This window comes from Salmo trutta, chromosome 18, assembly GCF_901001165.1.
Source record: "Salmo trutta chromosome 18, fSalTru1.1, whole genome shotgun sequence".
NCBI lineage: Eukaryota > Metazoa > Chordata > Actinopteri > Salmoniformes > Salmonidae > Salmo > Salmo trutta.
Window position 1 is genome coordinate 39,443,713 of NC_042974.1, and position 72,089 is coordinate 39,515,801.

A 72,089-nucleotide genomic window follows, 5' to 3' on the forward strand; every position below is an offset into this window, starting at 1 on the left:
ATGGGTAGAATTGCAGGAAATTACAGTGCCTTCAGAAAGTATTCACACCCTTTGACATTTTCCACATTTTGTTGTGTTACAGCTTGCATTTAAAATTGATTAAATTGAGATTGTGTCACTGGCCTACACACAATACCCCATAATGTCAAAGTGTAATTATGTTTTTCGATTTTTCTTTACAAATGAATTAAAAATTAAAAGCTGAAATGTCTTGAATCAATAAGTATACAACCCTCTTGTTATGGCAAGCCTAAAGAAATGTCCTCACTGTCAACTGCCTTTAGTTTCAGCAAACTTAACATGTGTAAATATTTGTACGAACATAACAAGATTCAACAACTGAGACATAAACTTAACAAGTTCCACCGACATGTGACTAACGGGGGGGGGGGGGGGGGGGGCAAAATCAAAGTAACAGTCAGTATCTGGTGTGGCCACCAGCTGCATTAAGTACTGCAGTATATCTCCTCCTCATGGACTGCTCAATATTTCAGAGTTCACTGTACTGGAGGACTTCTCCAAAGGATTGAAAGAGAAGTTGGGGATAGACGTGTACAACATTCGATACCAATACTCCAAACTGAGAGAATTAAAAGTGAATCTGCGGAAAGAGGAGACCATTGTGCATATTGACTTTGCAGAGAACTACCTGTGTAAATACACCAGTGAAATACAGGCACTTCACTTTGGTGATTCTCACAAGCAGGTGACCCTCCACACCTGTGTTGGATATACCACAAATGATACAGTTTCACTTTGCTCACTGAGCTCTTCTATGCGGATGACCGCTCTGCAAACTGGGTCCATCTCTCAAAACACTGTCCTACTTCCTTGAGCTCTGCCCATCGGCTACTTTTGGAATCTTACTTTGTCTTATATTAATTCAATGTTTAACAAAGGTTGTAGTTCAACATTTTTGCAATAAAATATTGTTTTCATTCGTTTTTTTTTTTTTTTTTACATAGATGTAATTTCCACCACACCTTGTAATTTCCATCACACCCATATGTTTGATGTAAATTAATATATTATGTAGAATTTACATTGATTGATTGGTTTTAGATAGGGAAATCATATGGTTGTTATCATAATCTCACAAAAAGGTTGGCTGGAAATCTTATTTATCATGATAAATAAATGTTTTCAGCTGTTACAAAGGCAAGTTTATACATTCAGGCGTTATGTTGAATTATTAATATTAGGAAAACCTTAACAATCACTTCAAATAATATTCAATACCAGTTCATGTACAAATGTATAAGAACTGTGTTATAAATTAATTGTATGATATTTCATTATCAACTAAAATGGATGTTTAATGACCTGATGGAAATTATATTTGTCTATGGCTGTCTGAGAAAAATGACACAAATATTTAAATTACTGAATAATGTGATCTCAGCCATTATCAGATATTGTTTCTAGACAAATCAAAGACAATTATAATGCGTCTAAAATGATGTTTCAAAAAGTTTTAATTTCTTGCAGGGCCAAAGTGCCCGAAGTTGAAGAATCACCCACCAATTGAGGTATTTGAAACCTTTTATAATTTACTCAAAGAAACATTATTAGCATGTTTTAACCACTCCTATAAAAATTGTCAACTATCAGGTACTCAGCAAGAAGGTCTGATTTCACTATTACTGAAACAGGAACCATGTGTTAAGTATAAAGATCCAGTCTATCTAGAAAACTGAAGGCCCCTTACACTTCAGTGCTGTGATGCAAAAATCCTAGCAAAATGCATAGCGCATAGATTAATAAATAAATAATGGCTACCTCTCAGAATACATTAAACTGTCAAGAGGAGAATGGAACATGGTAGTAGGTGCCAGGAACCTGTTTGAGTGTGTCAAGAACTGCAAAGCTGCTGGGTTTTTCATGCTCAACAGTTTCCCGTATGTATCAAGAATGGCCCACCACCCAAAGGACATCCAGCTAATTTAACCCAACTGTGGGAAGCATTGGAGTCAACATGGGTGTAACGGAGACGCTGGGAGTCGAGAAGCAGGTGCAGGTGGTGAGTTTAATAATGCAATAAACAAGGAACTATATAAAACAAGAGTAGCGTCTGGACATGAAACACATAACCAATACTGCCTTTGGGAATGAAACTAGGGGAGCGACAAATTAGTGATTAGTAAACCGGCGACGTCGAGCGCCAGAGAGGGAGTAAATGTGACAGTACTCCCCCCCCCAGATGCACAGCTCCAGACGCAGGATGATGCCGGCCAAGGGTCGGCCTCGAGGGCGAGGAGCGGGCTGGTCTGGACGGCGAAGGTGGAAATCGTGGAAAATGTTGGGATCCAGAATGTCCTCTACTGGAATCCAACACCGCTCCTCTGGACCGTACCCCTCCCAGTCCATCAGGTACTGGTGCCGACCCCCACGATGTCAGGAGTCCAGTAGGGATCTGACAGCATAGGCAGGACCTCCCTCGACATCCAGGGGAGGCGGAGAGGTATCGTGGGGGACAGCCTCAGCCAGGGGATGAGGAACCACCGGCCTGAGAAGGGAGACATGAAAGGAAGGTGAGATACGGTAGTCACTGGGGAGCTGTAATCTATATGTCACCTCGTTGACCCTCCGGAGAACCTTGAACGGCCCCACAAACCGGGGGCTCAGATTCTTGCAGGGCAGGCGGAGTGGAGAGCCAGACGCGATCACTAGGATGGAACATGGGAGCCTCCCTGTGATGGCAATCCGCCTGCTCTTTCTGACGGTGGACGGCGCGCTGGAGTCTCACGTGGGCATTGCTCCACACTTCTTCTGCGCGCCTGAACCACTCATCCACTGCATGAGCTTCGGGTCTGGTCCGGTGGAGGAGTGACGTAACGATTTCTGGGCATACTCCACCCAGGGAGGGAATCGGGCCCACTCCCCCTGCCGGTCCTGACAGTGTCTCCTCAGGAACCTTCCCAGCTCCTCGTTGATCCTCTCCACCTGCCCGTTAGACTGAGGGCTATACCTGGAAGTGAGGCTGACCGTGACCCCGAGCTTCTTGGCGTGGGTTCAGCTGCCTCTCTGTCCGTATGTACTCCAGGTTTTGATGGTCGGTGAGGATGACGAATGGATCCTTGGCGCCCTCCAGCCAGTGTGTCCACTCTTCTAATGCCAACTTCACCGCCAGGAGCTCTCGATCACCGACGTCATAATTCCCTTCTGCAGGAGACAGTTTCTTAGAGTAATACGCACAAGGATACCCACCTCTGAAGCATCCACCTCCAGCACAAAGGGTAGCGTAGGATCTGGGTGTTTGAGCAATCAGGTGGAGGTGAAACGTCCCTTCAGTAGGCGAAAGGCTTCGTCAGCTGCCGGAGTCCACACCAATCTACGGGGACCACCCTTGAGGAGAGAGGTGAGAGGAGAGGCGATGGAGCTAAAGTTCCTGATGAAATGGCGGTAGAAGTTGGCAAACGCCAATGATGGTTGGGACTGGCCGGGACCTGACCGCATCTACCTTCTTAACATCCAACATCACTCTTTGCCGGATGATCTGGTAGCCTAGAAAGTAAACAGCTTCCTGATGAAATTGGCACTTCTCTGCCTTGACATATAGTTGATTGGCCAGGAGGCGTTCCAGGACTATTCGGACGTCAGCGATGTGATCCTCCAAGGTAGCCAAGTAGACCAGAATGTCGTCGATATACATGACCACCTGGTGTCTGAGCATGTCCCGGAATACCTTGTTGACAAATGCCTGGAACACTGACGAAGCATTGGCTAGCCCAAAAGGCATCACCAAGTGCTCATAGTGACCAGACATCAGGCTAAAAGCTATCTTCCATTCATCCCCCTCCCGGATTCGGATGAGATTGTATGCACTCCGCAGGTCCAATTTGGTAAAGAACCGAGCCCCACGAAGCTGTTCGATAGCTGCCAGCACCAATGGGAGAGGGTAACGGAATTTAGTGGTGATCTCATTCAGTCCTCTGTAATCAATACACGGGTGTTATCCTCAAACCTTCTTCTCCACGAAGAAGAAGAAGCCTGCAGACGCAGGAGGTGGACGTGCAGATGAAACCTTGTTGGAGCACCTCATTGATGTACTCCTCTATGGCCTTGGTTTCAACCACCGACAAAGGGTAGATGTGTCTGCGCGGGGCCGCAGAGCCTGCTAGCAGGTCGATGGCACAGTCCCAGAGGCAATGAGGAAGGAGACAGGTGGCACAGGTTTTGGAAAAAACCTCCCCCAGGTCCTGGTAAACATCTGGGATGTAGGGCTGAAGGGCAACCACAGGACTCTCAACCGACGTACAACCACAGGGGATGGGAAAGCAGGTCCTTTGGCATTCTGGTGCCCAGTCCGGGATTTTCATCCTCAACCATGAGATGTTGGGGTTATTGCGTTGGATCCATGTGAGGCCGAGGATGATCTTGTGAGCTGGTGCACTAATGATGAAGAAGGGAATGTTATCCTGATGTATGGACTCCACGGCGATGGTGAGTGGTGTGGTGATGGTCCCGGATCCTAGTGGCCGATTATCAAGGGCTTGAACCAAAAACGGAGAGGTATGAGGTGATGTTCAGAGAGGATGCAAGGGTCTGGTCAATAAAGATCCCCGCGGCACCGGAATCAAGTAGCACTGGAGAAACACTTCATGAGGGACAGCCAGCTAGTGTGATCGACACTAAAAAGGGTTTGGCAGAAAGTGATGAAGATGGGATAATCACACCTGCCCCAGGAAGTGGAAGATCACGTGACCGTCCTTCTGCTCTCATAGATCCCGAGTTGGGATGTATCGAACACTGCTGAAGCTGGTGCCCCCCTTGACCACAATAGGGACTGAGCCCCAGCGGAGTGCTGGCTCATTTCATCCGCTGGATACTGCTACTGTCCGGAAGGTGAACATGTACTCGGCAGCAGTCTGGTCATTCTGCCGCAGTTGGAGTAGGAGCTCATCCCCCTCTCTGCCCTCCGGTGGATGATCAAGGATACCTCTGAACAGAGCCATGAACCCCTCATACAAAGCCAGCACCTCCTCTCATCTCTCCTCTCATCCCACCCAGTCAACAAAAAAAACTGTGGCAACCTTTGACCTCTCAGGGGTGGGGGCTCCCATCTGCTGCGCAAAATAGAGGGAGCACTGGAGTAGGAAGCCACAGCATTTAGATGGGGTTCCGTCATATTTGTCCGGGAGGCACAAACGGGATTCGCTGACCTGGACGGACTGCTGAATGGACTGGTGTGCTGGCTCGCTGGGTCAACTGGTGGTAGAGTCCTCTGCTGCTGCAGATATGGCTGGGACAATGCTAGGGGAAAAGGTAAAAAAACTACACAAACAATGCCTTCATCAAACAACTGTAAGGGGTGCGTAACTGGTGGCAGGGAAGTCAGACACAGGAGAGCATAACTAGGTAATAGCCGGAGCAGTTTAATTCCAAAATCAACGGCATCAAGAAAATAACAACTCAGGTACAAAACCCAATGCGCACCAGTCAACATGTGCACAAGCACTTACAAACAAACAATACCACACAAAGACATGGGGGGAACAGAGGGTTAAATACACAACACGTAATGAGGGAATGAAAACCAGGTGTGTGGGAAAACAAGACAAAACAAATGGAAAATGGATTGGCGATGGCTAGAAGACCGGTGACGTCGACCGCCGAACCCCACCCGAACAAGGAGAGGAACCGACTTCGGTAGAAGTCTTGACAGTACCCCCCCCCCCTTGACGCGTGGCTCCAGCAGCGCGCCGACACCGGCCTCGGGGACGACCCGGAGGGCGAGGCGCAGGGCGATGCGCAGGGCGATCTGGACGGAGACGGTGGAACTCCTGCAGCGTTGAAGGGTCCAACACGTCCTCCACCAGCACCAACCATCTCTTCTCTGGACCATACCCCTTCCAGTCCACGAGGTACTGAAGGCCCCTCACCCGACGCCTCGAATCCAGTATGGAACGAACGGAGTACGCCGGGGCCCCCAGAGGGGGCGGAGGAACCTCCCGCACCTCAAACAGCTAGAGTGGGCCAGCCACCACCGGCCTGAGGAGAGACACATGGAACTAGGGGTTAATACAGTAATCGGGGGGAAGCTGTAACCTGTAACTCACCTCGTTCAGTCTCCTCAGGACTTTAAATGGCCCCACAAACCACGGAGCCAGCTTCCGGCAGGGCAGGCGGAGGGGCAGGTTTCGGGTCGAGAGCCAGTGCAAACACCGGGGCCTCACTGTGGTGACGGTTGTCCACCGTAGGAACCTCGGTCTGACTCTGATGCCAAGGAGCCAGAAACAGCTGATACCCCAGTACACACTGTAAGGGGGAGATGTTAGCAGAGGAGTGGCGGAGCGAGTTCTGGGCCATCTCTGCCCAGGGCACGAACGCTGCCCACTCCCCCGGCCGGTCCTGGCAATAAGACCTCAGAAACCTACCCACATCCTGGTTTACTCTCTCCACCTGCCCGTTACTCTCAGGGTGAAAACCCGAGGTAAGGCTGATCGAGACCCCCAGACGTTCCATGAACGCCCTCCAGACCCTCGAAGTGAACTTGGGACCCCGATCAGACACTATGTCCTCAGGCACCCCGTAGTGCCGGAAGACGTGTGTAAACAAGGCCTCCGCAGTCTGTAGGGCCGAGGGAGACCGGGCAGCAGGAGGAGATGGCAGGACTTAGAGAAACGTTCCACAACAACCAGGATCGTGGTGTTTCCCTGTGATGGGGGGAGATCGTGATGGGGGAGATCGGTCAGGAAATCGATCGACACTGGGCGCACACCGAGCAGGAGAAAACATAAACCCTCACGTCCTTAGCCAAAGTGGGCCACCAGTACTTCCCACTCAGACAGTGCACCGTCCGACCGATGCCTGAATGACCAGAGGAGGGTGACGTGTGGGCCCAATAGATCAGCTGGTCATGGACAGCAGACGGAACGTACAGACACCCAGCGGGACACTGGAGGGGAGCGGGCTTTGCATGCAATACCTGCTCAATGTTCTCGTCCAGCTCCCACATTACCGGCACCACCAGGCAGGAGGCCGGGAGTATGGGGGTGGAAGACATGGGCCGCTCCTCTGTGTCATACAGCCGGGACAGTGCATCTGCCTTCACGTTCTGGGAACCTGGTCTGTAAGAAAGGGTGAAAACAAAATGGGTGAAAAACACAGCCCACCTTGCCTGGCGAGGGTTCAGTCTCCTCGCCACCCGGATGTACTCCAGATTGCGGTGGTCAGTCCAGATGAGAAAAGGGTGTTTAGCCCCTCAAGCCAATGCCTCCACGCCTTCAAAGCCTTGATGACAGCCAACAGCTCCCGGTCCCCCACGTCCTAGTTTTGCTCCGCCGGGCTGAGCTTCCTCGAGAAGAAGGCACAGGGGCAGAACTTCGGTGGCGTACCCGAGCGCTGAGAGAGCACGGCTCCTATCCCAGCCTCGGACGTGTCCACCTCCACTATGAATGCCAAAGAGGGATCCGGATGGGCCAGCACGGGAGCAGAGGTAAACAGAGCCCTCTGGTGACCAAAGGCCCTGTCCGTCTCAGCCGACCACTGCAAACGTACCGGTACCCCCTTCAGCAGTGAGGTAATGGGAGCCGCTACCTGACCAAAACCCCGGATAAACCTCTGGTAGTAATTGGCAAACCCTAGAAACCGCTGCACTTCCTTTACCGTGGTGGGAGTCGGCCAATTACGCATGGCTGAGATGCGGTCACTCTCCATCTCCACCCCTGAGGTGGAAATGCGGTACCCTAGGAAGGAGACGGACTGTTGGAAGAACAGACATTTCTCAGCCTTGGCGTACAGGTCATGCTCCAACAGTCGACCAAGCACCTTGCACACCAGGGACACCAATCAATCAGATTCCAAACTCTCCACCATGGTCAAGACCAAAGAGCTCTCCAAGGATGTCAGGGACAAGATTGTAGACCTACACATGGCTGGAATTGTCACGTCCTGAACCTTGTAAGAGGTCATTTTCCATAGTAGAGTGGTCAGGGCGTGACAGGGGGGTGTTTTGGGTGTGTTTTTGGGTTTCTGTTTCATTGTGGGGTTTCTAGATTTATATTTTATGTTTTCCTTTTCTATGCGTTGGCCAGGTATGGTTTCCAATCAGAGGCAGCTGTCTATCGTTGTCTCTGATTGGAAGCCATACTTAGGTAGCCTGTTATCCATGTGTGGGTGTGGGTTGTTAATTTTTGAGTAGTGTTTGCCTGCTCTGCGTTACGGCTTTTGATGTTTTGTTATTTAAAGTGGTTGGTGTATTGCATTTAGTTTCACGAGTAATAAAAAATGTGGAACTACGAACACGCTGCGTTTTGGTCCGATCCTTCAGAAAGCCGTGACAGGAATGGGCTACAAGACCATCGCCAAGCAGCTTGGTGTGAAGGTGACAACAGTTGGTGCGATTATTTGCAAATGGAAGAAACACAAAAGAACTGTCAATCTCCCTCGGCCTGGGGCTCCATGCAAGATCGCACCTTGTGGAGCTGCAATGATCATGAGAACGGTGAGGAATCAGCCCAGAACTACACGGGAGGATCTTGTCAATGATCTCAAGGCAGCTGGGACCATAGTCACCAAGAAAACAATTGGTAACACACTACGCTGTGAAGGACTGAAATCCTGCAGCGCCTGCAAGGTCCCCCTACTCAAGAAAGCACATATACATGCCCGTCTGAAGTTTGCCAATGAACATCTGAATGATTCAGAGGACAACTGGGTGAAAGTGTTGTGGTCAGATGAGACCAAAAATGGAGCTCTTTGGCATCAACTCAACTCGCTGTGTTTGGAGGAGGAGGAATGTTGCCTATGACCCCAAGAACACCATCTCCACCGTCAAACATGGAAGTGGAAACATTATGCTTTGGGGGTGTTTTTCTGCTAAGGGGACAGGACAACTTCACCGCATCAAAGGGACAATGGACGGGGCCATGTACAGGCAAATCTTGGGTGAGAACCTCCTTCCCTCAGCCACGGCATTGAAAATTGGTCGTGGATGGGTATTCCAGCATGACAATGACCCAAAACACACGGCCAAGGCAACAAAGGAGTGGCTCAAGAAGAAGCACATTAAGGTCATGGAGTGGCCTAGCCAGTCTCCAGACCTTAATCCCATAGAAAATCTGTGGAGGGAGCTGAAGGTTCGAGTTGCCAAATGTCAGCCTCGAAACCTTAATGACTTGGAGAAGATCTGCAAAGAGGAGTGGGACAAAATCCCTCCTGAGATGTGTGCAAACCTGGTGGCCAACTACAAGAAACGTCTGACCTCTGTGATTGTCAACAAGGGTTTTGCCACCAAGTACTAAGTAATGTTTTGCAGAGGGGTCAAATATTTATTTCCCTCATTAAAATGCAAATCATTTTATAACATTTTTGACATGCGTTTTTCTGGATGTTTTTGTTGTTATTCTGTCTCTGTTCAAATAATCCTACCATTAAAATTATAGACTGATCATTTCTTTGTCAGTGGGCAAACGTACAAAATCAGCAGGGGATCAAATACTTTTTTCCCTCACTGTATGTTTCCATAGCCACCGTCTCCGCCTGTGACAGAGGATAAACGTGACTCCTGGGAAGTGCAGTGTCTACCAGGAGATTTATCGCACAATCCCCCCATCGATGGGGTGGTACCTGAGTCGCCTTCTTTTTGGAGAAGGCGAGAGCCAAATAGGCATATTCGCGGGGAATGCGCACGGTGGAGACCTGGTCTGGACTTTCCACAGTAGTAGCACCTATGGAAACCCCTAAACACCTCCCCGAGCACTTTCACGACCACCCCGTGAGAGCCCTCCATTGCCATGAAACAGTGGCGTCATGACAAGCAAACCAGGGTAGGCCTAGCACCTTGGGAAACGCAGGAGAGTCAATGAGAAAGAGACTCATTCCCTCCGTGTGACCCCCCTGCGTCACCATGCCCAGAGGAGCGGTGGCCTCGCTAATCAACCCTGACCCTAATGGTCGACTATCTAAGGCGTGAACTGGGAAGGGTATATCCACAGGAACGACCCCAAATCCGTAAACACAGGCACCCTCATAGATGTCATCCTAACTAACGTGCCCTCCAAATACACCTCTGCTGTTTTCAATCAAGATCTCAGTGATCACTGCCTCATTGCCTGCATCCGTAATGGGTCTGTGACCCAACGGCCACCCCTCATCACTGTCAAACGCTCCTTAAAACACTTCTGCGAGCAGGCCTTTCTAATCGACCTGGCCGGGGTATCCTGGACTGACATTGACCTCATCCCGTCAGTAGATGATGCCTGGCTATTCTTTAAAAGTGCCTTACTCACCATCTTAAAACATCTAGACGTTCCGCTAGCGGAACACCACTCCAATATCCAATGATAAGGCGTGGCGCGAAATACAAACTCCTCGAAAATCCGAAAAAATTCAATTTTTCAAACATATGACTATTTTACACCATTTTAAAGACAAGACTCTCCTTTATCTATCCACACTGTCCGATTTCAAAAAGGCTTTACAACGAAAGCAAAACATTAGATTATGTCAGCAGAGTACCCAGCCAGAAATAATCAGACACCCATTTTTCAAGCTAGCATATAATGTCACATAAACCAAAACCACAGCTAAATGCAGCACTAACCTTTGATGATCTTCATCAGATGACACTCCTAGGACATTATGTTATACAATACATGCATGTTTTGTTCAATCAAGTACATATTTATATCAAAAACCAGCTTTTTATATTAGCATGTGACGTTCAGAACTAGCATTCCCACCGAACACTTCCGGTGAATTTACTAAATTACTCACGATAAACGTTCACAAAAAACATAACAATTATTTTAAGAATTATAGATACAGAACTCCTTTATGCAATCGCGGTGTCCGATTTTAAAATAGCTTTTCGGTGAAAGCACATTTTGCAATATTCTGAGTAGATAGCTCGCCATCACGGGCTAGCTATTTTGACACCCACCAAGTTTGGTACTCACCAGACTCAGATTTACTATAAGAAAAATTTGATTACCTTTGCTGTTCTTCGTCAAAAGGCACTCCCAGGACTTCTACTTCAACAACAAATGTTGGTTTGGTTCCAAATAATCCATAGTTATATCCAAATAGCGGTGTTTTGTTCGTGCGTTCAAGACACTATCCGAAGGGTAACGAAGGGTGATGTGCGGACGCGTATCGTGACAAAAAAATTCAAAATATTCCATTACCGTACTTCGAAGCATGTCAAACGCTGTTTAAAATCAATTTTTATGCGATTTTTCTCGTAAAAAAGCGATAATATTCCTACCGGGAGATGTCCTTTCTGTTCAAAGCCTCAAAATCTAAAATGGACTCTTCACGTGCACGCAGGCACCCGTCTCATTGTTCTCAGATCGATCACTTACCAAATGCGCTACTGTTTTTCAGCCAGTAACTACAGAGTCATCATTCAATGTTCTGGCGCCTTCAGAGAGCCTATGGGAGCCTTAAAAAGTGTCACGTTACAGCAGAGATCCTTTGTTTTGGATAGAGATGACAAAAAAGGCCAAGAAATGGTCAGACAGGGTACTTCCTGTACAGAATCTTCTCAGGTTTTTGCCTGCCATTTGAGTTCTGTTATACTCCCAGACACCATTCAAACAGTTTTAGAAACTTTGGAGTGTTTTCTATCCAAAGCTACTACTAATTATATGCATATTCTAGTTTCTGGGCAGGAGTAATAACCAGATTAAATCGGGTACGTTTTTTATCCGGCCGTGAAAATACTGCCCCCTATCCATAACAAGTTAAATAAGCATGCCCCACTCAAAAAATTTAGAACTAGGAATAGATATAGTCCTTGGTTCACTCCAGACCTGTCTGCCCTTGACCAGCACAAAAACATCCTGTGGCGTTCTGCATTAGCATCGAATAGCCCCCGTGATATGCAACTTTTTAGGGATGTTAGGAACCAATATACACAGGCAGTTAGAAAAGCTAAGGCTAGCTTTTTCAAAAAGAAATTTGCATCCTGTAGTACTAACTCAAAAAAAGTTCTGGGACGCTGTAAATTCCATGGAGAATAAGAGCACCTCCTCCCAGCTGCCCACTGCTCCCAGGCTAGGAAACACTGTTACCACCGATAAATCCACTATAATTGAGTATTTCAATAAGCATTTCTCTACGGCTGGCCATGCTTTCCACCTGGCTACCCCTACCCCGGTCAACTGCCCGGCACCCTCCACAGCAACCCGTCAAAGCCCCTACCATTTCTCCTTCACCCAAATCCAGATAGCTGATGTTCTGAAAGAGCTGCAAAATCTGGACCCATACAAATCAGCCGGGCTAGACAATCTAGAACATCTCTTTCTAAAATGATCTGCCGAAATTGTTGCAACCCCTATTACTAGCCTGTTCAACCTCTCTTTCGTATCGTCTGAGATCCCTAAGGATTGGAAAGCTGCCGCGGTCATCCCCCTCTTCAAAGGGGGTGACACTCTAGACCCAAACTGCTACAGACCTATATCTATCCTACCCTGTCTTTCTAAGGTCTTCGAAAGCCAAGTTAACAAACAGATTACCGACTATTTCGAATCCCACCGTACCTTCTCCGCTATGCAATCTGGTTTCAGAGCTGGTCATGGGTGCACCTCAGCCACGCTCAAGGTCCTAAACAACATCATAACCGCCATCGATAAGAGACATTACTGTGCAGCCGTATTCATTGACCTGGCCAAAGCTTTCAACTCTGTCAATCACCACATTCTTATTGGCAGACTCGACAGCCTTGGTTTCTGAAATGATTGCCTCGCCTAGTTTACCAACTACTTCTCAGATAGAGTTCAGTGTGTCAAATCGAACCTGTTGTCTGGACCTCTGGCAGTCTCTATGGGTGTGCCACAGGGTTCAATTCTTGGGCCGACTCTCTTCTCTGTATACATCAATGATGTTGCTCTTGCTGTTGGTGATTCTCTGATCCACCTCTATGCAGACAACACCATTCTGTATACTTCTGGCCCCTCTTTGGACACTGTTAACCTGTCTGGGGTATGTGGGACGATTTCGTCCCACCTACGTAACAGCTACTGAAATTCCAGTGGCGCGATTTTTGAATCGTTAGAAATACTATTACTTCAATTTCTCAAACATATGACTATTTTACAGCTATTTAAATACAAGAATCTCGTTAATCTAACCCCACTGTCCGATTTCAAAAAGGCTTTACAACGAAAGCAAAACATTAGATTATGTCAGCAGAGTGCCCAGCCAGAAAAAATCAGACAGCCATTTTTCAAGCTAGCATATCATGTCACATAAACCCAAACCACAGCTAAATGCAGCACTAACCTTTGATGATCTTCATCAGATGACACACCTAGGACATTGTGTTATACAATACATGCATGTCTGTTCAATCAAGTTCATATTTATATCAAAAAACAGCTTTTTGCATTAGCATGTGACGTTCAGAAAACGCATAACCCCCGGCAAACTTCCGTTGAATTTACTAACAGTTTGCTAAATTACTCACGATAAACGTTCACAAAAAGCATAACAATTATTTTAAGAATTATAGATACATTACTCCTCTATGCACTCGATATGTCCGATTTTAAAATAGCTTTTCGGATGAAGCACATTTTGCAATAATCTAAGTACATAGCCCGGCATTACAGGGCTAGCTATTTAGATACCCACCCAGGTCAGCCTCCACCAAAATCACATTTCCTATAAGAAAAATGTTCTTACCTTGCTTGTTCTTCATCAGAATACACTGCCAGGACTTCTACTTCAATAACAAATGTAGGTTTGGTCCCAAATAATCCATCGTTATATCCAAACAGCGACGTTTTGTTCGTGAGTTCTAGAATGCTTCTTCCCGGTCTCGCGCATGGCGCATTGGCGTGTCAAAAATGTCTAAATATTCCATTACCGTACTTCGAAGCATGTCAACCGCTGTTTAAAACCAATTTTTATGCCATTTATGTCGTAGAGAAGTGATAATATTCCGACCGGGAGTATGCATTGAGCCTAAACAGCCGAATAAAATTTCTCCTCAGAAGCGACTCATGCACGCGCATCATTCAAAGGTCCTCTGAGCATCCACTTACAAAAGGCGATAATCTGTTTCAACCTGAGGCTCCCTCGTAAACCTTCAGTTATTTCGCGGGCTCTGAGAGCCTATTGGAGCCCTGGGAATTGTCACGTTACAGCTAAGATCCTTACTTTTCAATAAAAAGATGCAAGACGCACGACTCCTTGTCAGACAGGGTACTTCCTGCTTGAAACCTTGTCAGGTTTTTGCCTGCCATAGGAGTTCTGTTATACTCACAGACACCATTCAAACAGTTTTAGAAAATTCAGAGTGTTTTCTATCCAAACCTGAACAATAATATGCATATTCTAGCTTCTGAGTTGGTGTAGGAGGCAGTTAAAAATGGGAACATATTTTTCCAAAATTCTCAATACTGCCCCCTAGCCCAGACAGGTTAACTAACCTCCAGACGAGCTTCAATGCCATACAACTCTCCTTCCGTGGCCTCCAACTGCTCTTAAATTCAAGTAAAACTAAATGAATGCTATTCAATCGATCACTGCCCACACCTGCTCGCCCGTCCAGCATCACTACTCTGGACGGCTCTGACTTAGAATAAGTGGACAACTACAAATACCCGGGTGTCTTGTTAGACTGTAAGCTCTCCTTCCAGACTCACATTAAGTATCTCCAATCCAAAATTGAATCTAGAATCGGCTTCCTATATCGCAACAAAGCATCCTTCACTCATGCTGCCAAACATACCCTCGTAAAGGAGATGTCATCTATAAAATAGCCTCCAACACTCTACTCAACAAACTGGATGCAGTCTATCACAGTGCCATCCGTTTTGTCACCAAAGCCCCATACACTACCCATCATTGCGACCTGTACTCTCTCGTTGGTTGGCCCTTGCGTCATACTCGTCGCCAAACCCACTGGCTACAGGTTATCTACAAGTCTCTGCTAGGTAAAGCCCCGCCTTATCTCAGCTCACTGGTCACCATAGCAGCACCCACTCGTAGAACGCGCTCCAGCAGGTATATTTCACTGGTCACCCCCAAAGCCAATTCCTCCTTTGGTTATCATTCCTTCCAGTTCTCTGCTGCCAATGACTGGAACAAACTGCAACAATCTCTGAAGCTGGAGACCCACATCTCCCTCACTAGCTTTAAACACCAGCTGTCAGAGCAGCTCAACGATCACTGCACCTGTACATAGCCCATCTGTAAACAGCCCATCTACCTACCTCATCCCCATACTTTATTTATTTATTTATCTTGCTCCTTTGCACCCCAGTATCTCTACTTGCACATTCATGTTCTGCACATCTACCATTCCAGTGTTTAATTGCTATATTGTAACTACTTCGCCACCATGGCCTATTTATTGCCTTAACTTTCTTCATTTGCACTCACTGGATATAGACTTTTTGTTTTCTTTTGTTCTACTGTATTATTGACTGTATGTTTTGTTTATTCCACGTGTAACTCTGTGTTGTTGTATGTGTCGAATTGCTATGCTTTATCTTGGCCAGGTCGCAGTTGCAAATGAGAACTTCTCAACTAGCCTACCTGGTTAAATAAAGGTGAAATACAAAAATATAAAAATGGGGATCCCTAAAGTACCGAACAAAAACATGTGTGCAACAGAGGGCTCTGGGTGAGAATAGTGCCTTCTCACCTGGGGTGACGCCAGAGTGCCCTGTCTGCTGCCTCGACCCCCAGAGGAAGCAACCCGGCACCGACCGACAGTGTGACCTCTGCGGCCACAGATGGTGCATGAGACGCAACCTCCTCCAGTCTCCTTGAGCGCAGCACCTCCCAACTCCATGGGCATCAGTAGTGGTGCTGGAGGATGGAACCAACAGACCCCAATCTGGACGTCCGCGGGTAGCCAGCAGGTTATCCAGCTGAATGGACAGGTCCACCAGCTAGTTGAAGGTAAGGGTGGTGTCCCTGCAGGCCAACTCTTGACGGACGTCCTCGTGCAAACTGCAGCGATAGTGGTCGATCAGGGCCCTGTTGTTCCATCCTGCTCCGGAGGCCGGGGTGAAAGTCCAACGTGAACTCCTGTGCGCTCCTCGTCCCCTGCCGCAGGTGGAAAAGACATTCACCCGCTGCTCTGCCCTCGGGCGGGTTGTCGAAGACTGCCCGGAAACGACCGGTGAACTCCTCAAAGTGGTCCAGCACCGCATCTCCTTCCACCCACAAGGCGTTGGCCCACTCCAGGCCTTTCCCCGAGAGGCATGAGACGAGGGCGGACACACTCTCACGGCCCGAAGGACCCGGGTGGACGGTTGCCAGGTATAACTCCAACTGCAACCGGAAACCCTGGCAGCGGGCAGCCGTCCCATCGTACTCCCCAGGGAGGGTGAGGTGAATCCCACTGGAACCGGGTGCAGGGGGAGTAAGTAGTGGAGGCTCCTGTTGTGCTGGTGGAGGTGCTGGAGGAACTCTCCGTCTCTCCCAGCGGTCCATAGCTTGGACGACGCGGTCCATAGCGGCGTCGAGATGGTGGAGCATCGCTGTGTGTTCCTGGATGCGCTCCTCGATCTCCATACCAGGGGCACCTGCTCCTGCTGACTCCATATTCGGGTGTGGTATTCTGTAAGGGGTGCGTAACTGGTGGCAGGGAAGTCAGACGCAGGAGAGCAGAACTCCAGTTTAATTCCAAAACCAACGGTATCAAGAAAATAACAACTTGGGTACAACACCCGATGCGCACCAGTCAACATGTGCACAAGCACTTACAAACAAACAATACCACACAAAGACATGGGGGGAACAGAGGGTTAAATACACAACACGTAATGAGGGAATGAAAACCAGGTGTGTGGGAAAACAAGACAATGAAAATGAAAAATGGATCGGTGACGTCGACTGCTGAACACCGCCCGAACAAGGAGAGGAACTGACTTCGGCAGAAGTCATGACAACAACACTGTTTCACTGCTCCCAACGCCACTTGGGTACACTGCAGCATCCACCGAGAGGCTCTTGCTGCCAAGGGAATGCCTGACAGCTTGAAAGACGTTATAGACACTATGAAAATGGTTAACTTTGTTAAAGCAAGGCCTGTGAACTCTTGTGTATTTCTGCATTATGGAATGATATAGGCAGGACCATGTAACGCTTTTACAACGCTGGTTGTCAAGGGACAAAGTACTGACAAGTTTTTTAAAATTGAGAGATGAGCTTGAAGTTCTTTACTGACCATCATTTTCACTTGTCTGACCGCTTGCATGATGACGAGTTTCTCACACAACTGGCCTATCTGGTTGATGTTTTTTCTCTCGCCTGAATGATCTGAATCTCAGATTACAGGGACTCTCCGCAACTATATTAAATGTGCGGGACAAAATTGAGGCTATGATTAAGAAGTTGGAGCTCTTTTCTTTCTGCATTAACAAGGCCAATACACAGGTCTTTCCATCATTGTATGATTTTTTTTGCGTGCAAATGAACTCAAGCTTACAGACAATGTCAAATGTGATATAGCGAAGCACCTGAAGTGAGCTGGGTGCACAATTACGCAGGTACTTTCCCAAAACGGACGACACAAACAACTGGATTCTTATCCCTTTCATGCCCTGCCTCCAGTCCACTTACCGATATCTGAACAAGAGAGCCTCACAAAAATTGCAACAAGCAGTTCTGTGAAAATTGAATTTAATCAGAAGCCACTGCCAGATTTCTGGATAGGGCTGCGCTCAGAGTTTCTTGCTTTGGCAAATCGCGCTGTTAAGACACTGATGCCCTTTGCAACCACGTACCTATGTAAGAGTGGATTCTCGGCCCTTACTAGCATGGAAACTAAATACAGGCACAGACTGTGTGTGGAAAATTATTTAAGACTGAGACTCTCTCCAATACAACCCAACATTGCAGAGTTATGTGCATCCTATCAGGCACACCTTTCTCATTAACCTGTAGTGAGTTATTTACCATTTTTTATGAAGAAATAAGGTTTTATATGTAAGATGGCTAGATAAAGAGCAAAATGATTGATTATTATTATATTATTATTTGTGCCCTGGTCCTATAAGAGCTCTTTGTCACTTCCCACGAGCCGGGTTGTGACAAAAACTCACACTCATTCTTATGTTTAATAAATGTATCGTATAGTGTGGCAGGCTTACAATGATGGCAAAAAAACAACATTTGAGAGTGAGCTGACCCTGGTGCTAGAGGGGGTACGCAGCTGGAGGTTGAATGTTTGAAGGAGTACGGGACTATAAAAAGTAATACGCCTGATGAAAATGTCAATCTTTTCAAAATGTATTTTTTGTGTTCAGCCAAGCCTTTCCTTTTGAGTTGCTATACATGTTTTGACCTAAGACTTACAAACTAATATGTTTAGTCTCCCCAAAAAGCTTGTTCATTTAATGCAACATCCATAACACTTCTTGTTTGTTTAATTTCTCCAACATGCCTATACTTAGACATCCACTTTCTTGAGGAAACACTCTCCCCAAGCAGTAACTATAGACATAGACTGCACATCAAAAGTTTCATTTATATTTTGTTAGTCGATTCTGTGAGACATTGAAGTTGTGATTTGCATGCAAATATGATGTCCATATCCTATAGGCCTAGGCCTAGCCGAGTATTGACTTGTAGAATAAGTCTATGTGTGTGTCACCGCATTGCAAGCAACTCAAAAGCAATACTTCTGAAATTAGCAGAGAATTGATTCAGCTCCAATTGTACAGTACTTTCATAGGAGCAAGAGTGGGGTAGGCAGGGGTGTAGCAGAGAGAGAGCGCGACAGATCGAGGACATTTCTTCGGCAGTCTCAGAGCTTCTCGTGGTATGAAATCCCGACAAGAACTGAGAGAACCCCACAATTCTCTTCACGTTACCCTGGGCTGTGGGAGAAACTGGAGGCCAGTAAATCTCATTCAACACAGGGAGGGACAGGCGAATAGTGTTACAGGTAGACTTTGTGTAATACAGGATGTCTTATCCAGCAATTAGGTTTCAGATTATATTTATTCTAGCTGATATTAAAACACTTCCTGATTTTAAAGCCTCTTTGATTTCAAGCCTTTTCTTTTAATGGAACTGAAGGAAAAAAAACAATGAACCAGCTGCCTTGTCCTTCAACCTGTTAATCTGTAGAAGTTGGATGACATTGGCTAATTTATTTCACAAGTTACACATCCAGCCACATGTCAAACCAGCATTAGCAGTATGATGATCAGTAGTCTTCGTGAGTGCTTTCTCCAGTCTGCTGCTGTGCACTGTAACTAACTAAAGATGCACCAGATAAAAAAAATGACATTCAACAGGCCTGCATGTGCTTGAATGGATGCTCTCAGTAATCATGCATGATGGACCTACTCACTACAAAACATGATGGTCATTACAGATAACCAGCTGCTGGAATAGTGTAGTTGGTTGATACTGAGGTAGTCTGTCAGTTTAATGATGAACAATAAATTACACTGTTGATGCCATTGGAAGTCTAGGCTAACCGCTGAGGAGATAGACTAAGTAGGCCTACCATATCCCTTACTACCACAATAACTTGGGCATGACTAATATCCATTACAACCCACAACACACATTCAGCATGGAGCATCAACACAGGAGGGTTTCCCACACGTGCATGAATGGGCTGGTTGTAGTGGTGGTGATAGAGTGTGTGTGTGCAAGTGCAGTGATGGTTATGCTTTTCATATTATCTGGTGAAAAAATATGGACATTCCAAACTTCTTAGAAGAGTAGGACAGAGTTATCGACCCATCGGTGAGTTTCTCTGGGGCACTTTGACGACGACAGTGTGTCTAGAGTCAGTGCCCCCCTCAACCCCGAAAAACATGTCCCCATTCTTCGGGCTGAGAGGGGTGGCATCGCAGCTGAGTGAGACTGTGATGTTTGGGTTAGTCCTGAGGCTGAGTGGCCTAGCTGTTAGACTGCACTCACTTAAGTCTTCTCTCGTGCTGGGCTCTGTGTTTGGACTGTTGCTGATGTTTTCAGAAAGTGTTGGCGGGTAGGGAGACAGGAGTTTGGCATTAGATTCTGAGGGGACACCATCGCGGTCTGTTACACTGTTCACTGGGACAGCTTCCACTGGGCTGGCATGCCTCAACCACAAGCTGTTGCACTTAAATGATGCAGGCGATGGTTGGATGATTTGGGGCTGCGGATTAGAAGCGTGTACTACGATGACGTCGAAAGGCACGTTTGTGGTTCTTTCTGAGGAAACGGCATCAAAATCGCATTTTGCTTCGGTGTTTATAAAAAAAAAAATTTTTATTGAAACTTTATTTAACTAGGCAAGTCAGTTAAGAACAAATTCTTATTTACAATGACGGCTTACACCGGCCAATACCGGACGACGCCGGGCCAATTGTGCGCTGCCCTATGGGACTCCCAATCACGGCCGGCTGTGATACAGCCTGGATTCGAACCATGGAGTCTGTAGTGACGCCTCTAGCACTGAGATGCAGTGACACTATTTGTTACATTTACTTCCTTGACACAGCAATCAAGTCCTTGGCCTGGCTACCTGGCTAAAATGCTTGCTCGCTAGCCTAACTTCCATTCATGGGCAGCGTTAGCTAGTTAACATTAGCCTTCTACATCTAGCTACATACTGAACTTCCATCCTCTCAGGCCAGGGGCAAAACAATGAATTAATTAATGGTTGGATCAGAGTCGCAGTTATAATCATTGGCCAGTACGGAGAATTAAGTAAAACCACAAGTCCAAATCCCTATCTCCATCCATGGCTAATTTAGGAAAGGTCAAATTTTAGCTAGCTAGCTTGCAGGCCACCGGAGGACAACACAATGAGATGCAACAATTCAAGTTTTTCTGTTAATGACCTATGCTCTCAATGGGATTTGATAGGATGTGACGCCAAAATCCAAACTAGCTTCCCTTGACACTTTTTTGTTGTTGTTGTGCAAGGACCATTCACAGTTGAGCTCGCTCAGTTTAGCTCAACACCGATTGGCAATTTTTTAATACTTTTATTGATCAAAGGAGGCCAAATGCTCGCTGGGGTCCCTTGCCTTCAATGCTACTGGCGGAAACAATGTCATACACGTTTGGACCAGACAGCATCAGATTTATGGCCTACATGTAGAGAGACAGAGGGGCGTTATTTCGCTCACTCTGATACTTTCTCCTGTGAAATACATTCAGCCTCTTGCGAATTTGAGGACAATTATGAAACACAGAGAGATGAAAAATACAAATTATTTTATGAAATGTTTTATTGGTCCATTTTTTCATGAATACACGCCACTAGATGCATGTCCCTCCTCCCTTTCAATGGGAGTCATTGTCCACAAAGCAGCAGGGCGGGCTGTCTAAGTCCCACATATACTTTCTTTGGATTGGTGGATACATCTCATTATTCTAATCCTTTTTTGAATATTCAATGAGGGTTGTTAACATCAACCGCCTGTATTCAATGGGGAGAGATGCTATGCTACTAGCCTATTTTCATGAATATGCATAGCCATCTCAAGACAACTCTGATATAAAGTTTTTTTTTCTCAAAGATGCAGGGATATAACGTGTCCTACTTATATCGTAACAACTTAAGCATTACAAAACTTATATTCAATCAAATAAACCACACATAGCAAATAAGCCATACATTTTTTTGAAAACCAAATTCTACACTCTCTTATTGACCTACATACAAAAACTCCTTGGTTGGTGGGCAAAACATCGCCACCTGCTGGAGGGAGACAGATTTTCCGCAGAGTTGGGCCTCTCTCTTCCTCTTCCTCTGCTAAAACCAAAAGTCAGATATTGGATACAAAGTGACATTGTAGTGTAGTAAATATTCAATATGTGAATATACAGTATATATGATATTATAAATACCTTACGTGCAACTCCTAATTAGACTAAGCAATTAGCCTATTAAAATGTTTATCTGACTCTATAAAGATAATTAGCAATATGAAAGAGACTACAGTTGAACCATATGTTCCAGTTTCCGACAATATCCAGCAACTTCGCACAGCTATTAAAGAGAAGTGGGACAACATTCCACAGGCCACAATCAACAGCCTGATCAACTTTATGCGAAGGAGATGTGTCTTGCTGCATGAGGGAAATGGTGGTCACACCACTTACTGACTGGTTTTGTAATCCACGCCCCTACCTTTTTTTTTAAAGGTTTCTGTGACCAACAGATGAATATCATTAATCCCAGTCATGTGAAATCTATAGATTAGGCCCTAATTAAAAAAAAATTCAATTGACTGACTGAAACTCAGTAAAATCTTTGAAATTGTTGCATGTTGCGTTTATAGTTTTGTTCAGTGTAGTTTCTAGGCTAAACTTTTCAGAAGCTACAGATATATTCTTAACAAGACCGATTTTTGGGATGTCTCCTGGTCTGACAGACAGCACTGTAGATCTGCCACTTTCCATTGCAGATGCGGAAAGCCAACATAGGCAGATATCTCTATTTTAAACAGACGGATTTTGATATGGATTTTTAAAATGTTAAGTGGTGTCAATCGACTCTGGGGGGGGGGGGGGGGGTAATTGTTTATTGTTTGAACAGTCGCTGAGATTATATTTGGTTATCAATGCAAAATATGCTACTTATTTAATGCCAAGCTAATCCAAGACAGAGCATTCTTGAAGTTGAAGTGATTTTGAAGTTGATTGGTGACAGACCCAATTGATATATGAAGAGTTCGTTCTTTTGTGAAGCAACTTTGCACTAACTTTGCTCCATTTTCAACCAAATGAAGTTTGGTGATAAAATATATAACTTCATACTACTCAACACTGCCCCCACAGTGTAGGCAGGCTTATGTTCTACATGGAGCCATACATTTTGTGAAGTAAAACTGCATTCACATACTCCTTTGCGCTCTGTTTGCGTAAGGTCTGTTTCTCGCTTTAGAAAAGCCAGGGACGATTTATGGTCCCAGTCCGACCCCTGGTGACTCAACAAAATCAATGGGAGCCCCCTGGGGGTCAGGCCCTTGGGCATGTAATCTGGCCATATACTATAAGATATAGATAGCTGGTTAGCCTAATTTACCTATCTAGCTAAAATGGGCTAGTATAGCACAGCTTTGTCTTCGCAAGTAGGCACAATGTATACAGGATAAATCAGTAAGATGCAGTTTAGATGTCATTTGCTCATTATGTCTTGTAGGCTATTTAGTTGTAAATTATTTAGTTGTACATCGTTTATATGTCGGCCAGACATCAGCATTCTATTCTGATGTCTCAGTAACATTTTCCCAATTTGCAAACACTCTCCAGACTACATATACCCTATGCATTTTGATATGTCGGCCAAAGGTGTGCGTGTTTACTGGGTAAACAATATTTGATCAACTTGGCATTTCTGAAAGGTTATGAAAAGTTTCTGCCAAAAATTGCACTATTTACACGTTTTATGGGTAAATACTGTATTTGTTTTTTTGTGAAAGTAACTTTCTCCACTGGCTGCATTGTTCTTATAGGCTAGCCTACTGTCCTGAGACTTAATCTACAAGAATTTAAACTACCATCAATTTCATCACTAGGCCTATGTTTTGGGTAAACACTGACATAATTGACTTCACTGTTGTTATCTCTTGCTAGGCACATGAGATTTTGTCATGGTTTCTAGGGTTGTGGACAATTGTAACACATCAAAATATAATTTATGGTAGCCTATTATTTCAACATGCATATAGGCATAGGCTAATTACTATGTTCTTAATTCATCCCCATCGCTGAAGCTCTTTTTAGAAGATTCTAATCTAGCCTATTACAAACTGGATGAGTGGACCACTGCCGCTGACATTGGGCTAGAGCCCTCACTAAGATGTCTATCCATAGATAGACCATAGACATAATTGTCTCACCTGCTATGAGTCATAGCCTGTCACGAGAGAGAATCATCCGACAGTTTGCACCGTTTTTTTTGTAGCCTACTGAGTACTGAGACCAGTTGAATTGCTACGGGTTGGTTAAATCGAAGCGTTTTTACCCAAAGACAGAAACGTGCAAATGGAAAACTATACTGGAAATGAAACGCAAGTTCTGTCGGAAACTTACGCCACAGATGCCGAGACCGGCGTGAATGGCGTGCGGACGCTAATTGGATGCATTTTGTTTGTTCTCATTGTGTCGACACTGCTGGGGAACACGCTCGTGTGCGCCGCAGTCGTTAAATTCAGGCACCTCCGGTCCAAGGTAACCAACTTTTTCGTGATTTCTCTGGCGGTGTCTGACCTCTTCGTTGCCGTCCTTGTGATGCCATGGGAGGCTATATCTGAGGTGACTGGCACCTGGCTGTTTGGTAGATTTTGTGGCATATGGATAGCTTTTGACATAATGTGCTCGACGGCATCAATTCTTAATCTGTGTATCATAAGCGTGGACAGATACTGGGCTATAGCAAGTCCTTTTAGATATGAACGGAAAATGACCCACAGAGTTGCATTTATCATGATTGGAGTGGCGTGGACGCTGTCAATTCTCATATCCTTCATACCTGTCCAACTGAACTGGCACGTGGCCGAGGAGGAGACATCAGCGGGGAACGTTAGCAACCACTCTGAGAACTGCATAGCAAACTTGAACAAGACCTATGCTATTTTCACATCACTGATCAGTTTCTACATCCCAGTTGTCATCATGGTTGCCACCTACACGAGGATTTTCCGTATTGCGCAAACACAGATACGGAGGATATCCTCATTGGAGAGAGCTGGAGAGCAAGCGCAAAATAACCAACACCCAAACGTTTGCGCACACGAAAACGCATTGAAAACTGCTTTTAAAAAGGAAACAAAAGTCTTAAAGACCCTCTCCATTATCATGGGAGTTTTTGTTTTTTGCTGGCTGCCCTTTTTTGTCCTAAACTGCATGGTACCTTTCTATGATCCTCCGTGTGTAAGCGACACCACGTTTACAATTTTCGTTTGGTTTGGTTGGGCCAACTCTTCGTTAAACCCTGTCATTTACGCATTTAACGCGGATTTCAGAAAAGCCTTTACAAGTATTCTAGGCTGCAATAAAATGTGTTCAAGTAATACATTGGAGGCTGTTAATTTCAGCAATGAATTGGTGTCCTATCACCACGACACAACGCTCCAAAAAGACGCACAAGTCTTAATGGCTACACAACATCCAAACGCAATCCCCAATTTGGGAGAGGACACAGCCCCACTGTTCGACAAAGTTTCTCTTATCTCAATCGCATCCCGCAATCACAAGAACATGTTTCTGCCAGCCAATGTCCAATTCCAGTGTGATGAGGAAATGTAATTTACTTCAGCTGGAGCCATGGAGTGCGATGCAATCCTTGGTCAAATCCACGATTAGAATCTTGCACAATTGTAGGCTATGATTTATTCATGAAGTATTGATTTATTTGTTACATTTTGTTGTGAAATCATTCACTTATTTTCTCGTGCGTAATGCCGTGCGTAATGTTATACATTTATACAGTGATTATTTTAAATAGTTGGCATGTCTTGATAAATGGAAGGAAATCACGTTGAAATGTTAGCCTAGTTTTAGTCTTGCTACTACACACATTTCAAATGATTGAGACTAGTTAAATAAAGGTTAAATAAAAAAAAGGTAAATAAAAAGACGCAATTGAACGAATAAGCTATGTTATGTGTATTGCATAACGAGAGGATATCATTACATTTTGTTAGTGTTTTTTTTCTCATGCCAAAATACTTGTTCTAATTCAATGAGGATGGTGTTAGTGTTTCTGTAGCAAAGTAGCTCTCAAACACCATGGGAGTAATCTATTTAAAATCAAATCACATTTTATTTTCACATTTATTAGCAATAATGGTAAAATAATACTTAATGAAAAGGTAACTATTTTGGTATAAGTTGATATGTTTAATCAGATATAGTAGATAATAATGGAACCATAACTTGACATTGTTTTGTGAAAATAGCTGTAGAAATCTTGTAATCTTTTGCCACCTCTTACTCAAGTTAAGTCATCATTTATTTAAAGTGCATTTCACAATGTCTCAACACACTTTACAAAGAACATTTAATTAAAAAAATATATAAAATATACTCAACCATAGTGAATGAATATAGCTAGAAAAATATGTAGAACTGATTATGTTCTTGCCAAAGCTTCAATATAATCATTTGCAACTGTCTTCTGCATAGTCCCTGACAACACCATGTAACCCATGGTAACAGAACCACATCTTCCCCTCTGATAATTGCATCTATTTTTATTTTAGGATTATTATATTCTCCAAAGCTGCTCTGCGGTGTTGGCAGATATAAAATAGTAAAATGAGCCCTGGCCCAAAATCCCAAGGCCCCAAATGTTTTCAAAATCAGCTTTAGAACATGATTAAATATTCAACATCTAAAATATCTCCAATCAAAGGCATTCCCCCCCCTGAATCAAATTTGAATAAATGGGAATGGTGTCTAAGATTTAGGGCTATATATTATAGGCATTATGTTATAGGGCTCCCGAGTGCCGCAGCGGTCTAAGGCACTGCATCTCAGTGCAAGAGGTGTCACTACAGTCCCTGTTTCAATTCCAGGCTGTATCCCATCCTGCCATGATTGGGAGTCCCAAAGGGCAGCGCACAATTGGCCCAGCATCGTCTGGGTTTGGCCGGGGTAGGCCTTCATTGTAAATAAGAATTTGTTCTTAACTGACTTTCCAGGTTAAATACAAAATATAGTCTACTATTCCAAAATGAATACATTTCACTTCACATCTGTTAAAAAAATTACTGTCAGAGTCACCAAATTACACCAGTGCTGTAAAATTGGCCATGCAGTTACTCATTCTATGCACTCCTAGTTTGTCCCTTTAGTTAGAATTCCCAACAGCACCTCAGTCAATCACCTGTATGTTTCTTACCAATCAGAGACATTCTCTATCACTTGCTTGTTGTAAGTCCCGCCTCCAGGTAGTGATTTGCGGGGGATAAAGTTTGGGTGTTTGTATAGAATTTTGTAAAATACTTATGTGCACTGTCATTGCTAGGCTCACTGGTTACCTTTTCACTGTGTCATGAACACAGTGCTTTTCAGTTACATTATGCTTATTCGTACAATAGTAATAGCTTTGTTATAGTAGTTACATTCTATGCAGAGTTTGTTGTACTGTACAGCCTGCTCGCTATTGCAGCGGCTTATTAGCCAAGTGTAGCATGTTGAGTCGGTTTGGTGAGCCTCTTACTCTGTCCGCCACTACTTGGTTTAGTGACAGTTTTCTCACCATGCTGTGGTCATGTGTACTCTCGGGCCGCATTATACTTTACAGTCAGAGCATATTGGATCTGTATTATGTAGCAGTAAAGACTGCAGCTTTATCCTGCTATTGTCATTCATATTCATGTGCTTCATTATCATTCAGTTAAGTCAAGGTGTATCTGTATATAGCTTTACCCCTTTTACGTATTATTGTGTACTATAATATGTCCTTTTATTTTCCACCCTTTTAGAACCACTATCTACAGTACATTGATGTCCGTGTGTGTGTGTGGGGGGGGGGGGGGGGTCCTTCCTGTCAATTAAACCCCCTTTCCTGGACATTCTGACTCCTCATTATTCTGGACAGACATTTTGTAGTGGTTATTACTGGCCTAATATCAACACCTAAGTTTTCCCGTATTTGAATGGTCCTTTTGGATCTACAACCAAGCCATATTTTTCAAGTGCCCCTTTCATCTTCAATGGACAAAGGGTTGAAAAACAGAGTAGCAGTCTCTGGACACTGAGAGATGTGACCTGGTGAACCGCATGGCAGGTGTGTGGAGTGGAGTGGACACACAGGTGTGTTTCATACACAAGCCAGCTGCTGTAATGTCATGCTATCATCTCGTGTTATTAGTGATGATATTTCAGCATATTGATATGACATTATCCTCATCACCTCCCCTTCATTTGGTTTTCCAAATGGCTGCAGATATTTAAAGAGACATTTCAAAGACCATAATTATTTGTACAATTTTGAAGTTTAACATTTGAGCTTGAAATCATACATGCAGTGACTAGATTAAAATATAGAATTTTAAATGATAATGTTTTTGTTTGAAATACTATTGAAGAATGTGGGAAATGAACTTTTAGGCAAAAGAGAACCAGCTTCTGATAAATGTCTGCATAAAAGGAAATAAGTTATATTGAAAATACATAGCTCAAACAAGTATACTTGAGCATACACTGTATACCCACACGCATGAGCACAAATAAACGTGTACGCACACACAGACACACACACAGTGCCTTCAGAAAATATTCATACCACTTGACTTATTCCATATTTCTTTTCTCGCCCATCTACACACAGTGCCACATAATGACAAAGTGAAAACGTGCTTTCAAAAATGTTAGAACATTTATTGAAAATGAAGTACAGAAATATCTCAGTAACATAAGTATTCACACCCTTTTGCTATGCCACTCCAAATTCATCCTTAAGATGTCACTACAACTTGATTGGACTCCACCTGTGGCCGATAACATCTTTTGGACATGATTTAGAAAGAAACACACCTGTCTATATATGGTCCCACAATTGTCAGTGCATGTCAGAATAGAAACTATACCATGAAGTCCAAAGAACTGTCCGTTGATCTCTGAGATAGAATTGTGATGAGGCATATATCTAGGGAAGGGTATAAAACAGTTTCTAGAGTGTTTAATGTTTCCAAGAGCACGGTCTCATCATTGGGAAATTGAAAAAATATGGAACCACCCAGACTTTGCCTAGAGATGGCCGTCCGACTAAACTGAGCAACCCGGCAAGAAGCACTTTGATCAGGGAGGAGACCAAGAACCCAATGACCACTCTGACAAAACCAGAGTTCCTTGGCTGAGATGGGAGAACCTGCCAGAAGAACTACAGAACTTCAGCAATCTGAGCTTTATGGGAGAGGGGAAGCCATTCCTGAGAAAACATGCCTGAAGTTTACAAAAAGGCACGTGAAAGACTGATACCATATGGCAAAAGATTCTGTGGTCTGATGAGACAAACATTTTACTATTTGGCCTGAATGCAAAGCGCTATGTCTGGAGAAAACCCGGTACAGCTCATCACCTGTCTAACATCATCCCTACCATGAAGCATGTTGGTGGCAGCGTCATGCTATGGCTATGCTTTTCAGTTTCAGGGAATGGTAAAGATAGAGGGAACAATAAATGGAGCCAAATATAGGCAAATCCTTGATGAGAACCTGTTTCAGAGTGCAAACTACCTTATAGACTGAACGTTATTTATAATAAGGGTTACATGGAGAAAATCGGACCTCTCTGAAATGAAAATGGATGGCCCTCCATTAAGAAAATTATATTTTACCTAAACCCTCCCAGAACGCTTGAAAAAACAAGTGACCCTCCCGTGTACCCAACATAATAATTAAAACAAAGTGAATTTCAGAAAACATGCCTGCTGTTTACCCTCACTTCTTTGGACAGACCAGAGCCTTCAGATATGCCGTTTTAGAAACTGTTCTTTGTTCTGTAAGCATTACATGTAAATGCAGGAATTTTGATAGCGCACAAGGCTGTGGGCCAGAAGATTGTGGGTTCGTAGACCACTGTAGACAAGAGTAAGGGTGAAAATATCTCCTTTATAGTAGAAGCATTGCATGAATCTATCATAGGTCCGAGAATGAATAACACATAATTTTACATATTAGCGGAATATTTTTTGAATACCCTACAAATGACCTAAATTACAGGATAAGAATGGACAGAGAGAGAGGTCTATGTGTTCATCTTGTCATATTTCTCCTATGCCAATTGTGTGTCTTGTTTGCAACAAAACTGTCCCGTTTGCAAATAATTAAATCTGAGATGTCATTAGGAATCTGAGCATGGTACTTTCAAAAGTAAATGTTGTCCTGCTTTGTTGCATTTAGCAAAGGCTCTATGTGTTATTGATCACACTATACATTTTTGTGCGTGTAGATATGGTTGTCCTTGTTCGATAGAGCCATTGGACATCTTTCAGCGGTGTTCCTATCAGCGGATTTGTTGCTAAATGTGACCCGTTTCAGGAACCTAGAGCTGTGTTCAAATACTCATACTAACCACACCCACCGTACTATGTGTGACGTGAATTGAGTATATAGTATGGTCATAGTATGGATATAGTTAGTACGCCAAAAGTTCCCAGATGTCGTACTAAATTTGCCAAAATATGAAGTATACACGCAGAGGATGCTATTTCTGTACTTTTGGGCCCATAATTAATTCTTCAGGAAATAGGCACGGCTTCTCATAGTTTTCAGATTTGAAGAAAATGGCAGAAAATATGCAGCCGAAGTACAACGAGAGCGGATACAAATTCATTGCTTTAACTAATTATGACAAATATTAAGAAAATGTTGAGCTATGTAATAAAGTAATGACTTTTGAAATAAGTTACCTTACACGTTATCTTGGCTGACAATGTTGGCTGACAATTACAAACCACATAGCATATCATTACAGCAGTATGTACCGGTATGTTAGTTAGCTAACATTACCTAACGTTAGTTGGCTACTTATACATCAAACTTGCCAGTATATTAACTATAGGCTATCTAACTAACTACTCAATGTCTGTTGACTTGATTATTCTCGTCATTCTTAGCTTAGCTAAATGGTATGGTCGTTGTGAGTTCTCAATGGACATTCGGGTGCTTTCGTAAATTCGCTCTGACTATCTACTCTGATTTCGTTTGAGTGTACCAGAGCGCAGAATAATGAATTTACAAACACGTAATACCCATTGAATATGGCCAGTGTCAGTAAACGTTGGCAAAAAAGCGTAATTAAATTGTTGCCAGCAGCATAGTTAGTCACCAAAGCTCTGGATAACATAAACTGTCTAACCAGCTCTGCTAGGGCGAGTAAAATGGTTAGAGTGGTCTCATTTGTGTCTGGAAGTAGCTAGCAAGCTAGCCAACGTTAGCTTGGGTGCTTGACTACCGTTGTAAGGTCGGAACGCTCAAACTCAAATCAATCCTACTCCTCGGCCTGAGTGTCCAGTGTGCGCTCCGCGAGTGAAACACTCTTAATTTAAAAACTGCCAATCTAACAACGCTCTGAATTTACTAGAGCACTCCAGATTGAATTTAAGAACACACCCGAAGTCGTAAAATGTCTAACTAGTAATTTGTTATGCTAACTGGCTAGCAAGAGGTTGCATAGCAATAGCATCAACTTCCGGTAGACGGGCGAAGAGCTAGTATGCTCAACTGAAAGTATACTGTTTGTTTACAAAGATCCAAGATGGTTTAGCAGTCAGACATCTTTTGTCCTCATCTTGTCTTGTCTCGTGTTTATATCGTCTGTATATATTTTTATATCTTTTTTCTTCGCATATATTTTTTACAATATTTTTCTTAACCTCAACTTCAACATACTCTCCTGCAATCTGCCTCACCCAATGTGGTATGGATCTGCTATTTTCTTTACTTCACAACTGGAACCCCCAACAGAAGCTAGCCAGCTAACTAGCTACTAGCTAGTAGTCAGCTAGCCACTGCTAGCGGTCATCAGCTACCTTTAGTCTGGACAACTCTCGCCAGTCTGCACAGTGCGAGTCAAACCAGAGCAAATTGGACTTATTTTTCTCCATATCTCCGGATTCCTACCGCAGGCTCTGAACCTTTTCACCTGGATCATCGCAGCTAGACAGCTGCTATCCGAGTGGCCACTCCTGGCTAACGTCTCTGTCCCAAAACAAGAACCAATTAGCCTGGAGCTAGCCTTTGCTAGGCCCATCTCCCGGCTAGCCAAAGTGGTCCATCAGCCACTCTTTGGGCTACAACACCTATTTTGCCAATTGGCCTGGACCACCGCCGACCCATCACGGCTGGAATACCAACGTAATTCGCCCGAGGTTTTTTTTAAAAATGGCTCCTCCATCGCAACATCCCTGAATGCCCATCTGCTAGCTGCAGCCTGCTAGCTGTCTAGAGCATATCGGACTGTTAGCTTAAATCAAATCAAATGTATTTATATAGCCCTTCTTACATCAGCTGATATCTCAAAGTGCTGTACAGAAATCCAGCCTAAAACCCCAAACAGCAAGCAATACAGGTGTAGAAGCACGGTGGCTAGGAAAAAACTCCCTAGAAAGGCCAAAACCATTGATGAAACCTAGAGAGGATCCAGGCTATGAGGGGTGGCCAATCCTCTTCTGGCTATGCTGGGTGGAGATTATAACAGAACATGGCCAAGATGTTCAAATGTTCATAAATGACCAGCATGGTCAAATAATAAAAATCACAGTAGTTGTCGAGGGTGCAACAGGTCAGCCCCTCAGGAGTAATTGTCAGTTGGCTTTTCATAGCCGATAATTGAGAGTATCTCTAGAGAGTCTGTCTCTAGAGAGTTGAAAACAGCAGGTCTGGGACAGGTAGCACGTCCGGTGAACAGGTCAAGGTTCCATAGCCGCAGGCAGAACAGTTGAAACTGGAGCAGCAGCACGGCCAGGTGGACTGTGGACAGCAAGGCATCATCATGTCAGGTAGTCCTGAGGCATGGTCCTAGGGCTCAGGTCCCCCGAGAGAGAGAAAGAAAGAAAGAAAGAGAGAAAGAGAGAATTAGAGAGAGCATACTTAAATTCACACAGGACACTGGAGAAATACTCCAGATATAACAGACTGACCCTAGCCCCCTGACACAAACTACTGCAGCATAAATACTGGAGGCTGAGACAGGAGGGGTCAGGAGACACTGTGGCCTCATCCAATGTTACTCCCGGACAGGGCCAAACAGGCAGGATATAACCCCACCCACTTTGCCAAAGCACAGCCCCCACACCACTAGAGGGATATCTTCAACCACCAACTTACCATCCTGAGACAAGGCCGAGTATAGCCCACAAAGATCTCTGCCACGGCACAACCCAAGGGGGGGGCGCCAACCCAGACAGGAAGACCACGTCAGTGACTCAACCCACTCAAGTGACTCACCCATCCTAGGGACGGCATGGAAGAGCACCAGTAAGCCAGTGACTCGGCCCCTGTGACAGGGTTAGAGGCAGAGAATCCCAGTGGAGAGAGGGGAACCGGCTAGGCAGAGACAGAAAGGGCGGTTCGTTTCTCCAGTGCCTTTCCGTTCACCTTCACACTCCTGGGCCAGACTACACTCAATCATAGGACCTACTGAAGAGATGAGTCTTCAATAAAGACTTAAAGGTTGAGACCGAGTCTGCGTCTCTCACATGGGTAGGCAGACCATTCCATAAAAATTGAGCTCTATAGGAGAAAGCCGTGCCTCCAGCTGTTTGCTTAGAAATTCTAGGGACAATTAGGAGGCATGCGTCTTGTGACCGTACGTGTAGGTATGTACGGCAGGACCAAATCTGAAAAATAGGCAGGAGCAAGCCCATGTAATGCTTTGTAGGTTAGCAGTAAAACCTTGAAATCAGCCCTTGCCTTAAGAGACCCATCGGACAAATTCTTTGGCCACTATACCTATTTTGCCAATTGGCCTGGACCCTTTTACCACACGGAGCCCTGCTGATCCATGACGACTGGTCTGCCGATGTAACAGTACGAGGGGGCTGCAACTGACTTCTTCCATTGTGACGTCCCTGTAAGGCCCTTCTGCTAGCTTGCTAGCCCCGGCCTGCTAGCTGCCTGAATCGCCGTGTCTCCCCGGCCCGCCAAGCCACTCACTGGAACCCTATGATCACCTAGCTATGCATGCCTCTCCCTAATGTCAATATGCCTTGACCATCACTGTTTTGGTTGGTAATTATTGCCTTATGTCACTGTAGAGCCTCCCATACATGCGGTGACCTCACCTGGTTTAAATGATGTTTCTAGAGACAATATTTCTCTCATCGTCACTCAATGCATAGGTTTACCTCAACTGTATTCACATCCTACCATACCTTTGTCTGTACATTATGCCTTGAATCTATTCTCCCATGCCCAGAAACCTGCTCCTTTTACTCTCTGTTCCGAACATACTAGACAACCAGTTCTTATAGCCTTTAGCCGTACCCTTATCCTACTCCTCCTCTTTTCCTCTGGGGATGTAGAGGTTAATCCAGACCCTGCAGTGCCTAGCTCCACTCCCATTCCCCAAGCACTCTCATTTGTTGACTTCTGTAACTGTAAAAGCCTTGGTTTCTTGCATGTTAACATTAGAAGCCTCCTCCCTAAGTTTGTTTTATTCACTGCCTTAGCACACTCTGCCAACCCGGATGTTCTAGCCGTGTCTGAATCCTGGCTTAGGAAGACCACCAAAACCCCTGAAATTTCCATCCCTAACTATAACATTTTCCGACAAGATAGAACTGCCAAAGGGGGCGGAGTTGCAATCTACTGCAGAGATAGCCTGCAGAGTTATGTCTTACTATCCAGGTCTGTGCCCAAACAATTTGAGCTTCTACTTTTAAAAATCCACCTTTCCAGAAACAAGTCTCTCACCGTTGCCGCTTGCTATAGACCACCTTCTGCCCCTAGCTGTGCCCTGGACACCATATGTGAATTGATTGCCCCCCATCTATTTTCAGAGCTTGTGCTGTTAGGTGACCTAAACTGGGACATGCTTAAAACCCCGGCCATCCTACAATCTAAGCTTGATGCCCTCAATCTCACACAAATTATTAATGAACCCACCAGGTACAACCTCAAATCCGTAAACACGAGCACCTTCATAGATATCATCCTAACCAACCTGCCCTCCAAATGCACCTCTGCTGTCTTCAACCAGGATCTCAGCGATCACTGCCTCATTGCCTGCATCCGTAACGGGTCTGCGGTCAAACAACCACCCCTCATCACTGACAACTGCTCCTTAAAACACTTCAGCTAGTAAGCCTTTCTAATAGACCTGGCCCGGGTATCCTGGAAGGATATTGACCTCATTCCGTCAGTAGAGGATGCCTGGTTATTCTTTAAAAGTGCTTTCCTCTCCATCTTAAATAAGCATGCCCCATTCAACAAATTTAGAACCAGGAACAGATATAGTCCTTGGTTCAGTCCAGACCTGACTGCCCTTGACCAGCACAATAACATCCTGTGGCGTACTGCACTAGCATCGAATAGCCCCCGTGATATGCAACTTTTCAGGGAAGTTAGGAACCAATATACACAGGCAGTTAGGAAAGCAAAGGCTAGCTTTTAAAATAGAAATTTGCATCCTGCAGCACAAACTCCAAAAAGTTCTGGGACACTGTAAAGTCCATGGAGAATGAGAGCACCTCCTCCCAGGCTATGAAACACTGTCACCACCGATAAATCTGCGATAATTGAGAATTTCAATAAGTATTTTTCTGCGGCTGGCCATGCTTTCCACCTGGCTACCCCTACCCCGGTCAACAGCCCTGCGCCCCCCACAGCAACTTGCCCAAGCCTCCCCCATTTCTCCTTCCGCCAGGCTAGACAATCTGGACCCTCTCTTTCTAAAATGATCCGCAGAAATTGTTGCGACCCCTATTACTAACCTGTTCAACCTCTCTTTCGTATCGTCTGAGATCCCTAAAGATTGGAAAGCTGCCGCGGTCATCCCCCTCTTCAACCATTTCGAATCCCACCATACCTTCTTCGCTATGCAATCTGGTTTCCGAGCTGGTCATGGGTGCACCTCAGCCACGCTCAAGGTCCTAAACGATATCATAACCGCCATCGATAAGTGACAATACTGTCCAGCTGTATTCAATGACCTGGCCAAGGCTTTCAACTCTGTCAATCCCCATATTCTTATCGGCAGATTCAACAGCCTTGGTTTCTCAAATGACTGCCTCGCCTGGTTCACCAACTACTTCTCAGACAGAGTTCAGTGTGTCAAATCGGAGGGCCTGTTGTCCGGACCTCTGGCAGTCTCTATGGGGTTGCCACAGGGTTCAATCTGTTGACTCTTTTCTCTTTATACATCAATGATGTCGCTCTTGCTAATGGTGATTCTCTGATCCACCTCTACACAGACGACACCATTCTGTAGACTTCTGGCCCTTCTTTGGACACTGTGTTAACTAACCTCCAGACGAGCTTCAATGCCATACAACTCTCCTTCCGTGGCCTCCAACTGCTCTTAAATGCAAGTAAAACTAAATGCATGCTTTTCAACTGATTGCTGCCCACACCTGCCCGCCCGTCCAGCATCACTTCTCTGAACGGTTCTGACTTAGAGTATGTGGATAACTACAAATACCTAGGTCTCTGGTTAGACTGTAAACTCTCCTTCCAGTCTCACATTAAACATCTCCAATCCAAAATTAAATCTAGAATCGGCTTCCTATTTCGCAACAAGGCATCCTTCACTCATGCTGCCAAACATACCCTTGTAAAACTGACTATCCTACCGATCCTTGACTTTGGCGATGTCATTTACAAAATAGCCTCCAACACTCTACTCAGGAAATTGGATGCAGTCTATCACAGTGCCATCCGTTTTGTCACCAAAGCCCCATATACTACACACCACTGCGACCTGTATGCTCTCGTTGGCTGGTCCTCGCTTCATATTCGTCGTCAAACCCACTGGCTCCAGGTGATCTATAAGTCTTTGCTAGGTAAAGCCCCGCCTTATCTCAGCTCACTGGTCACCATAGCAGCACCCACCCGTAGCACACACTCCAGCAGGTATATTTCACTGGTCATCCCCAAAGCCAATTCCTCCTTTGGCCGCCTTTTCTTTCAGTTCTCTGCTGCCAATGACTGGAACGAACTGCAAAAATCACTGAAGCTGGAGACTCATATCTCCCTCACTAGCTTTAAGCACCAGCTGTCAGAGCAGCTCACAGATCACTGCACCTGGACATAGCCCATCTGTAAACTACCTCATCCTTATACTGTTATTTATTTGATCTATTTTGCTCCTTTGCACACCAGTATCTCTACTTGCACACTCATCTTCTGCACATTTTTCACTCCAGTTTTTAATTGCTATATTGTAATTATTTAGCCACTATGGCCTATTCATTGCCTTACCTCCCTTATCCTACCTCATTTGCACACACTGTATATATACTTTTTCTATTGTATTATTGACTGTATGTTTGTTATTCCATGTGTAACTCGGTGTTGTTGTTTGTGTCGCACTGCTTTGCTTTATCTTGGCCAAGTCACAGTTGTAAATGAGAACTTGTTCGCAACTAGACTACCTGGTTAAATAAAGGTAAAATAAAAAATACTAAAATTAACTAATAGTATATAGTATATACTCATTAAGTATGTAGTATACAGTATGTTAGTATGGTGTATGGCTTAGGTGTATGTCGTGGGTCACTACACAGGAGAGCTGTTTGAACGTAAACTTTTTTTTTAAATCAAAATGTGTTTTTTGGCAGAAATACCTTCTCAAACATGTGAACTTTCATGTGCCTTAATAACAAACTTGTATGCCATCTGTAATACAAATACAATTGTTAAATTACAAGCATAGTTGGTTTAGCCACAGAAAAAGTATGCAACCTTCCCGCTAGCCATGATTGGTAGAGATAATGGGTGGGCTGGACCTGCTGAGAGATGAGTTTGGATTGGTCTGCCATGTTCCATGGTTCTGTCTATTTGAGCTGGTCAGTATGTCTAGGTAATCCTGTCTAACGTGCCGTTTTTTTAAATGTATCGCGTAGTAAAACTTCATAAGTGTTGCTCTCCACTTTCTGGAGGACCGAGTTTTGAAATCAGTGGAATTCGAGTATGATAGCTAAGGAGACACCTGTCTCCGGATTACATCTTCATTCTAAGGACAACCATGGCATCCGACAGGAGACGCATCCATCCATGATGTATATTGGTAAGATAGTCTAGCTAGCTACATTTTCAGATATTACACGTTTCTAATTTTCACAGGAGTTTTATTTCAAGTTAAAGTGTACTGTTAGCTAACATTTCGTGAATGATCTTACTATTCTTATCTCAGAGCCATTTGCTTGACTAGTTATAGCGCCTAATGTTAGCTAACTAATATTGAACCTGGTTGGTTAGCTACCTGCAGATTCATGCAGGGAAGTAACGTCACGGTCCCGTCTGGTCCAGTGTGGCTCAGTTGGTAGAGCATGGTGTTTGCAACGCCAGGGTTGTGGGTTCGACTCCCACGGGGGACCAGTACGTTAAAAAAAATAAAAAAATGTATGAAATGTATTCACTACTGTAAGTCGCTCTGGATAAGAGTGTCTGCTAAATGACTAAAATGTAAATGTAAATGAGTTGGGATTATGGTTCCACTATGCAAGGATCCATTTCAATAGAATGTCATTGCAACAACTGTTGATAGACATACTAGCTGGTAAATTCGCTCTGGCTATCTACTCTGATTTCAGAACACGGGTAAGATAGCCTAGCTAGCTACATTTTCAGATATTACACATTTCTATTATTTGACAGTCTTTAAACACTTCGGGTGCATTCATAAATTCAGTCTGGCCATCTACTCTGATTTCAGAGCACTCTCGTCTGAGTGTGCCAGATTTCAGAATAACTGATGAATTTACGAATGCTCATCACCTGTTGAATATGGCCGGTGTCAGTAAACGTCAGCAAAAAAACGTAATTAAATTGTTGCCAGCAGCACAACTACAGTCATCAAAGCTCTGGAAAACATGAAAACAGCCTAACCAGCTCTGCTAGGGTGAGTAAAATGGTCAGAGTGGGGTGTTCTCTCATTTGTGCCTGGAAGTAGCTAGCAAGCTAACCAATGTTAGCCAGTTAGCTTGGGTGCTTGACTGCCGTTGTGAGGTCAGACATTTTGGATCAACCCTAGTCATCAGCCAGAGTGTGCAATGTGTGCTCTGAACACTTCGAGAGCGAAATGCTCTGAATTTACAAACGGACAAATCTGACAGCACAGTTGCAGTCACCAATGCTCTGGATAACATAACAGCTTAACCAGCTCTGCTAGGGCGAGTAATGTTCAGTGAGCTGTTCTCTCATTTGTGTCTGGAAGTAACTAGCAAGTTAGCTTCGGTGCTTGACTGCTGTTGTTAGCACAGAACGCCCCGATCAACTCTTAAAGAGACGGGTGGGGCTAAAGCTTAAGAGAGTGTGAATGATGCTGAATGGGTGTTGACAAAGAAGTGCTCTCCGGTAGTAGTACCAAAACATTCAAAGGCCATTTTCTCAAAAGTAAGTTTATACGTTTATCAACTTTCAAAGCAGAATTACTTTCCCATTGTTCCTCAACTGTAGTGTGTGATATACCATTTTGTAGCTCTGTCTCTACTTTTATCCAATGTAAAAAACACAATTTCAAATTTTGCTACACAAGATGGATTTGAGCAGGTCGGTCACAAATATACAAGCTGACACATTTTATCCAGTCTCTGAAAGACTACAACTCATGTGGGGCGGTGCTTTGTGCTCTGGCCCTGTCCCTTCGCTAAGGCAGGCTTTTTTTTGAAAGGGAGGCGGACACTAACAACATAATCCTTTGAGCAAAACTGAAACAACTGACCAGACCGCAATGGCTTCAAGTGATTCCTCTCATCAACACAATATTGATGATGGAGCATTTTTTTGGCTACATGGTGATATTCAACCATGCATGTTTCAACCGGAATATATCTAGGAAGATTCAAAACAAAGAGTTGCATTTAGTGGCTAGCTAATTAAGCACCAAGAGGACATAATACAAATACAGTGGCTAGCTAATTAAGATATTTTCCCTGCAAGCCACTTAGCTAGCTAACATTAATTTATTTACTGAAATCCATATTGTGTATTGCTGGCTAACATACTACTGTTTTATAGTAGTGGGAAATCTAATTATTTTTCTGTTTGCTAACTTAGGTAGCTGGCTAACAGATTTCACAACATTAAGTGTGTGCCATCAGGCCTCGACTCTACTACCACATATCTACAACACAAAATACATGTGTACATGTGTTTATAGTGCGTCGGCCGGGTTTGGCCGGTGTATGCCATCATTGTAAATAAGAATTTGTTCTTAACTGACTTGTCTAGTTAAATAAAGGTTACATTTAAATAAATAAAAAAACTGATTGAGAAAATGCCAAGAGTGTGCAAAGCTGTCGTCAAGGCAAAGGGTGGCTACTTTGAAGAAATTAAAAAATAAAATATATTTAGATTTGTTTAACACTTTTTTGGTTACTACATGATTCCATATGTGTTATTTCATATTTTTGATGTCTTCACTATTATTCTACAATGTAGAAAATAGTAAAAGTAAAGAAAAACCCTTGAATGAGTAGGTATGGCAACTTTTGACTGATACTGTACATATGTTAACGTGGGCTATTTTTTAACACTTTTCTGGGAGGCTTAATTGTTTTTCATGCTTTACTGGGAAGCTTAGCAGAGGTAGATATCCTCTGGTTATTTTAATTAGTGCAGGGTGAGCTGCACAGAGTGCACTTCCTACTAGGGCACACCACCTCAGTGCTAACAGTATTACTCTGGTTCATATGCATATGATTACTGCATACAATAGCTGTAGGATCAGCAGAGACATTCAGGGCAGTAAGAGGGACATAAATTAGGTTACTTACATTGTGTCTTACAATGCCCCTAGGATAATGTACATTTGCTGAAGCACTATGACAACTCAGCGATACAATGGTAGGGATTAAATGAGCTGGACTTGTTAAATTATTATCTCAACTCAGCCTTATAATGCTGTGAAAGGATCCAGGAATTCAAATTATTTGGGTGGATCCCATCCTCCTTATGATACAATATTTATTTCCAGAAGGTATCAAAAGTGTCATTAAATGTTACACCCACAGAGCTGCAAAAGTCTCGTAGCCAGTTATGGAGGGCTAAAAGTCTGCTGAACTGTTCAATGCCATGATTTAGGGAGGGCAGAGGCCAGATATTATGGGGCGTTTGTTGGTGTCGAGTAAAGACCCAATCAGTTCTTTTAAATCCATCTTCAGCTTTTCTGAGCTGCCCTTCGTAATGTCCTTTGACCACACATGAACCATGACAGTATCAGCCCCTGGTGACTGACTCACAGCCTCGGGAAGCAACCTGTGGATATCCTGATCTTTTGCCCCAGGAAAACACAAAGTCTTTGCCCCAGGTAGAGATATACAGTTGAAGTCGGAAGTTTACATACACCTTAGCCAAATACATTTAAACTCAGTTTTTCACAATTCCTGACATTTAATCTTAGTAAAAATTCCCTGTTTTAGATCAGTTAGGATGACCACTATTTTAAGAATGTGAAATGTCAGGATAATAGTAGAGTGATTTATTTAAGCTTTTCTTTCTTTCATCACATTCCCATTGGGGCAGAAGTTTACATACACTCAATTAGTATTTGGTAGCATTGCCTTTAAATTGTTTCACTTGGGTCAAACGTTTTGGGTAGCCTTTCACAAGCTTCCCACAGTAAGTTGGGTGAATTTTGACAAATTCCTCCTGATAGAGCTGGTGTAACTGAGTCAGGTTTGTAGGCCTCCTTGCTCGCACACACTTTTCCAGTTCTGCCCACAAATGTTCTATAGGATTGAGGTCAGGGCTTTGTGATGGCCACTCCAATACCCTGGCGTTGTTGTCCTTAAGCTATTTTTCCACAACTTTGGAAGTATGCTTGGGGTCATTGTCCATTTGGAAAGCCAATTTGCGACCAAGCTTTAACTTCCTGACTGATGTCTTGAGATGTTGCTTCAATATATCCACATAATTTTCCATCCTCATGATGCCATCTATTTTGTGAAGTGCACCAGTCACTCCTGCAGCAAAGCACCCCCACAACATGATGCTGCCACCCCAGTGCTTCACGGTTGGGATGGTGTTCTTCGGCTTGCAAGCCTCACACTTTTCCTCCAAACATAACGATGGTTATTATGGCCAAACAGTTCTATTTTTGTTTCATAACACCAGAGGACATTTCTCCAAAAAGTACGATCTTTGTCCCCATGTGCAGTTGCAAACCGTAGTCTGGCTTTTTTATGGCGGTTTTGGAGCAGTGGCTTCTTCCTTGCTGAGTGGCCTTTCAGGTTATGTCGATGTTACAGATACAGGTATCCTGTGTATATATCCTGTATGTGTATTTCTTTTCTCTCCTTCTCCTCCTCACAGGTGACAATCATCACTCCCCAATCAGTCATCAATCAGTCCCCAATCAGAAGACACCTGTTCCTTTTCCCTCAACTAATCACAGCCCCTTTCCCTTGGTTTAAAAACCCAGTCCGTTGTTTTCTCTCCAGATAAATCTTTGCATTCATTCTCTCAATCCCTCTCTCTGTGTCCCCAGCTCTATCTATCTCTATATCTTTGTATGGATCTCTTTTGTTTTGCAACTACATATCACATTTGTCCGGTTACCCTGTGAGTATTATTTTTATTGTTTGACTGTTTGTTTGGTGGGAAAAAGGGGGTACCAAGACAAGTCGCCCATAGGCATACATTACCCGTAGGAATACTTTGTCTAAGTACCCTAGTTAGAACTGAGCGGACCACCCACTGTATTTTTGGTTAGTTAGCTAGCTGTTCTTGAAGTAGGCTAGTCTAGCTTAGGGGTGTTTTGGATTATTGTTTCTTTGCTTGGGTCCAGCCTTGCCCCTTTTCTCACACCCCTTTACCGTGTGTTTAAAATAAACCCTGAGTGTTTGACGGTAGATTTCAGTTGTCTGTGGTTTTTGTTCTCACTGTTACTTGTCACAATTCTAATTTGCATGATTTATGTTACGGGTCTCGTTTCCATCCCCCCTAGACTGCCGGGCCAAAGGGATTCGTAACAGTCGATATAGGACTTGTTTTACTGTGGATATAGATACTTTTGTACCGGTTTCCTCCAGCATCTTCACAAGGTCCTTTGCTGTTGTTCTGGGATTCATTTGCACTTTTCGCACCAATGTCCGTTCATCTCTAGGAGACAGACCACATCTCCTTCCTGAGCGGTATGACGGCTGCATGGTTCCATGGTGTTTATACTTGCGTACTATTGTTTGTACAGATGAACGTGGTACCTTCAGGGATTTGGAAATTGCTCCCAAGGATGAACCAGACTTGTGGAGGTCTACAATTCTTTTTCTGAGGTCTTGGCTGATTTCTTTAGATTTTCCCATGATGTCAATCGAAGACGCACTGAGTTTGAAGGTAGGCCTTGAAATGCATCCACAGGTACACCTCCAATTGACTCCAAATGATGTCAATTAGCCTATGAGAAGCTTCTAAAGCCATGACATCATTTTATGATATTTTCCAGGCTGTTTAAAGGCACAGTCATCTTAGTGTATGTAAACTTCTGACCCACTGGAATTGTGATACAGTGAAATAATCTGTCTGTAAACAATTGTCGGAAAAATTACTTGTGTCATGCACGAAGTAGATGTCCTAACTGACTTGCCAAAACTATAGTTTGTTAACAAGAAATGTGTGGAGTTGTTGAAAAACGAGTTTTAATGACTCCAACCTAAGTGTATGTAAACTACCAACTTCAACTGTATGTGTTTACTGAATATAAGCAAGTGATGTCTGCTGAATAATCAAGTTGATGGTGCCGTCCTATAGCCCCGGCACCTACATAATGCTGAGTGACTCACTTATTCATGGCTTTGGATCAAAATAAATAAGTACTAACATTCTTTCTGATAGTCTTTAATAAAGAAATGTTTTGGTTATCCTTACCTGAATGCCATGTATTATAGTCTCTAAATGGAAAAATATTACCACCATCTCTTGCGCATGTCATTTTCCAGATTTGCCCCAACAAAAAATGGCCGTTAGATGTTAATTTAGAATCCTCCAATCCTCTAAATGTAATTATTGGTGTAGAGCCATATAGTTGGGAAAGGATTTGATGCCAATTTTCCGTTCCTCCTGAAAGCACTAACAGTCAAATGCATTCTCTCCGTCGCCCACACGCACTTAAATGCTTTATTATCCAAAAGTTTAAAAGGCTGACAGTTTATTTTATGCATTCATGAATTAAATTGCTTTAGCTGACATGTTGCGGTTCATCTGATGAAGGTGCACATGGGCCTGTTTATATAAAGAATATGAATTCGGAGGGCAGAAATGATTAAATATTAAAGCATTAGACCTCCTACTAAAGGCGTCAGTCATACAAAAGTTATACTTAAATCCAAACTGGTTTTGCAGCACTCGCTCACCATCTTCAACCATCAGTGAGTCGATGGCTTGAATAGTCTCACTGGCAGAGTTCCTCTGTCCAGTGTCTTGTTCTTTTTCCCATCTAATCATTTATTTTTATTGGCCAGTTTGAGATATGGCTTTTTCTTTGCAACTCTGCCTAGAAGGCCAGCATCCTGGAGTCACCTCTTCACTGTTGACGTTTAGACTGGTGTTTGTGTGGGTAACATTTAATCAAGCTGCCAGTTGAGCATCTGCTTCTCAAACTAGATACTCTAATGTACTTGTCCTCTTGCTCAGTTGTGTACCGGGGCCTCCCACTCCTCTTTCTATTCTGGTTAGAGCCAGTTTCCGCTGTTCTGTGAAGGGAGTAGTACACAGCATTGTACGAGATTTTCTGTTTCTTTGCAATTTCTCGCATGGAATAGCCTTCATTTCTTAGAACAAGAGTAGACTGAGTTTCAGAAGAAAGGTATTTGTTTCTGGCGATTTTTGAGCCTGTAATTGAACCCACAAATGCTGATGCTCCAGATACTCAACTAGTCTAAAGAAGGCCAGTTGTATTGCTTCTTTAATCAGAACAACATTTTTCAGTTGTACTAACATATTTGCAAAAGGGTTTTCTAATGATCAATTAAAATGAGAAACTTGGATTAGCTAACACAACGTGCCATTGGAACACAGGAGTGATGGTAATAGGCCTCTGTACGCCTATGTAGATATCCCATAAATAAATCTGCCATTTTCAGCTACAATGGTCATTAACTATGTCTACACTATATTTCTGATCAATTTGATGTTATTTTAATGGACAAAAAAAGTTTTTCTTTCAAAAACAAGGACATTTCTAAGTGACCCAAAATATTGAACGGTAGTTTATATAATATGTTTTACAGAGCCTTTCCATAAGTCCACTCAAATTTCTTCAACTGTCTTCTGACTGGGATTAGAGCGATGTTGATGCTGTGATGCCAGCAGATTCCAGACTGTATTTGCCGATCGTCTACAACCATCAGTGAGTCGATGGCTTGAACAGTCTCGCTGGAAATTGTAATGAAAAGCACTATACAAAGTAAACGTATTATTTGTTATGGTCTGACATGTCTGCAGAAATATAGTAATTTTGTAATGTGTATTGTTTGGTAAATTGTTTTGTAAATATGAATTCACATTTGTGGTGCCACTAAATAAACAATGAATTATTAAAATCAATATTGTCAATATACAAAAAAAATTATAATGGAGGAAGGTTGGACGGAGTTAAAAAATGAACCCCGAAAGGTTCTTCATGGAACCATTTATAAGGGGTTCTTCGAATAACCTTTTTCAAGGGTTCTTCGAAGATCTTAAAGGGGTTCCCCCACAGTTTAAATTTGAAGAACGCCTAAAGGATACTCCAGGAACCTTTGCTTTTTAGAGTGTAGAAATAAATGTCAGTTGGCTTTTCATAGCCGAGCATTGAGGTCATGACAGCAAGTTCGTGAGAGAGAAAATATCTAAACACACAGTAACGCATGTCAATGAGTTCCGAGATCTGATCTGTTATCCAACGATTAGTTTAATAGCCCGGCAACTGTGTGAAAATCACCCCCAACGAGCAATAGCCTACCCGCAATGTAAAAGTGGACCCCACACATACAATTGTCTGTAAGTTCCCTCAGTTGAGTAGTGAATTTCCAGCCCATATTCAACCACAAAGACCAGGGAGGTTTTCCATTGCCTCGCAAAGAAGGGCATCTATTGATAGATGGGTAAAAAAAATAAGACACTGAACATTTCTTTAAGCATGGTGAAGTTATTAATTACGCTTTGGATGGTGTATCAATACACTCAGTCACTACAAAGATATTGGTGTACTTCCTAACTCTGTTGCCAGAGAGGAAGGACACCACTGAGGGATTTCTCAATGAGGCCAATGGTGACTTTAAAACAGTTACAGAGTTTAAAGGTTGTGATTGGAGAAAACTGAGGATGGATCAACAAGATTGTAGTTACTCCACAATACTAACCTAAATGACAGACTGAAAAGAAGGAAGTCTGTACAAAATAAAAATATTCCAAGACATGCATCCTGTTTGCTATAAGGCACCAAAGTAAAAAATGGGGCAAAGAAATGCACTTTTTGCCCTGAATACAAAGCATTACATTTTTGGCCAGTCCAACACATTACTGAGTACCACTCTTCAAATTTTCAAGCACGGTGCTGGCTGCATCATGTTATGAATATGCTTGTCATCAGCAAGGACAAGGGAGTTATTTTTGGGGGATAAAAATAAAAAAAACGAATGAAGCTGAGCACAAGCAAAATCCTAAAAGAGAACCTGGGTCAGTCTGCTTTCCTACAGACACTGGGAGACAAATTCACCTTTCAGCAGGACAATAACCTAAAATTCAAGGCCAAATATGCACTGGAGTTGCTTACTAAGATGACATTGAATGTTCCTTAGTGGCCTAGTTATAGTTTTGACTTAAATCGTCATGAAAATCTATGGCAAAACTAAAAAATAACAGCAACCCTACAGTGAAGCATGTTTGTGGCAGAATCATGCTGTGCGGATGTTTTTCAGAGGCAGGGACTGAGATACTAGTCAGGATCGAGGGAAAGATGTACGGAGCAAAGTAGAGAGATCCTTGATGAAAACCTGCTCCAGAGCGCTCAGGACCTCAGACTGGGTAGAAGGTTCATCTTCCAACAGGACAACGACCCTAAGCGCACAGCCAAGACAACGCATGAGTGGCTTGGGGAAAAGTCTCTGAATGTCCTTGAGTGGCCCAGCTAGATCTCAGATTTGAACCTGATCGAACATCTCTGGAGAGACCTGAAAATAGCTGTGCAGCAACGCTCCCCATCCATCCTGACAGAGCATGAGAGGATTTGCAGTGAAGAATGGGGGGAAACTCCCAAAATACAGGTGTGCCAAGCTTGTAGTGTCATACCCAGGAAGACTTGAGTCTGTAACCTGTTTTTGCTTTGTCATTATGGGGTATTGTGTGTGTGTGTATATTGATGAGGGGGAAAAAACGATTTAATCCATTTTAGAATATAGCTGTAACATAACAAAGTGTGGAAAAAGTCAAGGGGTTTGAATACTTTCCGAATGCACTGTACACATTGCTTGACACACGCTGTGCTCACTTCAACAGGAAGGTAGTCCTTCTTGTGCCAAATGTTGTCATCAAACTTTGTCATCAATGTATGGCATTCTCTGAATTTATGGTGCTTTCAAGACAACTGGGAGCTCAAGAAAGAGGCCAGAGTTCTCATCTTGGAATTCCGAGTTAGATGACCGTTCAAAACTTGTGTTTTCTAGGCGGAGCAAATTTTTTTCAGAGTTCCCAGTTGTCTTGAACTCACTGAAGTCTGATATTTCCCAGTTCCGAGTTTCCAGTTGTTTTGAACGCGGCAGAAGTCATGCTGGATTGACAGCATGTCCAATGTATTCAACCTTTTCGGCCCATGGTGTTGCATGTGAATGTTTAACCTTTTAAGCTTGGAAAATAGACCCTTAAACCCAGACTTGGACCACACACCCTCTCCACTGAATAGCAGGCTATTGATTGGTTTGCAATTGCTTGCAGTTAGCCACTGATTCCTTCCAAACCGCAAATTGTTGAATTTGCGATTTATAACTTGTGTAATTTTTTTATGTCCAATAACTGATGAGCACTGATACATTTTATTTTCATATGACAAGGATTTGCAAGTAGATATTTGACTTCATTCATGATGATGACTGCTTGTCTAGCTTGCTAGCTAAGATTTTGAAAGTATGTTGACATGATCAGTCCAATCAAAGCTGTGGTAGATATAGCGTGATTTGACGTAATTTTATCTGTGGTCAATGACTTCAGCCTCTTGGATGGGCACTTCTAATGTAAATCTATGGCAGCGCCCAAGGGGCTTGAATTGTCTCTCTCCCTATAGATTTAGAGGTGATGTAGTGTCCCCATGAGTAACAGAACACTGAGCCAATCATGGCTCAACTAGAGAACATTACCAACCCCTACACTCTGTATTTTCTGCTGGCTGCCCCACCACCACAGAAAGCACTGAGCTAGGCTGAAACACCTGCATTTTGGAGCTGCCTTCTCAAGAAAGCAAAAAAGAGACCATGTTTTTATGCGGCTTTATTAACTCAATGATTTGGGCACAATTTTAAATGTTTTATTGACGGGTCGCCACTGATAATAACCTTGAGAACCTGGAGTAATGGTATAAAAATCCAATCCAGGGTGAGTATTGTTAACCTACAGTTTGTCGAGTGTCCTGCATGATCTTATAGTGTTTGTCTTGCTAGTGAGAAAGACAAATTGGTACTTACTTAGAATCAAGTGGGTCCAGTTCTCAAAGTTACACAATAGCAAAACAGAATGAACCATCAAAATGAAAAGATTTAGATTTTGTATCAATCAGACTTTATGGCACAGTAAACAGACAATTCATCATACTGAATTGAAAATACATTACTTGAGGGACATACAGTATCTTCTGCAGTTTCCAAGATGAGATCTTTATGATGACTCTAGTTCCGTGTACTGTTCAAGCCAAAGTTTCTCTAATCTTCATTTTTTCCAAGTTTTTGGGCCTGAGATTAAATAAATGTCCCAGGGCTGTATGCTCACAGTAGGGTGAGAAGTTCTTTTTGATTGCTGAATGTGAATTTTGCTGGGTCAGAAAAGGACAATTGTGTAGTAGTCTATGTCCTCGTTCTGGTGTATTTTTAATAGTTCTATACAAACCCACCAAAAAAGATAATAAAGGAGGAGTAGATCGAAGTTTTAAGTCCAACAACATGCACTCCTCTGTCAGTGTTCTTTGACCTTAGTTAGAAAATAAACTGTTTTCCTTCACCCATGTATTGTTTTGCAGAGCACTCAGGTGGACAGTATCTGATAGACCAGATGAACCCCATGCTCATAACATTGTATATGGCCAAAAGTACTCAGAGGACGCACGATAGCCAGTCTTACAAGGGCATCAATTCATGAGAGAAGTGAGGAAAAACTGTGAAAATAGAAAAGTTTACAAATGGTTGCTCTCATTTGCTAACCCCACCCCCATCTTACACACACACACACACACACACACACACACACACACAGCTCAAAAATAAGAAAAAGAACACTGTCTCATGCTCAGTCAAATCAAAGTTTATTTGTCACATGCGCTGAATACAACAGTGAAATGCTTACTTACAGGCTCTAACCAACAGTGCAAAAAAGGTATTAGGTGAACAGTGGGTAAGTAAAAATATTAAAACAACAGTAAAAAGACATACAGTAGCGAGGCTATAAAAGTAGTGAGGCTACATACAGACACCATACAGAGTGACATGATAGCAATGCCAGGCCATCAGTCAATATGTCTGTGTTCCTCCTTATGCAAAGAAATTAAGCACTAATTACCAGGTGTTGCCCTCAGCACAAGTTTCCATCGCAATCTTCATTGTATTTACATACACTATGCTAACTTTTCTGCAAAGCAAGGTGCTTCTCCTTCGCTTCACAATTAGATTCCCCTGTCACTATGGTCTGAGGGGTGAGGACAGGGGCAGCGCTACGCGCCTCAATCAGTGTCTAATCACAGTCAATGGTATCTTAAATGCAGTCAGCTAGCAGCACATTGATTGCGAACAATTTAACGGGGATTGGTCTTCTCAAACCTCCTGCCTCGTCAAGGACTCTTAGTATCACCAGCAGAGTGAAGCTTAAAGAAAGGACAGAAAAAAGCAAATAGAATCACATTTCTAGAGAACATTGTCTTCTTAGCTGTGAAGAGTGGGTGTGTTGGGTATGGGGGTGTGTGAGGCAACACTTCATGACCCAAACCCCACCTACCACCTCACCTCCCCCACACAGTCTTTAGGCTGGGGGTCGCGGGGAGTATTGTTAGGAAGGGCACTGCTTAAGGGAGGTCTGGGTAGACCTCCCTTAAAGCCCTTACCCCTCCCCTCTCTACCCCTCCCCATTCTCCTTTATTCTTCTATAAGCCCCTTTTATGCAAGTGTCCCAGGCCCCCGCATTCGCAAATAGTAGCAGACACTACGGTCCCAACATGGTAAGTGCGACATTTACATAGATACCAAATAATGGAACTGGATATCATTTGATTGGTACATTTGTTTTTGCAACCAGGTGTACTGTATGTATGCGTATCTTTTCCCTGTTATTTATAAGTGAAGTAAGGAAATTCAGCGAAGGCTTGGGGCTGTTTGTTTTGGTGTATGTCTTTGTTATGTACCACTATTTTTGAACAATCCAATATGGTTTCCTTCACATGGCAGGATGCACTCCGAGTAAGGATGTTCAGATTAGTCCCGTGTAAAAAGCATGAGTGGATTCATACTCAGATGTTTGTGAGGTGATTTTTAGACAGATTAGTCCCATGTACCAGGTAGTGCTGCAGTTGTGGCTGCCCCCCTAAAATAGCTGCCTTGGCAGTATTTCCATCTCTCCCTTTTTCTTGATTCGCTCCGTAGAGGATTCGCTTGGCATGAGCTCTATGTTAGTGTTTAAGCGTAGAGAGGAAGCATTCCTCTCGTATTGATTTAATGTGATGTGACAAAATAAAAATAAATTATTACGATTAATTTAGAAATAGGTTCACTGAAAACAAACATCATACACATTCTAAATGTGCTGTACAATTGGTACACAACATGCAATGAATTATGCTTTTTTTTCTAAGCAGGGAATATAAAATGTAAAACTTCTCATGTGTTTTTATGAAAAGAAGGGAAATGGGGCATATTTAATTCATTTATGTTTCACTTTGTTTTCCCTCTCCATTTTCACTCCCTGTAGGTCTTTTGATCTCGGTGCATCCAGTTTTGATTCCCTTCGGGCGTCTTACTGGTGTTTGGCTGCACTTGAATAAAGAACCCTTCAAGTAGCACTAATCACCACCAGACATGAGGTTCCTGTGGCCCCTGTTCTTCCTCCTGTGCCTTCGTGTCCTACCCAGCACCGAGGCCAAACGCCAGAGCTCCAAAGACAAGACGTCGCAGCTTCCACCACCACTGGCAGGCAAGATGCCCAAGAACTCTGTAACAAGCTCAGGAGGGTTCAGAACAAAGGTTGGCCATAACTGTACTTGGGATACATCTGGTGAGGGCGTGGTGAATCTGCTGGTCAGCTGTAACTCCGGGGAGCAGACCTACTGGTGCCACTACACTGGGCAGCCAGACTTGTGCCAAGCCTACAGTGACAGGAAGGCACAGGTCAGGCACTGGAAACAACTGGTGGGCAAGTTGAAGAAGAGGAGCAATGCGTGCAAAGGGGAGAAAGTGCTGAAGACCCCCACCTGCAAGGCCCCCATGGACTCCCACATGAAGCTCAAAGAGAAGGGGAACCGTGGAGGAGAGAAGGATCCATTGCCCCTGGTTCCTGAAATGGTAGAGAAGGAGGATAAGAAAGAGGATAGGACTCTGTTGGAGGAGAGGAATTGGGATGGAGAGATAAACGACATGGAGCCAGTGGAGAATTACTGTGCTGAGGGATGGCATTCTGTCTGTTCTTTCTTTGTAAGGTTTTTTGAAGGTTAAAGTCTTTAAGTTTTTCTAAGGTTAAAAAAAGGACAAAGCTATTGAACTCAGTTGGGAAAAACTCCACCTCTATATCCAGGCTTACTTCTTTGCTACGTAAACAAAAATGGTTTGTCTAAAGCGATATAGAGACGAAATATAGGCATCATAGAAATGTTTTGGGTTGTGTATTTTATTGGGAAACTAATATTTGCTATTGTTCATTTGTAGTCACTAGACTTGTTTCAGATTTCTATTTTTGAACTTTAACACAGCATGCTAAATTATACCTGTGAATAAACATACCGTACTATATAAATATTGAACATTTGTTTTATTAGTTTAATAAATGAACACAGATGATATCATTATTTTTTAGAAGCAGTTAATTAGAAGGACTATATGATGATATAGTTATTTACATTGTCAAGTTCTATTCCAGTGGCTGGGGAAATACTGTAATACTTGATTCAAAATCGGAATAGTATTGACAAGATCTTTGTGCTGTAGTGTATACACTTGAGGATAACAAATTAATGGTCATGAGCATGAATAGGATAATATTGAGAACCTTTTATGCGTTTTCCCCATAGTTTATCCCTTGATATTGTTGCAATCACAGCTACATATTAGTTGCCAGAAAATAAAAAATCTCTTGAGACAATGTTTATTTTTCTGACCCAAAATGATGTCAACATAACACAGGAAATGCAGTTCTTAAAAATTGCCAACCCTGACAATCACATTTTTTTCATGTCTTTGTAAGTAGTGATAGGGTCACGTCTGTGAAACCTTGTGTACACTTAGAATAGACATACAGAAAGGGTTAATTGAAAATGTTACAAGATTAAGATGAGATTAGTGCAAATACTTTATGGCAAACAATACTCACAAAATATCGTGGAAACCTCTTGTGATCTGTTTGAGGTGACACTGACTCTCCACATTTTCACAATTGATTGCATGCTCTCTGGGAAATAAAGCAGTCTTGTGACTACAGTAATAAGTGGATGTTTATATATAGTTTTAAAAGTACCATCTTATTTAGTATCTGTGGCTCTACTATCTCTTTCTCATCCATAGTTTGATTGAGATTCTCTTCATGAGACAACTGTGTGGTTATCAATTGAAATATTGTCTGTCTTTTCTAGTGTTGCTATTTGTGTGATCTGGTAGCCAGTGGCCACAGACAACAAACAGACCATTGTGAGTTGCACTGCCAATGCCAACAGATGGCAGGAGGTACCTCCTGGCACTACCGTATATTGGGTCCCACAATATTTTCACATTAGATTCAGTTACAAACAATTCAATCAATGAGATTATCCTTTTTTTGTGTTGGGACAGAGATCATAGAAGTCCAGCTAAGCTGTTTAAGTGCCCTATTTTGTTCAGGTTAACACAAACTAAACATTTTTAATAACTTGGACTGATTATACCAACCAGGGCCACAGTCTTGCCTTCAAGTCTCACTGCAATCTGCGTGTGTGTGTCCATGTGTGGTCTCTGTGAAAAGTATGTGATGATGACTGGAAGGTTGGTTTGTGAATCGAAAGAGGATGGGCTTACAGTAATGGGGTGAATTGTCCCACAAAGGCACTCCTCCCGCCTGAACCAGCTTTTTCCTCTGTGTCTCTGTCACTAAAACTTCCTCTATAACTATAGCTATCTATCTGCTCTCAGTAACAGACTGATTATACACCTCTGAAAGCAGTAGATGTCATGTTCATTTCAAAGTACATTATTGTTTGGATCAGCAACTCAATCCCAGTCAACTCACACTAGAGATAACGGTTTGTTCCTCAGATCTAATATATAATGATGTGTAAAAAGTAATGAAGATATTCCTTCGATAGCACAGCCAAGCATGCCCCCAATCTCTCTAAATCCTTCATTTACATCTTCAGTACATATATCATTAGGACAGACAGACAAACACAAATACACACACCACACACCACACACACGCAGGAGAGTAATGCCAATACGCCCCTCTTAACCCAGGATTCTGTGTTTCTTCTCTCTACAGTCGCTCCATTGTCCCTCATACATCAAATAGAGCAGTGATTACTTGCATGCCTCTGCCCTAGCAGTGTGGCCACCCCCAGAATAACTAAGGAAGAACCTGTATACACTACTAGGGCCCTATTCCCACTACGAGATGAAGGAGTCTGAGGAGCGGCGTGGCGATAGAGTTTTACTTTTCAATTCACATTAAATCCTTGCCTTTGCTTTCATAAATATCACAGTAGCCACAAGCCAGTAAGCACAAACTACTTAACAATCCAAGCAAATAATGCAACAATTCACAAGAATTTGCAGACTATTAAAATGTTCCAACTTTCCCTCCATCTTGTGTCAATATCAGTTATGTTTAAGTCTTGGTTCCAATAGTTTATATTTTTCCGTAACAGTAGGTGCATATCTTAAGTTTCATAGTTCATAGGGAACATGCATTAAAAACAGGACTATTAATATCAAACAAAAACAGAATGAGCATCTGTACTTTTCACACAACCAATAAACTGTGTGTGTGTACATTATTTACCCAGACAAGCAAGATATCTGTTAAACATGGGGAGAATAGCAAGTAGAATGAACATCTGTAATGTTACACAATAACCAATTGAGAGAGAGAGAGGTGGGGTTAGCAAATGAGAGCAACCATTTGTAAACGTTTGTTTTTCCTCACTCCTCTCATGAGTTGATGCCCTTGAAAGACTGGCTATCTTGCGTCCTCAGAGTACTTCTGGCCATGTACAATGTCATGAGCATGGGGTTCATCTGGTCTTACATCCCTTTCAGATCCTGTCCACCTAAGTGCTCTGCAAAACAATACTTAGGTGAAGGAAAACAGTTTATTTTCTGAGGTCAGAGAACACTGACAGAGGAGTGCATGTTGTTGGACTTAAAACGTCGATCTACTCCTCCTTTATTATATTTTTTGGTGGGTTTGTATAGAACTTAAAAATACACCGGAACGAGGACATAGACTACTACACAATTGTCCTTATATTTTCTGACCCAGCAGAATTCACATTCAGCATTTGAAAAGAGCTTCTTACCCTATTGTGAGCATAGCGCCCTGGGAATTAAAAAAAATCTCTCAGGTCCAAAAACTTGTAAAAAAGAAGATTAGAGAAACTTTGGCTTGAACATTTCGAGTCATCATAAAGATCTCATCACGTGACCTGCAGAAGATACTGTATGTCTCTCAAGTAATGTATTTTCAATTCAGTATGATGTACGTTTACTGTGGCATGAAGTCTGATTTGTACAAAAATATTTTCATTGTGATGGTTCATTCTTTTTTGCTGTTGAGTAACCTTGAGAACTGGACTCACTTGATTCTAAATAAGTACCAATTAAGACAACATAATTGTCTTTCTCACTAGCAAGACAGAAACATACTGTACTATCATGCAGTACAATCGCAAACTGTAGGTTAACAATAGACACCCTGGATGGGATTGGATTTACATAGCACAATTCCAGGTTCTCAGGGCTCTTATACTGTATAGCACCTTTTCCTGTTGAGTCACTGAGTGTCAACAGTCTGAATGGCCCGGCTCTTGCATTTTCCTTTGTATCTCAAATGCAGATCTACAATATGTCATACTGTATAGCAGCTTTGTTTTATAGCAACATTTGATGGGTAAAATGTAGACTGTGATGAGAGTTTAATCTCTGAGCATAATGATCATGGGCTCACATTACCTTGACATCTGTCCCACCTTTTACCCCTCCCTTACATAGACTTAGACTACTGTGTGTATATGTGTCTGTATATAAACTCAGTAAAAAAAGAAACATCCCTTTTTCAGGACCCTGTCTTTCAAAGATAATTCATAAAATTGAAATAACTTCACAGATCTTTATTGTAAAAGGTTTAAACACTGTTTCCCATGCTTGTTCAATGAACCATAAATAATTAATGAACATGCACCTGTGGAACGGTCGTTAAAATACACTAACAGCTTAGTAGGCAATTAAGGTTACAGTTATGAAAACTTAGGACACTAAAGAGGCCTTTCTACTGGTTCTGAAAAACACCAAAAGAAAGATGCCCAGGGTTCCTGCTCATCTGCGTGAATGTGCCTTAGGCATGCTGAAAGGAGGCATGAGGAATACAGATTTGGCCAGGGCAATAAATTGCAATGTCCATACTGTGAGACGCCTAAGACGGCTCTACAGGGAGACAGAACGGACAGCTGATCATCCTCGCAGTGGCAGACCACATGTAACAACACCTGCACAGGATCGGTACATCCGGACATCACAACTGCGGGACAGGTACAGGATGGCAACAGCAACTGCCCGAGTTACACCAGAGAGAGTAGTAGACAGGGAGGGATAAGGAGAGATAGAAAGAAGAGGGAGAAGAGATAGGAGGGAAGGAGAGGGCCACTGGCTGATAAAAGCCCCCAGTGGCCCTCTCCTTCCCTCCTATCTCTTCTTTCTATCTCTCCTTATCCCTCCCTGTCTACTACTCTCTCTCCCTCACCCTACTCTCCCTTCCCTCCTTCCTCCCTTAATTTCTCTCTGTCCTGTGTCTGTGAGAGAGAATGAGATGAGAGACAGGTGCCAAGCAACGCTACTCCCTCTACCCCTCAACTACTATCTAGCTAGCTAGATGCTCTAAATGCAGTCTCAATTACTGCATATCAAATTGTTACTAAGAACCTGAGGTTTAAATGTATTCAAGTTTAATTTAGTTCTACCAAATTGAGAGAGAGAGAGAGAGGTGTGGTGAGAGAGGAGAAAATCGCCACCATAGCCAGCAAAGCAGAACGCCCCACTATCTCCCTTAGTAAGCGAACATTAGCTAGCTAGCAATGTGCAGGTTGTTAGCTGAATGCTGACGTTTAGATAAATCATAGCTGGATAGGAGCTCTTAGGCTTACACTAGCATACTAAAGTTGCCTTAGAAAAAAACAGGCTTCATTTTATTAACAGTGCCTTCAGTGACTTATTCCACATTTTGTTGTGTTACAGCCAGAATTCAACATTTATTAAATATATTTATTTTCTCACCAATCTACACATAATAACTAATAAGGTTTTGCAAATTTATTGAAAATGAAATACAGAAATATCTAATTTACTTAAGTATTCATACCCATGAGTCAATACTTTGTAGAAGCACCTTTGGCAGTGATTACAGCTGTGAGTCTTTCTAGGTAAGTCTCTAAGTGCTTTTCACACCTGGATAGCGCAACATTTGTCCATTATTCTTTTCAAAATTCTTCAAACTATGTCAAATTAGTTATTTGGTCCTAGATTTTAAAGCAGATTTAAGTCAAAACTAACTCAGCCACTCAGGAACATACACTGTCTTCTTGGTAAGCAACTCCAGCATAGATTTGGCCTTGTGCTTTAGGTTATTGTCCTGCTGAAAGGTGAATTAATCTCCTAGTGTCTAGTGGAAAGCAGACTGAATCAGGTTTTCCTCTAAAATTTTTCCTCTGCTTAGCTCCATTCTGTTTCTTTTTAACCCTGAAAAACTCCCCAGTCCTTAATGATTACATGCATAGCCAAAACATGATGCAGCCACCACTATGCTTGAAAATATGGAGAGTGGTACTCAGTAATGTGTTGTATTCGATCTTCCCCAAACATAACGCATTGTATTTGTAACGTATGCTTTCAACTCACACCCTCAAACACGTAGATCCCCTGAACGAAGCTCACTTTCCAGCTCACATTCTCAAACACCCAAATCCCCTGAACGCAGCTCACTCTCCAGATCCCAATCACCTGAATTCTAATCACCTGTTCACACACATGTACATCATTATCACACACTATTTAGTTCAGTTCTTTGTACCCCATCACTGTGAGGTATTGTTTGTTTTGTGACACATCTTTCAGAGCGCTGGGACTCCTGTGATTTACTCCTCCCATGCCTCACTAACAATGCCTTTTGCCTCACTAACAACAACTTTTGCCTATTCCCTGCCTGTACTTTAGTGTAACGGCTGTCGTAGGAAGAAGACCAAGGTGCAGCGGAATTAGTGTTCATCATTGAATATTTAATAGCAGAAAGAACACTATACAAAACAACAAAACTGACAGCCAAACAGTCCTGTCAGGTGCAAACACTAACAGAAACAATTACCCACAAAATCCAAAGGAAAAACCTGCTCCTTATGTGTGACTCCCAATCAGCAACAACGAACTTCAGCTGTGCCTGATTGGGAGCCACACACGGCCCAAAACAAAGAAATACAAAAACATAGAAAAAGGAACATAGAACGCCCACCCAATGTAACACCCTGGCCTAACCAAAATAAAGAACAAAAAACCCCTCTCTATGGCCAGGGCATTATATTTAGCCTATCGGATTTCCTGTTATCTACTTATTGCCTGATATCCCGGACTATGTTACTAGCCTTTTCCCTGCCTGTACCTGTTGCCCTTTTGGACCCCTGTGTATGACCTTCTCCCTGCCCCTGGACCAAGCTACCTGCCTCCTCCTGTGGTCCTTGCAATAAACACAAGCTGAGCCCTGTGCTTGAAACCAGCTCTCTGTCTCCCCTCGTGTTCACTACAGTATTCAGGACATAAAGTTAATTGCTTTGCCACATTTCTTTGCAGTATTACTTTAGTGCCTTGTTGCAAACAGGATGTATGTTTTGAAATATTTCTTCTGTACAGGTTTCCTTCTTTTCACTCTGTCAATTAGGTTAGTATTGTGGAGTAACTACAATGTTGTTGATCCATCCTCAGTTTTCTCCTAACATAGCCATTAAACTCTGTAACTGTTTTAAAGTCACCATTTGCCTCATGGTGATATCCCTAAGTGGTTTCCTTCCTCTCCAGCAACTGAGTTAGGAAAGAAGCCTGTATCTTTATTATTATGTATTTAAAAAAATATATATTTTCCTTTATTATTTTCCGCTAACCCTACCCACCCCTCTCCTAATTGGAGTAAACTAATGGACAACAACACTTAGGCTTCTACTTCCAGTTTATACATACTATGTACCTTTTACAGACACAATACACCTTACAACAGTTATCTTTTGTTTGTCTTTAATCCCTTTTTAATCCTTCAGCTACCATCAACCCCTACCATCCATCTCTGAAGCCAATCCAACTTGAATTCTATTTTACAGTAGATATCTTGTTGTTTATATTAAAATGTATTTTGGTAAGATCATTTCTATTTTTTTGGTATATGTATACAGAGTATGTCCACATCACCATCTGACCCTTTTATTGGTAAACTAAACGGTAATGTAAAAGTTGTATTTTTTTTGTGATCCAATAGGTAATAAATTTGGTTGTAATCCAGAGAGGTTAAAAAAGTATCTAGATCCTCTATGAGGCTGTGGAGGGATCCAAATTGTGGATAAAAAAAGCATGAATCATCAGCGTACAACACCTTTGTTTTTAAAACCTTGATTTCTAACCCCTTGATATTATTGCTGGATCTGATTTTAATAGCTAACACTTTGATGGCCATATTAAATAGATATGCCAATAGTGGACAACCTTGTTTTACTCCTCTTGAGAGTCTAATACTTTCAGAGAAGTAGCCATTATTTACTATTTTACACCTAGGGTTACTTTACATAACTAGCCCATTTTATAAGAGATTCTCCAAAATTGAAATATTCCAGGCATATATAAATTCCAGTCGTACTTTATCAAAAGCCTTTTCAAAGTCAGCTATGAATTCCAGGGCTGGTTTCTCAGATTTTTCATAGGGTTCTATTATTTCCAGAACATGTCTTCTCCAATGTATCGTCCATGTAAAAAACCTGTCTAATTAGAATGAATAATATCCAACAATACCTTTTTAATTCTATGCGCTATGCATTTTGCTAGAATTTTTGCATCACAACACTGAAGTGTAAGGGGCCTCCAATTTTTTTAATTGACCGGATCTTTATATTTACCACATGGATCCTGTTTCATAAATAATGAAATTAAACATTCTTGTTGAATATCTGATAATCTACCATTTTTGTAGGAGTGGTTAAAACATGCTAATAACGGTCCTCTAAGTGCATCAAAAAAGGTTTGGTATACATCCACTGGTATGCCATCCAACCCTGGAGTTTTCCTGGACTTAAATGTTCCTCCTCTGTAATTTGGCCTTCACATGAGTCTTTCTGTACAGCTGTTAATTTTACATTATTCATTAAAAAAAATCCATACAGTTATCTTTGGTTAGTGGAGATGGAAGAGACTGAAATGAAAACCTGAGCTTAAAGTACTTTGCTTCCTCTTTCAAACTATTGTTTGGTGAATCATGGGTGACTCCATAATTTGTCACAAGTTTCAGTCCATTCTTTTTGGTAGCATTTCTAAGATAAAAAAATAATTTGGTGCATTTTTCCCCATGTTCCATCCAGTTTGCATGATTTTTTATAATATATACACTTGCTCTTTCTTGAATAAGTTCCTCCATAAAAAAAACTAACTTATTCTATGCCTCTATGGTCCAGTTTTTATTGCTATCTATCTGTACTATTAGCCCTTCCATTTCCTTTGTTAATATGGTCTATTTTGACCTAAATTGCTTTTGTTTTATAGATGACTTCTGAAATGCATGGCCTCTAAAGGCACATTTAAAAGTGTCCCATACAAAAAGGGGATCTGCTGTACCTATGTTATTTCAGAAAATGTCCTTTATAAATTCTTCTGTCCTACCATCCAATATCCTCGCCCACTTGGAAATACTGTAAGAGTAATATATAAGCCAATCTTTTTGATGGTCCGACCGTATTCTGTCCCCTATCAACACTTTTTTCTTTTGGTGCCAGCGAGAACGATATAAGAAAGTAATCAAGACAATTAGCTTTATTGAGCCTCTGCCATCTCACTAGGTCAGGATATTTAAGCCTCCACTATATCCACAAATAAACTCAGCAAAAAAAAGACATGTCCTCTAACTGTCAACTGCGTTTATTTTCAGCAAACTTTTTTAACATGTGTAAATATTTGTATGAACATAACAAGATTCAACAACTGAGACATAAACTGATCAAGTTACACATACATGTGACTAACATAAATTGAATAATGTGTCCCTGAACTGGGGGGTCAAAATTAAAAGTAAGTCTGTATCTGGTGTGGCCACCAGCTGCAATAAGTACTGCAGTGCATCTCCTCCTCATGGACTGCACCAGATTTGCCAGTTCTTGCTGTGAGATGTTACCCCACTCTTCCACCAAGGCACCTGCAAGATCCCAGACATTTCTGGGGGGAATGGCCCTAGCCCTCACCCTCCGATCCAACAGGTCCCAGACGTGCTCAATGGGATTGAGATCTGGGATCTTCGCTGGCCATGGCAGAACACTGACATTCCTGTCTTGAAGGAAATCACGCACAGAACGAGCAGCATGGCTGGTGGCATTGTCATGCTGGAGCGTCATGTCAGGATGAGCCTGCAGGAAGGGTACCACGTGAGGGGGGAGGATGTCTTCCCTGTAACACACAGCTTTGAGATTGCCTGCAATGACAACAAGCTCAGTCCGATGATGCTGTGACACACCGCCCCAGACCATGACAGAGCCTCCACCTCCAAATCGATCCCGCTCCAGAGTACAGGCCTCGGTGTAACGCTCATTTCTTCGACGATAAACGCAAATCTAACCATCACCCCTAGTGAGACAAAACCGCGACTCATCAGTGATGAGCACTTTTTGCCAGTCCTGTCTGGTCCAGTGACCGTGGGTTTGTGCCCATAGGCGACGTTGTTGCCAGGGATGTCTGGTGAGGACCTGCCTTACAACAGGCCTAGCCTGTTAATAATGGACAATGAACCAACACACCTACAGGTTGTGTAAGGGCTATTTGACCAAGGAGAGTGATGGAGTGCTGCATCAGATGACCTGGCCTCCACAATCACCCGATCTCAACCCAATTGAGATGGTTTGGGAAGCGTTGGACCGCAGAATGAAGGAAAAGCAGCCAACAAGTGCTCAGAATATGTGGGAACTCCTTCAAGACTTTTGGAAAAGCATTCCAGGTGAAGCTGGTTGTGAAAATACCAAGATTATGCAAAGCTGTGATCAAGGCAAAGGGTGGCTACCTACCATTAAAATTATAGACTGATAATTTATTTGTCAGTGGGCAAACGTACAAAATCAGGAGGGGATCAAATACTTTTTTCCTTCACTGTAGGTGCCCTTCTTTGCAAGGCATTTGTAAACTTCCCTGGTCTTTGTGGTTTAATCTGTGTTTGAAATCCACTGCTCAACTGAGGGACCTTAGAGATAAGTGTACAGTGCCTTGGAAAGTATTCAGACCCCTTCTCTTTTTTTTCTTATTTTGTTACGTTACAGCCTTATACTAAAATTGATTATATCGTTTTTCCCCCCTCATCAATCTACACAAAATGCCCTATAATGACAAAGTAAAAACAGGTTTTTAGTAATGTATTAAAATAAAAAACAGAAATATCACATTAAATACATAAGTATTTAGACCCTTTACTCAGTACTTTGTCAAGGCACCTTTGGCAGCGATTACAGCCTTGTGTCTTCTTTGGTATGACTCTACAAGCTTGGCACACTTGTATTTGGGGAGATTCTCCCATTTTTCTCTGCAGATCATCTCAAGCTCTTTTATTGTCCTGTTATTGTGCTGCTGAAAAGTGAATTTGTCTCCCATGCGTCACCGTAGGGATGATGCCAAGTTTCCTCCAGACGTGATGCTTGGCATTCAGGCCAAAGAGTTCAATCGTGGTTTCATCAGACCAGAGAATCTTGTTTCTCATGGTCTGAGAGTCTTTAGGTGACTTTTGGCAAACTCCAAGCGGGCTGTCATGTGCCTTTTACTGAGGAGTGGTTCCATCAGGCCACTCTACCATAAAGGCCTGATTGGTGGAGTGCTGCAGAGCTGGTTGTCCTTCTGGAAGGTTCTCCTTTCTCCACAGAGGAACTCTAGAGCTCTGTCAGTGTGACCATCGGGTTCTTGGGCACCTCCCTGACCAAAGCCTTTGTCCCCCAATTGCTCAGTTTGGCAGGGCGGCCAGCTCTAGGAAGAGTCTTGGTGGTTCCAAACTTCTTCCATTTAAGAATGATGGAGGCCACTGTATCCTTGGGATTCTTCAATGTTTTTTGTACCCCTTTTCTCCCCAATTTCATGATATTCAATTGATAGTTACAGTCTTGTCCCATCGCTGCAACTCCCATCTCTAGGGCAGGTGGCACCAAATCGTCCCACCTACGTAACAGCCAGTTGAATCCTGTGGCGCGATTTTCAAATACTTTAAAAATGCTATTACTTCAATTTCTCAAACATATGACTATTTTACAGCTATTTAAAGACAAGACTCTCGTTAATCTAACCACACTGTCCGATTTCAAAAAGGCTTTACAACGAAAGCAAAACATTAAATTATGTCAGCAGAGTACCCAGCCAGAAATAATCAGACACCCATTTTTCAAGCTAGCATATAATGTCACAAAAACCCAGAAGACAGCTAAATGCAGCACTAACCTTTGATGATCTTCATCAGATGACACACCTAGGACATTATGTTATACAATATATGAATGTTTTGTTCAATCAAGTTCATATTTATATCAAAAACCAACTTTTTACATTAACATGTGACGTTCAGAACTAGCATACCCCCCGCAAACTTCCGATGAATTTACTAACAATTTACTAAATTACTCACGATAAACGTTCACAAAAAGCATAACAATTATTTTAAGAATTATAGATACAGAACTCCTCTATGCACTCGATATGTCCGATTTTAAAATAGCTTTTCGGTGAAAGCACATTTTGCAATATTCTAAGTAGATAGCCCGGCATCACAGGGCTAGCTATTTAGACACCCACCAAGTTTAGCCTTCACCAAAGTCAGATTTACTATTAGAAAAGTTTGATTACCTTTCCTGTTCTTCGTCAGAATGCACTCCCAGGACTTCTACTTCAATAACAAATGTAGGTTTGGTCCAAAATAATCCATAGTTATGTTCCATCAGCGGCGTTTTGTTTGTGCGTTCAAGAAACTATCCCAATGGTAAATAACGGTCACGCGCACGGCGCATTTCGTGACAAAAGATTTCTAAATATTTCATTACCGTACTTCGAAGCATGTCAACCGCTGTTTAAAATCAATGTTTATGACATTTTTCTCGTAAAAAAGCGATAATATTCCGACCGGGAATCTGCAATTAGGTAAACAGCCGAAAGAAAATACAGCACGGGGTCGAATCGGGCACGCACCTAATTCCTTTGCCCTCATATCGGCCACTTGGCAAAGGCTATTATGTGTTTCAGCCTGAGGCGTCCATCTTCATCGTTCAGCATTTTCCCGGGCTCTGAGAGCCTATGGAAGCCGTAGGAAGTGTCACGTTACAGCTAAGATCCCCACTCTTCAATAAACAGAGACAAGAAGAACGACTCCTTGTCAGACAGGCCACTTCCTGCATGAAACCTTCTCAGGTTTTTGCCTGCCATATGAGTTCTGTTATACTCACAGACACCATTAAAACAGTTTTAGAAACTTTAGGGTGTTTTCTATCCAAAGCCAATAATTATATGCATATTCTAGTTACTGGGCAGGAGTAGTAACCAGATTAAATCGGGTACGTTTTTTATCCGGTCGTGTAAATACTGCCCCCTAGCCCTAACAGGTTAAAGACTCGGTAGACGTGAAAGTCGAGAGCCACGTGTCCTCCGAAACACGATCCTGCCAAGACTTGGACTTACTAGATTTACACATCTAGTTTTTCGGGATCTATGTCAAGTAATGCAAGGGGAAGAAATGGCACAGCAGCCATTTTGGGAGGGGGTGTGGATGACCACACACCATAGCAGTCAAACTGCTTCTTGACACACTGCTTGCTTTTTTATTAAAAAAAATATTTCACCTTTATTTAACCAGGTAGGCCAGTTGAGAACAAGTTCTCATTTACAACTGCAACCTGGCCAAGATAAAGCAAAGCAGTGCGACAAAAACATCAACACAGAGTTACACATAAACAAAAGTACAGTTAATAACACAATGGAATTTCTTGTGGAAAAATCTATGTACAAATCTATGTAGAGTGTGTGCAAATGTAGAAGAGTAGGGAGGTAGGCAAGAAATAGGCCATAGATCCGGAGGTGGCTTAACCCAGAAGCCAGCCACAGCAATGTGTCGGAGGAAACACCGTACAACTGGCGACCGTGTCAGCATGCATGCACCCAACCCGCCACAGGAGTTGCTAGAGCGCAATGGGACAAGGACATTCCAAACCCTCCCCTAACCCAGACAACACCGGGCCAATTGTGCGCCGCCTCATGGGTCTCTCGGTTGCGGCCGGCTGCAACACAGCCCGTGATCAAACACAGATCTGTAGTGATGCCTCAAGCACTGCAATGCAGTGCCTTTGACCGCTGCGTCACTCGGGAGGCTTTCAATGCTGCAGACATGTTTTGGTACCCTTCCCCAGATCTGTGCCTTGACACAATCCTGTCTCGGAGCTCTACGGACAATTCCTTCGACTTCATGGCTTGGTTTTTGAACTGATATGCACTGTCAACTGTGGGACCTTATATAGACAGGTATGTGCCTTTCCAAATCATGGATGATCAATGGAAACAGGACACACCTGAGCTCAATTTCGAGTCTCATAGCAAAGGGTCTTAATAATTATTTAAATAAGTAAAACAAAAAAAATTATACATTTGCAAAAAATTCTAAGAACCTGTTTTCACCTTGTCATTATGGGGTATTGTGTGTAGATTGCTGAGGATTTAAAAAAAAAAATTTTGAATATGACTGTAACATAACAAAATGCGGAAAATGTCAAATGGTCTGAATACTTTCCGAAGGCACTGTATGTGTGGGGTACAGAGATGAGGTAGTCTTTCAAACATCATGTTAAACACTGTTATTGCACACAGTGAGTCCATGCAACCTATTATGTGACTTTTTTTTAAACATATAAAAATTTTTAAATCCACTTTCACGTTATGGGGTGTTGTGTGTAGGCCAGTGACATACATTCTCAGTATAATTCATTTTCAATTCAGGTTGTAACAAGAAAAAGTCAACAGGTGTGACTACTTTCTGAAAGCACTGTATATCATGGAAGTCATTATATGAGGTGAAAGGATATTGTGACTGAAAACGATAATTCCCTGGTGAGTTGCTTCTTGCCTGGACATCAGTGGCTCAGTGCATTCAGAGATATTAGAAAGGAAGAGATAAGAATCATAGTGGGAAATTAATGGAGAAATTTATAATGCTCTGCCCAGCAGACTGTCAGCCACTTGTATTCACGTTGTCATACTGCATCATGCGGTTGCTAAGCTAATCGTCTCGCAATGAGTCAAGAAACCTGCCTATTTTCCTCAAAAATTATAATAACACAGTTGATATTTAAAGCTAGGGCGACAATTTCATAATGTAATATGCTGTTACTACAATTTCAGGTAAAACCCCAATAAAACAGCTGTTTCAGCTGTTTCAAAAACGGGTCCCCGAAAATGGTGTTATTGAAAAGGTTGGAGGTTTTGACTGGTTCAGAGTGCCACCATGGCACATTGATACGAATGCAGATGAAATGAGCAGATGAGGCAGGAAACCAAATTGTGTGGTTTGAATGCATACAGACACAGGAGCACATGGGGAAAGGTTGCAGGATAAATATGTGGTTTCGTTTGATACCGGAGCTCCAAAGAATGCGTCGAAATCACCAAGTAGTTTACTTCACAGCAGTGTGCTGATGCTTGTATCACTTTATCAGAAGCGCGTGATCAATGTGGTCTGAAGCTTCTTTTGTCAAACAACCACCTGGTTGGTTTTGTGTTAGTTTCAGTAGAATACAAAAAGGCTATCCTGCATACATGCTACGGTGTGTGGGATGTCATCAATATGTCATCAATAATTTGGCTGCTCTAAATTCTTTTGACCAGCGGTGCCACTAGGGTACACTGTGTTGATCAAAGCAGGAAGTACTGAACCTATTTTCAACACAATTGGCTGGAAAGTGTCAATGTTTCAGAAAGTTTTGTTTCCCCATCACTAAAAGTACTCAGTCATTCACAACATGCAAGGAAACCATAAGATGGTCACACCATGCATTCACCAACAGGAATAAGGAAGACGTGAGGCAGAAACTGCTGCTTAAATAGTCAAGGGTGCTAATGAGTAGAGTGGAGACAGGTGAGGTGAGTAGCAAGGGAGGGGCGTGGCCAGAATAGAGGGAAAACCTGGGTTGTGTTCAGAACGTTTTTACATTCTGGAACATTCAATTCAACGGAAATGGTGCTGTACTGAATGACCAGTTGAAAAACAGAGAGGGGAATGCTGTTAGCATGGCCACTGCCCTTTAAATACGCCACTCCTTACTGTAATATTTACTACAGTGTTTTTGTGCAGATAATACTGTAGTATTTCCTATAGTATTCTTGTCATGGAGCGCATGTCCATGACTTGTAGACAATGACACTAAAACAAATTATTGTTTGAAGAAAGACTCTTTATTGTATCTGTTCAATGTCTCTTCAAGGTTTAGCCAGAAATCCAGAAATGAAAGAGAATGTTGGATTGAATAGAGCATTCCGTTTGCCAACATATCATTTCCATTTCAATTCCAGTCAATTCAAAAAGTAATCAAAACTCACGCTCCAATTGAACATTTTTCTTTCTGAAAAGCATTTAGCATAATTGGAATTTCAGTGTACTTCCTGAATTGACTGGAATTAAAATGGAATTGACCCCAACCCTGCACCTATGGTTATTGCTGATGCCCGGGGATATGACTGGGAATCTTAAGTGGGGGTCTTGTGAGGAAAAAGATGATCAAGGAGACTTGCAGGGCAGTAATGATAGACGTAGTTCTGTACAGTCTTGTAACAGTGTACAACAAAACAAAGGCTTTGTTGTATTTTGATGTTTTGCTGTGCATACTAACGTTTGCAGTGAATGAATTACAGGAATGTCAGACAAACACAACAAACATACTGTTATTTTATCTAAAGCAATGTTGAAATATGATAACATATTTTATATCAAAACAAATTCCGAGTGTTCTCCAAACCTTTCTAAGCTTCAGTTTGTGTGTCTGCAGTGGCACTATAGACTAACTAACCCATCCGCAACCTCCCGACTATATATGATAAATTGAAAATCTGAGGCCAGCACCCAACACTAAGCTGCTAGACTATAGCTGTAGACTATAGCTACAGTAAAAGACGGCTAAACATTTTTTGGGACGGATTTAGATATGTTTCTGCTTATAATTTCTGAAATGTAATGTAGGCTAATCTGTGTATAGTTAGATACATGCAGCTTCTCTTCTGTCATTATATGTTTCCCTAGAAGACTAAATAAACTCTTGCTCACTAGAATAACGTCATAAATCGATAGAATGAATGCTTCAATCTAGTTGACATAGGTCAAGTTCTCTCTGTCATCTCTGCTTCTTTCGCAGAGAAAATAAGTTTAAAGCCCAGGGAGAAAATAGGCTACAGTTATTTGAAGTCCCCTTGTGACTCTCGAATTTGTATAGAGCAGGGCTCTCCCGTCTCCTTGAGAGGTACAGTCCTGTAGGTTTTTGCACAAACCCTAGTCTAGCGCACCTGATTATAATAATTAGCTGGTTTATAAGCTCAATCAGGTTAGTTACAACTGAGGGTGGAGCAAAAACCTACAGGATGGTAGCTCTCCAGGAAAGGGTTGGAAAACCCGGGTATAGCGACTCACAATCATCACACATCACACATCACATAGTTGGCACCACTATCATCCTCTTTTACCACATCACCAGATCTTTCCCAAACATGACTTTTATATCCCTCCTCTTTATTTTCAACTCTCAATTTCACAGCTTTTCTCTTATTGAATTAAAATCCGACATTGTCATTTTTGCTTCCATGGATCACCTTAACTTTTCTGCCCTCAAAAGCATTTGCCGATTGGCGCGTAGGCCAATTGGCACGTGTACAGGTAAGCCCGAAAGTTTAGGCTTAAGCACTAATGCCAACCTAAACTAATGAAAGAAAAAACTCAATGTAGCCTATATATATAAATTGCACAATAATTATAAATGTATGGATTCTTTAAGGTATTGTTTTCTCTTTATTCAACCCGCCCGCCACTTACGTGCTCTTCATCCACACACTATTTCATGAGAGAGTCCTATTTGGAAAGCCACATCACTTTGGATGGAGCTAGGACACCACCACATACATCTCCTAAAACGGTAATATTGCCCCATTCCTCTCGTCTCCACCCTCTACCCTCTCCCCCATCCCAGTGTCCCATACAATTAGTTGGGTGTTCATTTGGCCGCCATTCAGTGCTCAAAACCAAGTGCCCAACAGGCATCCTGCCAGCGTCCTGTTGCCCCACTACCCCACATTCAATATCTCCATGGTGGGCCTCTTTTTAAATGTCCTTCTTCACACATTCAGTAGGCTAGAGCAGAGCAGTATGGGTCACATATTCGATAGATCTGGATAAAAATAACCAGCTCCAACAAAATATACTAGATGGCTTCCCACATTGCCTCACAGAAAGACCCCCTTGTTCCTTTTTTTGCCTCGCTAAAACTGCGTTGACAATAGTGTTCTGAAGCTCTATGTTCACTCCAATTTGTATAAGGCGAGCAGGGGCTCAATGTCGGTTTGTAACAGGAAAGAAACTCAATAGAATGTCATACAAACTCAAAACAGGGTAACAGACTCTTAGTGTTACCACCCTAGTTATGTGAGATTATGCTGTACATTAGGCTTTACATTGAGCAACATCAAATTCTCATATCCGCCTTCTCATTTGTCACGCCCTGAATATATTAAGTGGACGGGTGGTATTGTTTTTTACTTTGGTTGGGGAACTATCTCCATCTTTTCATAAATATAATTTTTTTACTGTTTGCAATGTGGACAGCAGATAGTTTTATATGCTCACCCAGCAGTATTTGGAAACATTTCTTAAACCCTTTATTTGACTGAATGTAATTACTCATGTTATATTGTAACCAGCTACGACCTAGATATTGAACTGCCCATGAAGATGTTGCCATCTGCTGGAGGATATCACTCCTTACATGCACCACCACTTTACATGACGTTGATTTACAGTTGCTATGTAAGTTTCTCTGGATAAGAGCGCCTGCTAAATTACTCAAATGTAAATACATGTAATTGTAAGAAAATCTCACCACTTTTCAACGTCAAAAAGATAGAAGATAAGCGTTTCCGATGACATCATTCGGAAAAATTGATGACATCATCTGGGGTGCGTTCAGTTTGATTAAATGTATGCTACCTTGCGTGACGGTTTGTTTGAACAACGCGATTCCCCAAAACGTTCTTCAACGTTCTTGAACAGACTTCTTGTGTGCATCAGGTGATTTTAAACAACTATGAGCAGGCAAAGGTTAGTAAAGTAACTTTTGCCTCTTCAGTTGGTTAAAGGTCCAATGCAGCCAATTTTATCTCAATATCAAATAATTTCTGGTTAACAATTAAGCACCTTATTGTGATTGTTTTCAATTAAAATGGTCAAGTCAAAAATAAACTAAAATATCTTCTTAGCAAAGATCAATTTTTCAAGCAATAATTTAGCTAGGAATGCCTGGGAGTGGTCTGAGTGGGGAGGGAAAAACTGAAAATTAGCTGTTAATGGCGGAGAGTTTTGGAACTCTCTGTCTTGTTGGCCTATTAACTAATTTACCGCATAATGATGTCACCAGGGAAGGCCAAAACTCCATCCCAACAAAACAGGCTGAAATTTCAGGCAGTGTTTTCAAACAGCTCTTACACTAAAAGGGGCATTATCCTAATTTTCACAAGTTCAGTATTATTCCAACCTCATGGTGTGGATTTAATTATATTCTTTGACTTTGATTATTGTTTTAGATGGAGACATGAATCCAACATAAAAATTATTAATTTGTAGACAAACTGAAATTTCCTGACAACCAAACACAATTCAATATCACTTTTGAAATACAATATATAGCCTATTAATTTGTCGACGAATTAACAAATTATATGTTTGATTCAAGTCTCCAACTCAAAGTTAAGGCTCATACAAACTGTAACATTCAACCTTAAAATAGTAACACATCTAGGGCCACATTTTGAGGTTACTGTAACTATAGATTTCTTGTTATGAATCATATAAAGCGTGCATGTTCAAGATATTATGCATAGGTCATCACAGGTCTGTGGATATCTTCACAATAACTGTAATAATCTGTACAGAATCTCCAACGGCATGTCCGTTTAATGTAATCTCAACTGCAATCCATGTCATTCGGTTCTGCTATTAGATGAAGCACAGTGAAATCACAATATTCTGTTGTATAAATAAGCAAACTATCTGATATTGTATTCCTATTTGAATCTTGTTGTGCTTTTAAATGGTTGAAAGTGCAGAGATATACATTCAGTGGTGGAAAAAGTACACAATGCAAGGAGTGATGCCGGAGATGAGAAGCAGGTACGGGGAGTCAAACATTTAATTGTGAACAGACATAGAACAAGTCAGGAACAGCGTCAGAACACGGATAACACAGACATAACAATCAATCCCGAAGCAGGGAACAGAGCTAGGAAACAGACAGATATAAGGAAGGAAATGACACAAGTAATTGAGTCCACGTGAGTCCAATGAGCGCTGATGCGCGTGACGGGGAAAGGCAGGTGTGCGTACTGAAGGTGGCTTGAGTGTGTAATGTTGGGGAGTCTGGCGCCCTCGAGCGCCAGAGGAAGGAAGAGTGGGAACAGGCGTGACAGAACCCCCCCCCCTCTAGGGGTGCCACCCGGCGTCCCACCTGGGCGAACCGGCCGAGACATAGGCGCCGGGCAAGCTGGCTGGGGGTAAACTCCCGACGAACCGGCAGGTGAGTGGGAGCTTGGCGAGCCGGCTGAGGCATGGGAGCCTGACGATCCGCCTGAGGCATGAACACCTGTTGATCCTGCTGCGACGTGGAAGCCCAATGATCCGACAGAGACGTGACAGTCTGACAAGCCAGCTGGGCGAACTGGACCTGAAGCTGAGGCCCGACGTGGGATGGGCGCCTTCTGAGCCAACTCGGGGCAAGGGAACTTCGAGCCAGCTAGGGCGTGGAAGCCCGACGAGCTAGCAACCCCGGTTCCATCGGCGGCGACCCAGAAATGAATTACTACCGACCGGAACGCCAGTACTCCCTGATGCTTCGTGTGATGGCTTCGGGATTCTGCAAAGACTGAGGCCGGAGATGAGAAACAGGTACGGGGAGTCAAACATTTATTAGGGAACAGATATAGAACAAGACAGGAACAGCGTCAGAACATGGGTAACACAGACATATAACAATCAATCCCGAAGCAGGGAACAGAACTAGGAAACAGACAGATATTGGGAAGGAAATTACACAAGTAATTGAGTCCACGTGAGCGCTGATGCGCGTGACGGGGAAAGGCAGGTGTGCTTACTGAAGGTGGTTTGAGTGCGTAATGTTGGGGAGTCTGGTGCCCTCGAGCACCAGAGGAAGGAAGTGCGGGAGCAGGCATAATACCCAATTGTAAAATAAAGATAGTTTAATAGAAAATTACTCAAGTAAAAGTCACCCAGCGAAATCCTACTTGAGTAAAAGTCTAAAAGTAATTGGTTTTACATATACTTAAGTATCAAAAGTAAACGTAATTGCTAAAATATACTTAAGTATCAAAAGTAAAAGTAAAAATAATTTCAAATTCCTTATGTTCAGCAACCCAGAAGGCACCATTTTCTTGTTTTTTAATT

General features: G+C 42.6%; 2 protein-coding genes across 4 annotated transcripts; both read left to right on the forward strand.

Annotated features, from left to right (window-relative positions):
- The first annotated feature begins 23,881 nt into the window (after positions 1-23,881).
- On the forward strand, positions 23,882-25,584 carry LOC115153292 (D(1C) dopamine receptor-like). The gene has a single exon (XM_029698582.1). The coding sequence runs from the start codon at positions 23,908-23,910 to the stop codon at positions 25,168-25,170; it is 1,263 nt and encodes a 420-aa protein (XP_029554442.1). The 5' UTR covers positions 23,882-23,907; the 3' UTR covers positions 25,171-25,584.
- On the forward strand, positions 24,027-51,707 carry LOC115153293 (fibroblast growth factor-binding protein 2-like). 3 transcript variants are annotated; one of them, XM_029698585.1, is made up of 2 exons: positions 24,027-24,093; positions 50,670-51,707. In XM_029698585.1, exon 2 carries the CDS (start codon positions 50,777-50,779, stop codon positions 51,407-51,409), a length of 633 nt encoding a protein of 210 aa, XP_029554445.1. In that variant the 5' UTR covers positions 24,027-24,093; positions 50,670-50,776; the 3' UTR covers positions 51,410-51,707. The 3 variants fall into 3 exon arrangements, with proteins under 3 accessions (XP_029554445.1, XP_029554443.1, XP_029554444.1); XM_029698583.1 differs by lacking the exon at positions 24,027-24,093 and adding an exon at positions 42,828-42,869; XM_029698584.1 differs by lacking the exon at positions 24,027-24,093 and adding an exon at positions 49,890-49,923.
- The last annotated feature ends 20,382 nt before the right edge of the window (positions 51,708-72,089 follow it).

Excerpts from the sequence above, each read along its gene's own strand:
- LOC115153292 (XM_029698582.1), top strand. The coding sequence starts at position 23,908 with ATGGAAAACTATACTGGAAATGAAACGCAAGTTCTGTCGGAAACTTAC.
- LOC115153293 (XM_029698585.1), top strand. The coding sequence starts at position 50,777 with ATGAGGTTCCTGTGGCCCCTGTTCTTCCTCCTGTGCCTTCGTGTCCTA.